Here is a 70,431-nt window from a genome sequence, read left to right as displayed (position 1 = left end):
TCGTCTGCCTACAGATTCGCTGAGGGCCCAGGTGGGATCTCAGTAGGCACATGTGCTACCTGGCCTCTGCAGCCAGAATTCAGGGTCCAGGCTTCCCAGGGGGCCCATGGCTGTCTCACAGGCATCAAGGTGGTAGGGAGAACCCAGTTCTAACTCAGAGAAGTTTGTTTCAGAGAAAGTCGAGAAGAAGGACCAGTTGTAAAATCCTACCGGGAAAATGATGCTGAACTGTGGCCTGGCAGAGGCCTGAGGGCGTCGCTGGCAAGGGGATGGAGAGGGCACAGACAGGGATGTTCCCAGAGTGGCTCAGGCTCCAGCAGGTGCCAACACCCCTAAGAGGGGGCTTTGCACCCTGCTCCAACAGCATCAGCATCCCCTGGGTGCTCATTAAAAACACAAAACCAGACGCGTCAAGTCAGATGCTTCGTGAGGGAGCGTGAGGACCCCATAGTCCCTGCCTGGTCAGCCCCTGCCAGTCTGGCCTCTGGTGGGCTCACACTGATGTTCCTACAAGCCCCTTCACCTGCCTTCAGTGTGCTCCTTACCTGCCCTGAGCCTCGCAGCCAGAGACATAGCCTGGGCGATGGCAGCCCCGAAGGCTAACCCTGCCTCCCACCCCTTCGCCTGCCACACCTCACCTTCCAGCTCCCGTGTGTTTGCGCCCTGCCCAGGCCTGCAGCCTGCTTCCCCAAGCCCCGTTACAATACTGAGCACAAAGCCAGTCTTCTTGGGGACCAGCGCTGTGGCACAGCTAGTTAAGCCTCATCTTGCGATGCCGGCATCCCATATGGGTGTGGTTCGAGACCTGATTGCTCCTTGCTGATATGCCCGGGAAGGCAGCAGAAGGCACCCATGGGGGTGGGGACCCAGGGAAGGCTCCCAGTTCCTGGCTATGGCATGGCCTAGCCCTGGCAAGTGCATGAACCAACAGATGGAAGATCTCTCTGTCTACCTTTCTGTTTTTAAAATACATAAACAAATATTGGGGAAAAAATAAAACCAAAGCCAGTCTCCTGCAGGATCACCATGTCCTGCTTGCGGACAGCCATGTGTACGTGTTCTGGAGCGTTCAGGGACCCCTGCGCAGGCTGTTGCCTGAGCAACAGCAGCTGGTCAGTGGAGGGAGGAAGTGCAGCTCACGTTGTGCTCACCGAGTCCCTTCCACAAGGCAGCCTGTGATGGATATGACACTGGCCTCCAACCTGCACACATGTGTGCACTAGCTTCTCCTCGGACAGTCTGCTTCCTTCCCTACGCTGGCTCCAGCTGAACCTCTCTTCCCACTCACATCTACACCCACCGGAATCCCATCCACCCAAGCCGGTCAGCTACAGTTGTTTGCACCCTTCTGAGCCTGTTGGCCAGACCAGGGGTCTGCTTGTTCCCTTCTTGGTCCTCCTCACGCTCACAGCCTACCCTATTGTGTTTAAGGTGACTTCATTACCAGCAGGCAGAGCCTCCTTGCTGCCTGAAGCTTGAGGTCATTTCATTGCAGCATCTTCTAAGGCGTCCCATTTGGGACACACCTGCTGGGCTGCTGGAGAGGACTTCCTTATATGGCTGGCTTACTGGAGCTCCTTTGTAGCTCCTTTGAAGCTCCTGCAAGGCCCTGGCAGCTCCTCAGACACCTGACAGACATACGCACACCACCCCATACTCCACCCTCCCACGTGGCACCATTTGGCTCCTCTGTTCCTAGCTTCTTATCCAGTCTTTGTGGCTTGGTCTCTCCCATTGTGCAGTCTAAGCTTGGCTTTAGGATTGGTATTTTCTGGAAAACTAAACACACCCAACTTTTCTCTTTTAATCATTTGGGATTAAGAAAAAAAAATCTTTTTGGGGCTGGCATGGTGACCGAGAGGATAAAGCCGCCGCTTGCAGTGCCAACATCTCATATGGGTACGGGTTTGAGTCCCTAATGTGCCACTTCCCATCCAGCTCCCTGCCAATGTTCCTAGAAATGAGGCAGAGGGTGGTCCAAGTCCTTGGGCCCTCTGCAGACAAGTGGAAGACACAGAAGAAGCTTCTGGCCCAGCTCTAGTCATCACAGCCATTTGGGGAATGAACCAGTGAAGAGATGTTTCTTTCTCCTTCTCTTCTATAACTCTGCCTTTCAAATAAAACAACAGATAAATCAACAAAAAAAGAAAGAAAGGAAGAGAGAGAGAGAGAGAGAGAGAAAGAAAGAAAGAAAGAAAGAAAGAAAGAAAGAAAGAAAGAAAGAAAGAAAGAAAGAAAGAAAGAAAGAGGGCCTGGCGACATGGCCTAGCGGCTAAAGTCCTCACCTTGAATGCCCCGGGATCCCATATGGGCGCCGGTTCTAATCCCAGCAGCTCCACTTCCCATCCAGCTCCCTGCTTGTGGCCTGGGAAAGCAGTAGAGGATGGCCCAATGCCTTGGGACCCTGCACCCACGTGGGAGACCCGGAAGAGGTTCCTGGTTCCCAGCTTCGGATCGGCACAGCACCGGCCGTTGCACTCACTTGGGGAGTGAATCATCGGACGGAAGATCTTCCTCTCTGTCTCTCCTCCTCTCTGTATATCTGACTTTGTAATAAAATGAATAAATCTTAAAAAAAAAAAAAGAAAGAAAAGAAACCATTGAAGTCTAATCTTCTCCATCTCCTGGAATAAACAGACGCAGACACAGTGCAGTCTTCTCTTTGGGCCTTTACATAATCATTATATTTGGAGTCATTGTCAAGTGTTTTAAATCACTTGAGTTCTTTAAATAGCATAATTGCTATAGGAAAAAACAGTATATACACAGTGAAGAAAAAGAAAAAAGGCATTACCTGGCATTGTACCAAGCAGCGGTAATGATTAATAACGTATTTTCATCTGACCTTCTAGATTTTTTCCTAAACAAGCATATTTTCCTGGTTTGGGACACAAATTCAATTTTCTTGGCTTAATGACAGCTAGGGCTCTTGTATGTATATCCCATTGGGAGCTCTTGCTGCTTCCTCTCTGTCATTCTCCCAGGAGAACTGAGGGCCTGCTCGGTCCCAGAAGGCGTTCTGACGACAGAACGGCATCAGGGAGAACAGGAGGTCCCCGTTCCACTGTTTCGGCTCAACACCATGGTGCCCCACCCCCCGCCTTGCTGCTCATCTGCTGCACACTTGGGCCTCAACCTTGACCCCAAGGCCACCTTTGCAAATGCAGCCACGTTCCCAAAGGCAGCATGACCAAGGTCGGGACAGCTGGATCCACAGCTGCACTCCACACCCCAGACCCTTCCAGGCCCCAAGCCGACCCCTCCCTTTCTTTCTGGATGTGCCTCGGCCCCTGCACTTCCTCCCCTCAGCAACCTGGCAGGATCCACCATCGCGAGGTCACCCAGGAACCTCTGCCCTGCCCCACAGCATAACCAAGAGGCACCACCTCCTCAAGGAACACCCCTGAACAAAGGTCTGCTTTTACCCAGTTAGAGAAAGATCCAGAGCAGATGGCACCTTTCACTGGAACAAAAGCAAAGCTCTGACCTATTCTCCAGGTGGACACCCCGAGATCACCTGCTGACTTCCAGAGAGGTGTAGCATGCAGCCTCCTCGCTGTGACTTTATCATAAAGCAGTTTCCCGGCTATGTTAGTAGGAGGAGCCTCCTCCTGCCCCAGTGCCTGGGTCGTGCAGCTTGAAGTGGCCTGACACATTACCCGGCTCACAGGCAGTGGAGGAGCTGGGCTGGGTCCTCCTGTACTCAGTGCCAGCCTTGACCTCCAAGAATGCCATGGGTAGCTAGTTTAGATGCATTGAGGTGTTGAGGTTATGAGATCATTTGAGGCAATTCAATGTATTTTCCTGGATAGCAAGGAAAAATAAGAAGGGGTTGTGGTGCTTGGCAGCTTCTCATTCTTTCCTTCAACTCCTTTTCTTTCCCAGTAGCCTGCCCCAATTCGACCCAATGTCTGGTGTCACATTTCCCTAATGTTGGGGGTAAGAGAAGGACTGCACCTTCCTTTTCTCACCTCCAGCCCTGAAGACACAGCTGTGTGCACTGGGGGATTCCACCCCAGGGAAAGGGGAGAGGGGAAGAACAGGTGCCTATGCCCTCTGCACACAGGCCTGAGCAGGGGCCACGCTGGGCACCCGTGCAGGTGGCTGGCCCACTGTCTCTCAGCCACAAGTGCCCTGCTGTCTGGCTCACCTGACAGGCTCTGAGGCCAGAGACGAAGCCAGAGCAAAGGTCAAGACAGCAGTCCCTTGCAGTGAACTGGAAGGGGAAAGGAGCAAGTGGACAGGGGCTGCCCCAGGAAGCAGAAGTTGGCAGCGGAGTGGCCTGGCCATCCCAGAGCTGGGGCAGCCCAGGCCCAGGGCACCAGAGGACACTGAGCCGTCCTTCCCTGGCGCCTTTCCAGAGGGCTTCCTGAGGTTTACCAAGTTCATAAATGAGCAAAGGAACCAGTCTGTGTCCTCAGCCTACAGGGAACCCCTGTAGTGAGATAGCTGGGGTGCTGGGGGACCTCTGGTGGCTCAGAACTTTACTGGGAAGGAGGCAGCCATGGTGGTCAGGATTGCCTTGAAGCAGGGGTTGTGGCTTGGCAAGCACCCTTCTCATTTCACCAGATTTACTGGTGGTGGGCCTGGGGGCATGCTTCTTGGGCTCACACTTGGCCTTCTCATTTCCCTCACTCTACCCTGCCTTCTTGCCTCTGCCGTCATTGCTCAGGGTGTCAGTGCTCTGTTCCAGAGCCCTCCCTAACTCCCATTTGTAATCAATCAAGTCCAAAGCCCACTGCCTGCATTCAAGGTGGTCCATGGTGAGGGCAAGTACACAAGCCAGCTTGACCACAGCAGTCCTGTTGACACCTGCTGTCCCGGCAGGTGTTCAGTTTGTGTGCAATGTATCCTGATTTGGGCAGTAAATGATGGAATCGACCCATGTGCTGTCTGCTCCCATCAGCTCCAGGCTGGCTGCCAACAGTCTCTCCTAGAATCTGTTCACCACTGCAAATACTTGGGGAGTGCTCCATAGAACCTGCAGCCCAGCTTACCCCCAAACAACTGAATCAAAAGGAACTCGCTGTGGGTGGGACAGACCCGGACCTGCGTATTTCAGCACTCTGACAGGTGACGGGGGTTGAGACAAGGGAGCGCCTATGCAGAGCAGGCGGCCTGGAACTCTCTCCCTGAGCCATCTCCTCTGTCCCCGTCACTGACTTTTTTCCCATGGAAGGCCTTCCCTTCATTCATTCGAGTCCAACTCCAGCTGTGAAGCCCAGCTGCCACGTGGTGTCCTCCCTCTGCTTTCCTGACCCCTGAGCTGGAGGGGGGTCTCACCTGTAGCCACCACCATGCCTTACCCTCCCCCCACGGCAGCTGTTGTCTGGGCCTACCTGCTTCTTCTTCCTTCAGTCATGAACTTTGTGGGTGGATCATGTCTGACTCAGCTCCAGACACACCAGGAACCAGACTGAACTTGCAGAAATGGCCACACCCCTAGGTGACTGTCCTTGTTGGCCCTGAACTTGGGCAGCACCACACACTACTGCACACCACCTCCCTAAGCTGATGTCCTTCCCTACACCAGCGGCATTCATTGCCTCAGCGATTCCTCCAGCCTGCTGCCGGATGCTGTTGCTGCCATGCTATCTTTACAGTCCCCTGCAGAATCATCCTGGGCGAATCCAACGCCAGCCCCTGGGCAGCCCTGCTGGTGTCTCACAGGTGGACGGTTCCTGGCTATTCTTCACTGACCATTACCAAACGAAAGGATGGTAGGTCTGTGGAATGAAGTATTAGACACAAAAGGACATGAAGGGCTGCCATGTGCACAGTCTAGTTAGCCTTGAAAACACAACGTGAAGCGAAAAGAGCCAGAAAGACCGTGGGTTATAAGGTACTTACAGGTATGGTCCAGATGAGTAAATCCACTGAGACTGAAAGCCGCTTACTGGCTGGCAAGGGCTGAGGGAGATACAGAAAGCACTAACTCGCATGGACGGGGTTTCTTGCTGGGACAATAAAATTACTCTGGAACGGCACATGCCGGTGATGGTTTGTACAACCTTGTGACTACAGGAAAACCACTGAATTATGCATCTTAAAAGGGTAAATTTATGGCATTTGGTTTATAGTATAATTCAAAAGATTTTTTTTTTCCTTTTGTACTCAGTTTTGGAATTGGAATGTTTTTTTGATTCATATTCACAAAAAACCATGGGGAGTATTTGCTGGAAGTACAGGTTCCTGGGCCTCCCCCTGCCTCTCCCTCTTCAAGGGCTGGGGACAGAAGCCCAGGAATCTGCATTTGATTGCTAAGTTCTAAGCACCACCACATCCCTTGCTCCCTAAAGACTTGGGTCAGAGTTTCTGAGCAAACCTCAGCGCCTCAAAAGACAAATAAAATTCTTCAACCTATTATTTCAGAAAAAGCAGAGAAAAAAAAAAGCTGAAGATTTCAAACACAACCGAAACTTTGTTTTCAGTCTGCTTCTTATTAAAAACAGACTGAGACCCAAAGAAACTCCATCAGGGGTAGGTAATGAAGTAATCACCATCATAATAAAAGAACAGAATGGAAAAACTGCCTGGCCTCTAGCAAACCACAAAAAAAAAGTCTTCTGTCTTCAGTATGCCACTAAGTCATTGCAAGGAAAACACCCCACTGGCCCGAGGACAGCTTAGTTTGGGGATGAAGTAGTAGTGAGGCCCCACTCAGAGCCTCCTCTGCAAGCACTCACACACACACACACACACACCCTCCTACACACTAACCACACTAAGCTACGCAGGACACTCTGTGATTAGGGCTTGCAAGGAAGCAGAGTTGTAAATCGGCGTTCAGATGGGATCAAAAGGAATGTCTGCATGCAATTATTTTGCTTTCAGAGGCACCGGCCTTAAAGTGCCGGCTCACGTGGTGGGCTCTCACACACATGCATGCACATGGCCTCGGCCCCCAGGAGAGGGAGGACAAAGGCCTTGGTTTTCTTACTGCTGCATCTTTGTTGCAGTTCAGAGTCTCACCCTGATGTCTCCCACAAGAGCCCTCTCCCTCGTGGCCCTCAAAGCCATGGCGAGAGGAAGTCTTTCTAATAACTTCTGGTCCTGCAAAGTAGCAGTTACTCTAATTTGAGAACAGACATCTCTTCCTGAACAAAACTCCAAATTGAATCAGGGGCCAAAACACAGAAAGACCATTTGTGAGCTTGTCTGGGACTTCCAGACACTGTGTCAGGCAGGATCCCTAAGCTGACCTGAGGACCTGGGCCCCTGCCACCCGTGCGGAGACCCAGATGGAGCTTCTGGCTCTAGGTTTTAGCCTAACACAGACCTGAAGGTGGTGACTGTTTGGGGAGTCCAGTGGATGGAAGGTGATTCTCCGTCTGACCCCCATCTGTCCTTGACGTTCAGCCTTTCAAATGAATATGTCTTTTAAAATTTAAAAAGAATATATACATATTCTTTTTAAATATACATATATAAAAGATGAAAACCCCAAGAGGTCTGAGCCCACGATGAATCAGCCTTGTGGCAGCTGGCTTGCTCAGGCCACCGTCCGTGCTGTGAATGCTCATGGGAAGGCCAAATTCACAGTCAGAGGGTGTCCGACAGCCCTCAGCACTTTGACAAGAGTGGCTGGCAACCGGATGTCTGAGATCAGGAGGCAGAGTGCTGTGCTTGGAAATGGAGCTGGTTCCACAGATGCATTCTAGTGAACTTGCGATTGGTGTCTTACGTCTCGAGGCTCTGGAGTGGGTCCACCCTGCTGGGGACTCCTCCCCCACAGCTCTACTCTGAGTTTCATTAGATGGGAGCCCCAAGCACTAGGTAGGGACACTGGCTGCTGCCCTGTCTGCAATTCTTTAGTGCCTACATTGCTTGGAGGCCAGTCAACAGTAAACAGCTGTCAAGAGAACAAATGAATAAATTATGGTTCTTGACCCAGCCTTCTCTAGGCCACATCCCCCTGTTAGAGGCTCCCTTCCTGATGACGCAGTAGTGCGCAAGCATGCCTTGGGCACACCTTGCTGGGACGACCCTGTATGGAGAACGCCTGCTAATGCCATTCTTTCCTCAGGGCTTGGTTGCCACACTACTGGCGTGATATCATCACTGTTTCCGTCACAACCCGTGATCTGTGATGTCACTTTTGTCATTGCTTCAGGGCACCACAGACAGCACTCGCGTGAGATAGCACTTCACTGCTAAATGTTCGTCCTGATGGCTGCTCCGGCCAGCTGCCCCTCCATCTCGCTTCCCCTCCTTGGGCCTCCTTATTCCGCAAGACACAACGATACTGAAATTTGGCCAAGCACTAATCCTGCAAGGGCACCTAAGCGTTCGTGTGAAAGGAAGAGACTCATTGGCAATCACAAGCTAAACATGATTCAGCTTTAGCATGCTGAAAACTAACGTAAGCTGAAAGATAGGCCCCCTGGCTTTCACACTTAGCCAACCTGTGAAGGCAAAGGAAACTGAAAGTGTTAGTGCAATAAGCATTCAAACGATAAGAAAGTGAAACAGCCTTTCTTCTTCCCTCCCCAACTGGACAAAGGCTCAGTGGTCTAGTTAGGAGTGCAGATGAGCCAGAAGGTTCCTCTAAGGCCAAACGTAACCCGGAGCGAGGCCCTGGCTCTCTTGGACTCTTTTCTTTTTCTTTTCTTTTTTTATTACATTTTTGGCAATCTTTACATAGTTAATTAGGGTAAAAAGGTTCAAGGGCTATAGGAAAGTGGGTAAGACTGTTATTTCCATATTGTTTCCTTCATGTTTAAAGGGGGATATTAAGGGAGAAGGCCCACCTAATTTCCCACCTTCCCCAGGTTCCGGATATAGGGCATGCTCCGAGGTTCTTGCTCAAGTGGCTTTGATAGTTCAACATTTATGAATCGCTGCCAATCTTGCCACTCCAAGGACGATGAGGTCGCTGAAGAATCCACTGATTGACATAGTCCATCTTAGAGTCTCCGTTTGCCCAGTTTTTCACTGCCAACATATGGCTGAGGTGGTTGATTGACCTGTTCTGCCTTCTGTTTTTTCTTGGTTAGGGTTCCAAGTCTGGCAATTCGACTGGGGAGATCCCCAAAGAAACTTTGAGGTGTTCCCAGATCAGATTCTTGAGCCTACTAGCAAGTACAGGGCCCGGCACAGTCCATCGCCCCAATCAGCTGGTGGTTGCGATTGCTGGGTCGGTTCTGTTTCCAGTGCTATCTTCCACTGGAACCAATGGGTGTTGCAGTCCAGCCTGGTTCTGCCCAGCACACACTGGGCTCTCACATAAACCAGTGGGAGCTGCAGCCTAGTCGGAGTGACCCACAATAACCCCCACCAGGCCCACTCCCCTAGGGTATTTTTAAACTAAGGGGCAGACACTGTTGCTTTTAGATATAATGTTCCTTAACACTTAGAAGGATATAGTGAAAATAAAACTTGTGTGCCCCAGAAGACCAAAACATTCATGTGACTCACTTTATTGCAAATACGCCTTATTGTGGTGGTTCTGGAATGGTCAGTACACCTGGGCACAGACAGCATGACTGGTGTGGCCTGAACTGGAGCCTGTCATGGCTTGGATGCTCTGTGAAGGCCAGAACCCTTCCTGCCCACGCTCCCTGAGGCCCTCGGGCCTGCTTGGTGGAGGAGCCCGTTGGCTAGCAGGTGAGGGTCCCCTAAGAACTCGTGTGTTTCCACTCAGTTCCCCTCAGGCCGTGACAACAGGGTGCGAGCCTGATCTGACTGCGGTATTTAGGTTTGGAAAGTGACTCGGGTTGGGTGAAGCCATTGGCACAGCGCCTAACTGACTGGATCCAGTGGCCCCAGGGCAGAGATGTGGGCACACACGGGCACGCCCCCTTCCCAGGACTCCGCCAGCACAAAGGCCACCAGCAGACACAAACCCTTGACCTTGTACCTCCAGCACCATGAGCCAAAGCAAACCTCTTTTCTGGATGAAGTAATTGCTTCAGGATTTCATTACAGTAGTTGAGAAATGGACTACTACACATGTTTAAGTGTGTAAATGGCAAGCACATCTCAGGCAGAGCAAGTGTTTCTTGAGCATCAATGACGCTCAAGTACAGCATCCCGTGACTTGTATTTGCTCATGCAGTCTGTGAACATGCACATCTTATTGAGATGTCACCTTGTGGCTTCCGTTTGTCTGGACACGTGATGTGGCACAGTTCTCTCTATCCTCGAATAGGACCTCTACAGCCTTGTCTAGATGGTCAGCTATCTCTGCTCCAGAAAAACACATTCCCAATTCAGAACAAAACACAGTGGGGGAGAAATAAGATTTCCTCAAAGCCCCTTGCCTCGTACCAATTTTGATGGAAAAGGCACACTCTTTTAAGTGGGGGAACACTTCACAAGACTCACCTGTGTCACTTCTCTGGCATTTCTTAAGGTGTAATGTGACAGGCAGAAGCCATGGGCCGTGGACTTCCAGAGGGATGGGTACGGTCTTCCCAACATCCAAAGATTCTTTGCCTTTCTGGCTTGTTCAGCACAGGCTGCCTGCCTGGAGCATCCTGCTGCGAACCAAAGCAACAGGGCAGGATTCCACCCTGGACATGCATGGAGGTCAGAAGCTGAGCTGTGACAAATGAGCTCCACACAGTGCATTCTGGCACTGCCTATTTGCTGGCAGAGCGTGCCCAGGAGGGACTACTGGGGCATGGGCAGTGCTGAATCCTGCCAAGACACAGGAACCCAGCAGAGTCCAGTAAAGCACAGAGCACGCAGGGGCCCGGATGTATGTACCTGCTGAAGATGCAGATACTCAGTCACCTCCACGCAGCCGCCCTTGCGTCTCTGTCTCAGGGCCCCAGGGGTGTCTTTGTGAACTTACTTGTTAAGTGGTTGAGCCCTGCTGGGAGGCCTGGAAAAAGGCAATGATAAATCCCTCAGGACAGAGGACTAGAATGGCAATGTACACATCATGTGTGGTTTTTTTCTTCAAAGATTTTATTTATTTTTATTGCAAAGTCACATATACAGAGAGGAGGAGAGACAGAGAGGAAGATCTTCCGTCTGATTATTCACTCCCCCAAGTGAGTGCAATGGCCAGTACTGCACCGATCTGAAGCCAGGAGCCAGGAGCTCTTCCAGGTCTCTCACGAGGCTGCAGGGTCCCAAGCCTTTGGACCATCTTCGATTGCTTTCCCAGGCCACAAGCAGGGAACTGGGTGGGAAGTGGAGCTGCCGAGATAAGAACCGGTGCCCATATGAGGTCCCGGGGCATTTAAGGCGATGACTTTAACCACTAGGCCATGGCACCAGGCCCCATTATGTGTATTTTAACACACTCACACCATCTTAAGTGTACAATTCAATGCCATCAGGAACATTCACAAATGGTTCAACTATCACCACCATCCACTTCCAGAACATTTCCATTGTTCCCAACAGAAACCCTATGCGCAGCAAGCAATAACTCCCCCAGCCCCAGGCGCCTCCACTCTCCTCCCTGTCTGAATGACTTCTGCCCAGAATCATGGAGCATGTGCCCTTCCCTGGCTGGCTGGCTTGTTCCCCTTAGCAACTTCAGAGCTCATCTGCGTCATGTCCCATGTCAGAACCTCACTTCTTTCTTTTTTTGTTAAATTGAAGATGTCATTTATTTTTATGGAAAATGCAAAAATCGCCACCGAACGAAAACATTTAGAGTTACTAACTATGCCAGTCATTCTTCAGCAATATTTCTTCTTAAAGCATTCCTTAATTAATGTTTTTTTAAATATGTTTAGTTGAAAGTCAGATTTTGACAGAGAGAGGTCTTCCATCCACAGGTTCACTCAACAAATGACTCCAACAGCCAGAACTGAGCTGATTTGAGGCTCAGCCAGGAGCTGAGGGAGCCAGGAGCTGAGGGAGCCAGGAGATTCTTCCCAGCCTCTCATGTGGACAGAGGGGCCCATGGCTTGGGACATCCTCTGCTGCTTTCCAGGGACCTCACTTCTTTCTAAGGTAAATAGTATTTCTCTGTAGTGCAAGCCACACTTCATTCACATGCTCATCGTGAAGGATTTTCAGCTTTTGATTTTTGGGAATAGGGCTGCAATGAACCTGGCTTACAAGGATGGGTTTGAATCACGACTTTCATTCTGTGTACCTACCAGTGGACAGTGCTGTATCATCATGTTGAACTTGGACAGGATCTGCCAAGCTTTTCCTCAGCAGCTGCACACTGGGCATCTTACCCACCTTGCACAAGACCTCCAGTTTCTACATATCTGCACCAACACCTATTTTTCAATTGTATGGATTCTGTTTCATAGCAGACATGAAGTGACTTTTCGTTTCTCTGATGGGTTTATAAACTGTGCACTGTGCCTTATTTAGAGAAATGTCGATTCAAGTACTTTGACCATTCTTGAACCAGAGTGGGCAAGGTTTGGTTTTACCATTGAACTTGGGTGTTCCCTGCACGTGTGAAACGCAAGTTGACACAGCGGCAGCGTCCCCTCCCTGTCTCCACGCTGCCCTTTCTCCTGCCTAGCAGTGCCCTCTGTGTCCACCCCCTTGCTCTCGGATAGCAGGCTTTCCAGCTTACAAAGCCTTACAAGCACTTACTCCACTTTTCCTTTCACAAGCAATGCATGAGTTAGGCTCCTGCTGAACATTCTTTTTCCGGCCATGCACTTTAGCTGTGGCCAAGTTTCACAGTTCTCTCCCAGAAGCAAAGGTCTTTGGTGTCTATCCATCTGGATCTTTTCCTATAGATCTGCATGTAATTTCATTCATCATGCAGTCAATCAACAAATGTAAGTGCTTGTTGAATACTTGCTATGTGCCAGGCACTGTCCTAGCTCCTAAGGACCCAGTGGGTAGCAACACAGACAAGGACTTTACCATGGTGGGACTGACATTCTAGTTGGAGCATGGGAGGAACCATTAACGTGAAAACCTAGATGTGAAAATAAATAAGTAGCTGCCAGCTCTACTTTCAGACCAGGGATGGTTTCCCAATGAAACTGTTGAATATGTCTGGACAATGAGATGCTGGGCTCTGCATGGTCCATGCCCACAATAAAGGAATCATTATTGGTTATGATCTGTATTAACGTAACAATATGGAGGAATTCAATTCAAGGGTTTGGGGAAGGGTTGGGGGGAATCCCAGAACCTGTGAAACTGTGTCGTAAAATGAAATAATAATATAAAAGGAAAAGAAATAAGTAGGATGGCATAATTGAGTGAGTAGTTGAGGCCATAGCAGGGAAGGTACAAGTGAGCAGTGGCTCCATATCCGTGTGAAGGCTCGGGGAGGAGAGCTCTAGGCTGGAGGAAGAGCAGGCAGAGGCAGACCAGTCCTGGGGCTGAGGGAGGGGCTGGGAGAAAGCAGGTCAGCACGTGGCCGGCCACAGGGGACAGAGAGGGTTGGCTTGGGGGTACCCTATGGCCACCTCCCAGAGAATGCTGGGTCCCCAGGGAGATGCTGGCTTCCTTGTAAGTGCCATCAGAAGATCCTAGAGGGTTCTAAGCAAGAGCGCCAATGGTTTGAATTTTGGGACTGTTACTCAAGCTGCTGTGTAGAAGCAATTTGGGAGGATGTCACAGACACTCAAAGTTGAGGGGGTGATGGCTTGGATCAGGGCAACTGGAGTGTGGTCAGGGAGAAAGGAATGTGTTCAAAATAAAGCTTGCAATCTACTGATGGTCAGAAGGGGTGGGAAGTACAGGAAATAAAGGTCTCAAAAAAAAAAAAAAAGAAAAGAAAAGAAAAGAAAAGAAAAGAAAAAAACTACATGTGAGGCTAGCACAGTGACATAGTAGGTTAATCCTCTGCAGTGCTGTGGCATCTCGTATGGGCACCGGTTCTAGTCCAGCCTGCTCCACTTCCAGTCTAACTCCCTGCTGATGGCCTGGAAAAGCACAGAAGGGTGGCTCCATTTGGGCTGAAGTCCTTGGGCCCCTGTACCCATGCTGGAGACCTGGAAGAAGCTCCTGACTTCTAACTTTAGACTGACTCAGCTCTGGCCATTGTGGCCATTTGGAGAGTGAACCAATAGTTGGAAAATCTCCCTCCTTCCTTTTCTCTCTGTGTGACTCTGGCTTTCAAATAAAAATAAATAAATATCTTAAAAATGGTTTCCCAGAGAAAGAGAAGACAGCGGCATAGGAGAGAGGGGGTAATTGCAGGAACAACAAAGTCAACAAGGTGACAGGAGGGAGAAGGATTATCGTTTGAAAAGGGCACGGGGGCACTGGCTGTGGCACCAGGGAGGACTGGAGCTTTCCCAGTGGATGCCAGGCTTGCACTTGACTGAGGGTGTCTAACCGCTTGGCTTGCAGCGGTAAGGCAGGCCTGTGGGAAGGGGAGGTGGGAGCTGGGAGGAGAGATGACACACAAAATGATCAGTGGGGGAAGAAGAGATAAACTTCTCAGGGCACCATTTTAGGATTACCAGGATGTGCTGCGTGATCGTTTGAGGTTTGTGGTCATGAATCTAAGATGAGAATTACCTCCAGATACCAGGTGTGTGTTTACACTAGCGGTGCCTGGGATGCTGGGTGTGCGAGCCAGCAGCTGGCTTTGTCTCCTCGAAGGGGCTCCACAGAATCCACAGGCAGCACTACTGAGTCCTGCCCAGTTCCTGATAGCAACAGGGAGAGCCGCACGGGGGATGTACTACCTGCTTGCTGCCACCTGCACCTGCAAGTGGTCCCCAGGCTCTCGCACGAGGGAGACTTTCTAGGTAAATACATCTTAACTTAGAATACATTCTGGCAAATCGCCCTCCAAAGTGACTTCCCGGGTGCTGCACGCGGCACAGCAGTGAAGAGAGCAGTTAGAACCCCCATGACCTAGGTCAGAATGCCCTCTTTTTTTGTCCCAGCTCTGCTTCCTGGCTTCCCATTCCAGCTAATGTCCCCACTGGAAGGTGGCAGGTGACAGCTCACTGGTTAGGTCCCTGCCACTCCTGCTGGAGTCCCGGGTTGAATTCCAGTCTCCTGACCTCAGCCTGGCCCAGCCCAGCTGCTGAAGGTGTTTGCTGGGCAGATTGGCACTTGCTTCTTTGTCAATTTTTATCTCTCAAAAAAAAAGTTAACTGTATCAATCAACATGTGCTCCTACTACCAGAATATGAGAATGCTGTTTCTGCACATGCCCTAGATTCAATCAAGCTTTCTCATTTGCTTGTTCAACAGAATATAAGTGACCATTCATTGCTTTAGCTTGAATTTTTCTTAATGTTTGGAATATTATCATTTATATAGGTTGTTGACCATTAAATTTGTCCCTTTAGAAGCTGTCCTTTCTTGTTCATTATTCTAGGATTTTTTTTACTATTTATGTTTTAATATTTGTATTATTTATGTTTTAATATTATGTTTAATATTGATTTATAGAAGCTATTTCTATTTTTCTTTTTTTTTAAAGATTTATTCATTTTATTGCAGCCAGATATACACAGAGGAGGAGAGACAGAGAGGAAGATCTTCCGTCCGATGATTCACTCCCCAAGTGAGCCGCAACCGACCGATACGGGCCGATGCGCACCGATCTGAAGCCGGGAACCAGGAACCTCTTCCAGGTCTCCCACGCGGGTGCAGTGTCCCAATGCATTGGGTCGTCCTCAACTGCTTTCCCAGGCCACAAGCAGGGAGCTGGATGGGAAGTGGAGCTGCTGGGATTAGAACCGGCACCCATATGGGATCCCGGGGCTTTCAAGGTGAGAACTTTAGCCGCTAGGCCACGCCGCTGGGCCCTATTTTTCAATATTAATTCAAAATTAACTATAATGTTTATAATTGTAACTACTGTGACTCTTTCTGAGTTGGTTGCTGGTTTTATTTTGTTTGTGATGGTTTTTGATGCTGTTAAAGCTGTTGGTATCTTCCTTAATGGCTTTTGCATTTCCCTTGTTTCAAACGTGTTCCCTTCCACTAACTCAAAAACTTAACATCCCATATTTTCTTTCTTTTTTGAAGACTTATTTTATTTATTTGAAAGGCAGAGTGACAGAGAGAGAGGAAGACAGAGAGAGAGACATCTTCTGTCCACTAGCGCGCTGTGTAGATGACTGCACCAGGCCGGACTCCCGCCTAGAGCTCCACTGAGGCCTCACCTGGGCAGCAGGGTCTCACACACTTGCACCATCGTCTGCTGCTTCCCCAGGAATGTTAGCAGAGAGCTGGACCAGAAGCAAGTCAGCCAGCTGATGTGGGATTCAATGTCCTAAGAGGTAATTCGACCTGCTGTGCCACAGGCCAGCTAACATTCTGTATTTTCTTCTAATTCTTTTGTAGTCCTCTCCTCCCCTCCCCTCCCCTCCCCTCCCCTCCCTTCCCCTCCCCTCCCCTCCCCTCTCCTCTCTTCTCCTCTCCTCTTCTCTCTTCTCCTATCCTCTTTTTTTTCCTTCTCTTTCTTCTTTTCTTTCTTTCTTTTTTTTTTTTTAGAATTAAGCCCCTTAACAATTGTAGAGTCACATAAAGTTGTAAGAACTATTACAAGCAGAGCCCATGTCCTCTTCCTCTTCTTTCCCCTCCCGGGCCCAGCGAGGCTGTGCGCACAGATGCAGTAAGGATAGAGATGGAGCCCCACGAAGAGCCCAGTGCTGCTCTCTGACAGCTCAGGAGACCTCATCAGGCCAGGTGTCTCACGGCCAGTCTGTCCTGCCCTCCAGGACCCCTACCCCTGGCTCTGCGATCACACCTGCCACACCAGAATGCATGCTCAGTAAGAGGCTAGGAACATCATGCTGCAGGGTTGGTAATGGGGACCAGGCGTTATGCATCCCTTCATGGTGGGAATAGATGGGAGGAGCCTGGGGGCAGGGTTAGAACCCAGTTCCCTGTCACAGGGGTCAGGAATGAAGATGCCCAGGTTGGGACAGCACAGTCAATGGGGGACAGCAACTGAGGGTCCTGCCTGGGAAGCTGCAATGCAGCCAGCACTGGTGATGGAAGGGGTGGGTCTGGGAGTCTAAGGAACAGCTGTGTAGGTCCGGGAAGGGCCGGGGAGCTGCGCCACACACCTGATCCTCGGTCCTCTGCCCAATTCCCTCATTGAGCTCCCTCCAGATACCCCGTCGTGCTGGTGAGCTCCCCCCGTGTAAGCCATGGCAGGAGGCCCAGGCAGGTCCGTCACATCACCAGCGAGGCAGGATCAGTGTCCCAGAGAAGTATCAGAGGGAAGAATGTCACCCAAAGCAGGGTGACTCACGGCTGGAATCCCACACACTCTCTTCCCCAGGAACACTCGTTCCGATTGCACCCCACCAGCCCAGGGTCCGGGATTAACAAAACTCTGCAGCTTCTTTTCTTGGTTCAAATCCTGACAACTTTACTTCTGGCCCAGCACCCTGCTAAGGAGCTGGAAAGCTCGGCAGTCAATGGCCCAAGTGTCTGTGTCGCTGCCACCCATGTGGCAGACTCAGATGGAGCTGTGCTCCTGGCTTTGACCTGGCTCGGTCCTGGCCAGGGTGGCCACTGCGGGAGTAAAGCAGCAGATGACCCTTCATCCCCCCCTTTCCTGTGACTCCAACTTCCAAATAAATAAGTAAATCTTTAAAAAACAATACTAATAGGCCCGGCACAGTTGTCTAGTGGCTAAAGTCCTCACCTTGCAACCACCAGGATCCCATATGGGCACCAGTTCATATCCCGGCTGCTCCTCTTCCCATCCAGCTCCTTGCTTGTGGCCTGGGAAAGCAGCAGAGGATGGTCCAGAGCTTTGGCACCATGCACCTGCGTGGGAGACTCAGAAGAAACTCCTGGCTCCTGGCTTCAGACTGGCTCAGCTTTGGTCATTGCAGCTACTTGGGGAGTGAACCAGGAGATGGAAGATCTTTCTTTCTGTCTCTCTTTCTCTCTGTAAATCTGACGTTCCAATAAAAATAAATATTTTAATAATAATAATAATAATAATAAATAACATAGTAGGAATTATATCCTTTTTTCATTCCATTCCCCCCCCCACACACACACACCAAATCTTCTGATTTATATAAGGAGAAGGTCTCTGGTGGATGCTTTTGTTACAATTAACACAATACTCAAACTAAAAGTGAGCAAAGCTTTGAGGGACAAGTGTTATTTCACATAGTTATTCAGGGAAAGGTAGTTCCAAGTTTATTAAAGTATGACCTATTCCCACTTTTCCATGTCATCTTCATCTTGTTGGCGTGGTCAGTAGGCATGTTCCCTCATGCCTGCAAAACGGCTGCCCCTGCACCAGGAGTCTATGATGTTATCTAAAGACATTAAGGATGTCTTCAGTCAGAGTTGGACTTTAAAAAGAATAACGACTGAGATGCCACTGGCGTGAAATCACCACTTTAGAGTGAGCCATTCAGTGGTTTCCTGTTATTGTGCAACATTACCCCATCCAGTTCTATTAGTTGTTGTTTTTTTAAACAGTGGTAACTAACATATAATGTGAAATTCACCCGCTCATCTATCTTCAGGCACACAGCGCAGTAGTAACCACAAGTAGGTGCACTGGGTCCCGCAGGGGTCGCTAGAACAGTTTTGGGTTGCTAGACTGAAAATCTGTTCATGTTGAACCTCCGGGCCTCCCCTTCCTCCACGCTGCAGTATGTGACAAGGTTTCCTCAGGTTTTTTTTTTCCCCCTGCATACATCTCGTGTGGGTTCTTTGTCCATTGGCCAGGCATTTAGGCCACCTTAGCGCTGAAGGAAACTTTTAAAGATTTATTTTATTTTTATTTGAAATACAGAGTTCCAGAGAGGGAGATCTTCCATCCACTGGTTCACTTTCCAAATGGGCCAGCCTCTTCCAGGTCTCCCACACGGGTGCAGGGGCCCGAGGACTTGCTTTCCGAGGCCATTAGCAGGGAAGTGGAGCAGAAGAGGAGCACCCACTTGGGATGCTGGCCCCACATACAGAGGCCTAGCCCACTATGCCATGAGGCCAGCTGCTGAAGGAAATATTTTCTGGAAGCTTCCAGACAACTTTGCAAGGATCTCAGCTTGTACAGTGGAGACATAAACCCAGGTCTTGCCTGGACAGAGGTGCCAACAGGGGCTGTGATATTCTGAGTCCATAGAGGAGAAGAGGGGAAGGGGTCTGTCAGCAACGAGGAAGGCGTCCAGCGCTTATCCAGGAAGGATTCGATAAGTGCAGCGAGCTTGCACGGCTTATCTGACGGCAGTGAAATGCCTTGGACTGAATCCATCAGGCAGGACAATAGCATTGCATTTCATCTACGACCAGCTACAGTGAATAGAACATTTCCTTTTTAATGTGTTTACATTTGCTCCAGCCTTTTAAAAACAGAAAAAGAACTGATTCCAAAGGAAAAGAATTAAAATGGCAAAAGATAAGCCAAGAATGCTCAAGGTGGCAGGCGATCTCGCCAAGTTCAGGCAGCTCAAACAGGAGGGACGTCCTGCAACTGGGCCCAGTGTCTGGCTCTCCAGCAGGGCCCTTGCCAGGATTCCTTCCTGCACCTGCTGTGCCCACTCCCTGCTGGTGAAGAGTACCACAGTACCCTCAGTTCACAGGGAATCACTTTTTCATATCTCTACAACCCAGGCGCTGTTGGAGACCTACTTGTTATAAAAATACATACATACATACATACATACATATCCATGTTTCATATGGAAGCCCCCTTGCACGCCACCAAGGTGCGGAGGAAGCTGGGTGTCCCATGACCTGCAGACCCCAAGTGTCACAGCTATTGCTCACCCCAAAAGCTGACAAAGGAATGCCAAGCTCTGGCCATGGCTCTCCACAGCCCCAGACAGCTACCACCACCTGCAGTCCCCTGTTCCCCAACTCCCACCTGGCTGTGGTGAGGGAGGAGCCTAGCCTGGGGTAGTGCCCGGGACTCTGCGGCGTCTGCGTGTGCCCCGCTGGGCACTCGGCCACAGAGGTTCACTGGTCACGCTCACCCTGGCCCTCCCCTGGCAGTGTGGGGCCAGAGCAAGGAACCCGATGGCCACAGAAGGGCGTCAATCTCATCTGCATGTGCTCACACAGAGGACTCCGACATTGTCACTTTTCCTGTCACTGTCTGGCCAGGCCATAGCTGGCATCTCCAAGTCCTTCTGCAGGTCCCTGCAAGATCACAGCACATCACACATTTCCACTATACACACCACACACATCATATACACATGCCACATTTCAAATATACACATCACACACACCACACACATGGCACATGTCATATACACATCACACATGCTCCCACTACACATGCCACAAATACCACACACATGTAACATATCATATATACAAATCATATATATACATTACACATGCCACACACATGCACTACACAGTATAGACTCACACCACATCACACATGCTCATACCACACACACCACAGATGCAACAGCCGTGCACTGACTTAGCCCTGGCTGTCCACCTCTGCCCTCCACAAACAATCCCCCCAATTGCTCTGACTCCAGGCGGCGCAGCCTGCACAGCCTGTCCTGTGCCCCTTGCCCACTGGGCAGACCCTGCTCCTCTCCCCAGGCCTCGGGGCAGGGAGTGGCTCTGCCTGCCACTTCCTCCATGGACAATGGGATTTGTAGGGTGGGCTTCATACAGCAGGAGACAATCATGGTCCCTGGGGAAGAGGGCCCTCCAGAGCCCATGACGTTTGTGTGAGCAGACTGGCAGCCATGACTCAGCAAGCAGGGAGGGGTTTGAGCCAGGGCGCCTTCCTTGTGTCCCACTCACTGCATAGCCCATTACTCATATCCACAGCCGGGTGACGCAGACACTGCCTAGGCCTTACTCACAGCCTGTAAAATGCCCAGAGTGTCTGGGCTGTGTGTGTGTGTGTGTGTGTGTGAGCTTCCCGGGGAAGACTGCAGCCCCTCTGTGCCTGAGCGTCCCATGGAGGCCAGGTCCACATGCAGTGTCTGCTGCCTGTCCCGCACAGGGCCTCGGCCCCCAGCACACCTGATCCCAATGATGTGGCTATATGTGTGTACCGTCCCCTTTCTGCTCTCTTCCCCATGTGCCCTGGGACCTAGGAGGCTCCAGGATCAGCTGTCACTTACAGCCCGAGGTGGGCAGTTACTGAGACACAGCAGCTGTCTCGATCTCTCCCTCTCCCTCTCTATCTCTATCTCTCTCCAGCAGCAACCCCATGCTCTCCTTGGCTATCCCGGCATTGCAGCACACCAAGGATATAGGAATGTGTCAAGCTCAGAAAGGGGGATGCTATGAATAGTATGGGAAGGGAAAACTTTTCCCCCAACATGCACCCAAGCCACAGTGGCACCCCTGACTGCCGGCCCTCCCCTCAGCTGTCGGCTGTGTCTGAGCAGAAGTTGCTTTTCCAGTTGGCTTCTATGGGGAAAGCAGAGGTGCTATGCAATGTGAGGGGGGCAACGGAGCATTATGCCGTGACCAGCATGTGACACAAAGCCACGACATTTGCCAGCCAGCAGAGCCTCGCACCCCACTGTATTCCCCTGGCATTATAGTGCACCCATGTAGTTCCAGTGCAGCAGGGAGGTGGGACTCAAGTGGAAGGAGCCAGCAGCTTCCTCCTGCAGGGACTGATCCCCCTCTGTTCCCAACATCAAGGACACATCCCAAGGGTAGTGGGGGAGGCTGCCTCCCCAAGTCTCCGTGCACCTGCATGTGAACTGGGGCTCATGAAAGCCGCCTGCCTCTCCACTTCTTCTCCTTCTCCTCCTCCTCCTCCTCCTCCTTCTTCTAATGATTTATTTATCTTCATTGGAAAGGCAGGTATACAGAGAGGAGGAGAGACAGAGAGGAAGGTCTTCCGTCCAATAGCTCACTCCCCAAGCAGCCACAATGGCCGGAGCTAAGCCAAACCAGACAGGAGCCAGGAACTTCCTTCGGGTCTCCCACGCGGGTGCAGGGTCCCAAGGCTTTGGACCGTCCTTGACTGCTTTCCCAGGCCACAGGCGGGGAGATGGATGGGAAGCGGGGCTGCCAGGATGCCTCTCCACTTCTGATCCGCTGCCTTGCTAATGGCCCTGGAAAAACAATGGGAGGTGCCCGAGGAGATGGGTCTCTGCACCCACATGAGAGACGCAGGTGAAATTCCTGGATCCTGGCTTCAGCCTTGTGCATCCCTGGCCTTTGCAGCCACCTGGCAAGTAAACCAGCAGATGGAAGAGCTCTCTCTTCCTAACTCCTTCAAACAAATGAAATAAGTATTTCCAAAAAAAAAAAAAAAAAGAGTAAGCAAGCCTCATGCCTTATTACCGTCTTTGGCCTGCAGCAAGTCAAATCAACTGCTCTGGCGGATGTCCAGGCCTGGGATGGGCAGCCAGAGCTCTGGCAGGTCCCTGACTCTGATAGGCAGGACTTTGTGCCAGGATGTTGGGCATGACAGGAAAGCCAGGGTGGCCTGGTCCCTAACTTTAGAGGCCACCTGAGAGCTGCGCGCCAAGTGGGGGTGGAAGCGATGCTAAGCATAGACATCTGACTGTGGCTGGCATGACAGCCAGCCTACAAGACAGAGCCAGGGGCAAAGCTGGTTGTAATGGAGTGGGCATCCAGGAGGCTGGCGAGCAGGGCTCAGAGCCCTCTGGCTGGAGAGCTGGTGCAAGGAGCAGGGCCCGGGCATGGGTCCTTGTCCCACGGGACGGCAACACCAGGTAGGTGTGGGTGGCTACAGGGACTTGTTCATAGAACACTGGGCCTGAGGCAGATCTGGGGAGCTGGTGTCAACCCTCAGGACCCCCAAGGAATCCTAGGGGGACCTACACTCCTGTGCTTTGGCTGCCAGCATGACCCCCTTTAGTGGGGCCTCTCTGCAATCTTGGCCACCCATTTCGGCCAAATGGCCACAACAACTGGAGCTGTGCCAATCCGAACCCAGGAGCCAGGAGTTTCTTCCGGGTCTTCCACGTGGGTACAGGGTCCTAAGTTTTGTCCATCTTTGACTGCTTTCCCAGGCCACAAGTGGGGAGCTAGATGAGAAGTGGGTCACCAGGACACAAACTGGAGCCCATATGGGATGCTGGCTCTTGCAAGGCAAGGATTTAGCCAATTAAGCCATCATGCCAGTCCCTCCTTGGCTTTTTGATGCCTGCTTGCATTATTTGAGGAGTTTTGGAGTCTTCCCAAATAGCAAATATCTCCTGGAACATAGGGTTCCAGGAATGCCAAAGACTGCATCCTTGAAGCCTATGCCAGTGTCAGGCTGCTGTCTTCCAGGAAGCTGGCCAGCAGAGCTCAGGGATTAGGTACTGTGGCAGGGATGGCCTGAATGACGTCATTCTTGACCCTCAAGTTTATACATATCCACCTACCTAACAGGCAGTGCAGGCGAGCTCCTGACTCAGGGGTCTGTTCAGATTCCAGCTGCTGTTTCAGGGCCATGGCGGGAGGCTATGGTGGGACTTGGGCCAGGGGTCAGTTTGCCCGAGGATGGTTTTTGAACATGGAGCCTGAACAGCCGCTCCTGCCCCAACCCTGGACCCCCAACTATGAACTGACTTGAGTGCTTTAGGATCCTTAGCTGCATCACGGCTGGGAGCTTGGTGGTGTCTCGGACCACTCCTGTGCAACGTTCCAGCTCCCACAGGACAGCCTGGCACTTCCGGCCTGAGGTCCAGCAGCCTCGTCTCCCTCTGGTCGTGCATTCTTTCCTGATGACATGCTTCTTGCTCTGGCAATGGCTCTGAACAATGCTGAGACTCTTGTTAGAATGGCAGCCCCAAGTTAGCTATTCTGCCTTGAGTCTGTGAAGTGCTGGACATGATGTGGTCCAGGCAGCCTCGTCACCCTCAGAGCTCTGAATGGCCCAGGCATGAGGCTGAGCTGCCATCACTGGCAGGACACAGCAGCCATCTGCTGAGAGGACACAGGCCACAGGCAGGCTGCCACCATCCTTTCTTTAATTTCCCAGGTGATCTGGTCCCAAGCAGGGACAGTCCCATCTGAGTTGGGCAGTACTAATGAGAGGACTCCAGGAGTTCACCACTCAGAACATCAACCACAAGGAATTACAACAAAGCTTTATATACTTGTGACAAGTGACAGGTCACCATCAGGTTCAGGCACTGGGTTACTGGTGGACTCCTGAGGGCAAGAAAGATCCCCAAGGCCCACAGTGGACACAGATGGGAAAGTCTGTCCTCAGACTCAACAGGAACCAAGGGAGGGCCGGGTAGGCGTAAAGGAAGCTAGTCTTGACCCAGAAGGGACACCTAAGTGCCCAGGAGAAGCTTCCACTCTGAACACGGGCCAGGGCGCTTTGAGGGGCTTGCCCTCTTAGGCAGGTGGGCTCCATATCAGACTTGCTGAGCCAGGGGCCCAAGAGCACTGTGAGTGGCAAGGACCCCCCCTGCCCCTCCCCATGCACCTGCCATCTGGGCGTTTGTGTCGTGCTCCGTCAGGGTTCCGTGAGGCCTCGGGAAGCTTCCTCTGGCAGTTCTGCTAAGGAAAACCTACCTCAGCTCCCCCCAGCACTCAAGTGATGCCAAGCACCCCAAACTGGCCGCACTACACAACGAAGTCCACAGATGCAGCACCACAGCGCTGCCTCACATCTGCTTTCCGAGCCTCATGAGAGCGCAGCTCTTCTCAGAGCCCTGGCTGCAAGGAAAGAATATGTGAAGGATATTTTCTCAGTGCTTTGTGCAATGCACAATGCAGCAACCATAGACACAGCACGCTTGAGGTTCCTCTGCATTACTAACATTTCCTCCCTCGCTTTCTTACATTCTGACAAGCAACACTTTAGAAGCCTTGATTCCTGCTGCTTGCCCATTGCTGTGGTGCAAGTACTCCCACTGTAGCTGCTTGCAAGCTGCTGATATCAACAAGCCCAGAAGCAGAAGAGCTGCCCAGTAGGCATCCTGACTGGTGCTGCTACCACCGGACACAGCACAAGCCCACCATTCCAGTGGCACAGATAAGAGTGAAATCACTTGGAGAAAGTGAGTTTTGAGACTCATTACCTTTGCTATTACTATCATCTAATGAATTACAAGCTTATTGACTGTTATTGTGAGTAATGACTATTTTTACCAGTTCACAAAAAATCCCTGGAAATTTAACAAGCATGCAGCAGTTTGCTCCAGCTTCCCCTCCCTCCCCCCGCCTGCTCCCGCCCACTGACTTAGACCCACAATGTCTGGCACCAGAGTCCAGTCTTTTGATTGCCACTCAGCACTACCTAAAACCCTGTGGCCTCGCAGGGAGTGAGTAGCGTGGTCAAGATTCAAACCCCATCTGATTCCAAAGCCAAGTTCTTAGCCACCATCATTGGGTGATGACTGCCAGTGTCTTGCTTTGGCCTGTGTGCCACTGGTGGCCTTGAAGAAGGACGAGGAGAAGCAAGACACTGACTCAGAATGTCTTGCTGGACCCAACGACCCTGCACCCAAGCTACTCAGCACACAGTCCAGCGTTGCTCCCTCGCTGCAGAGTAGCAGGCCAGCCCTGGAGTGTGGGGCTGGGTCGAAACCAGTGCCCCAGTCTCCTCAGTTAGTCCTGGCCCATGGCCTGTCTACAGCGCTGGTGGCATGTGCCTTGGTGGGAATTGGCCAGCAAGAACCCCTGTCATGGACACCTGTGAGTTGGAAAGAAGTCCTGTCACACACCCTGTTGCCAGACCCCAGGCCCGTGGGGACATCTCTTGTGGGTATGGTCATTTTCAAGAGGACCCTAGCTCAGAAGCCATGCTAGTCAGTATCATCCCTACCGGCCACACTGCAAGATTTCTCCTGAAATTCATTGCTATTCAGTAACAGGTGAACTTCAGTAGCCACATTCTACCTGCTCCCAAGACACCTGGGTGTGGGGGCTGGTCAGCTGAATGCTGCAGAGACAGGACATTCCTGTTGGTCCAGAGACTTCACTGGACAGCCCCAGCCCGAGGAGGAAGTCTGAGGCAAGCAAAACAGGGCTTTGTCCCTCTGAAATGGAGCCGCAGACTGTGCAGTGGCCATATTCATACGAGTCCTGACCATCTCCAGGCCCAGGCTTTTCCTCCTGCCCTTGCCAGGCCTGAGAGTGCAGTCCTGCAGCTTGCCAGCATGACTAGAGGCTTGTCTGTAACTTCCTCCCCCTAGCAGAAGCGGAGAATGGGCCTGTCCAGGCCTGCAAGGAGCTGACCGGGAGCCAGGGGATGTGGGCGCTGCTGAACCTCCCAACAACCTGCACTCGGGGTGGGGTGCAGAGGAGCCACCCACCTACCTGCTTCCCTAAGTGGCCAAGAACTCTGGCGGACAGCATCCTTAACGCTCAGTTTGCTGAGGCCACAAGTGGTTCTGGCTGCCTTCGACACGCTCCTGCTGGCCCAGGAGGGGCAGGTGCTGTGCTTGGTCTTTGGGCCCCTTGGATGCACCCAGGACTCTTCCATGGCAGAGGATGGCCTCTACCAAGTGTCCTGGGCATTCTTCACGCTGAGGTTTTCCTTTTACTTGTTTTTTTAAATTCGTCACATCAAAAGGGTTCTGTGCACTTCAGGAAAAGCTACCCAGTGGAAAGGTAATGCTAAGAAAGTTTATAAGCAAGGAGAGCAGGGTGCTTATTTCCGGCTACGGCTACAGCTGAAAGCCAAGCCCTTACTCATCCACCCACATGTGCAGGCTCCAGTTCCCAGCCCATTCAGATGTCTGAATCTTTATAGAATCTGTGCAGAATTCTTATAGGTGAGCATGAAACCCTTTTGGGACCTTAATGAAATCTCTGTACAAGTTTCATGCAATCCTTTCAGAAGCCACATGAAACCCTCATAAAATCCACCAGGCTGCTATGAGAAGCTTTTTTCTCACTCTCTCTCTCCATCCCCTCAGGCAGAATTAGCTCACGGCCTTGCATTTCGCCTCTTCTTCTTGGAGAAAGGCCACCTGATGGTTCCATCTCTGTCGCTGTCTGTGTTTCTTGGGAGGCTAATGCACCCCAATTCCAAGCAGCTTTCCCCAACACACATACATGTGCTGCAACAGACCCCCAGCTCGGTACCCTGCACTGGGTGCCGCTGGGAATGGTCAGGACGCTTCAGAGCCAGGCTGTGCTGGGACACTGGAATGACGCCCTAGCTAGGAGTCCTTGGAGGGCTTGGTAGGGGCTGACCTGCAGGTGTGTGCTCTAGGTTCACGCCTGCTCTCCCAGGGGTCTGTGAAGTTCACTGATCATTACGCTCTTGAGAACCTCCAGGTTTTTGTTTTGTTTTGTGTTTTTAAAGATTTATTTATTGGGCCTGGCGCAATGGCGTAATGGTTAAAGTCCTCACCTTGAACATGCCGGGATCCCATATGGACGCCGGTTCTAATCCCAGCAGCCCTACTTCCCATCCAGCATCCTGCCTGTGGCCTGGGAAAGTAGTGGAGGATGGCCCAAAGCCTTAGGACCCTGCACCCGAGTGGGAGACCCAGAAGAAGCTTCTAGCTCCTGGCTTTGGATTGGCTCAGCTCTGGCCGTTGTAGCCACTTGGGGAGTGAACCATCGGATGGGAGATCTTCCTCTCTGTCTCTCCTCTCTATATATCTGCCTTTAAAAAAAGAAAAGATTTATTTATTTTTATTGGAAAGTCAGCTATAGAGAGGAGAGACAGAGAGGAAGATCTTCTGTCCGATGATTGACTACAAGTGACCACAATGGCCAGAGCTGGGCCAATCTGAAACAAGGAGCCAGGAGCTTCTTGAGTCTCCCACGCGGATACAGGGTCCCAAGGCCTTGGGCTGTCCTTGACTGCTTTCCCAGGCTACAAGCAGGGAGCTGGATGGTAAGTAGGGCTGCCGGGATTAGAACCAGCACCCATATGTGATCCCGGCGCATTCAAGGCTAGGACTTTAGCTGCTAGGCCATGGCGCCTACCCCGAGAATCTCCAGGTTTTATTTACTAGATATTTTTTTGATATCTATAAATGGCTTCTAGTTTTTTTAGATTTATTTTTATTTGTTTGTTTATTTTTATTGGCAAGGCAGATCAGACCTACAGAAGAAAGAGAGACAAAGATCTTCTGTCTACTGGTTCACTCCCTAAGTAGCCACAATGGCTGGAACTGAGCCAATCCAAAGCCAGAAGCCAGGAGTTTCTTCTAGGACTCCCATGTGAGTGCAGGGATCTAAGGCTTTGGGCCATCCTCTCCCGCTTTCCCAGGCCACACACAGGTTGCTGATGGGAAGTAGAGCAGCCAGGACATGATTCAGCACCCATATGGGATCCTGGAACTTGAAAGGCAAGGATTTAGCCACTGCACCATCTAGCTGGATCCATGACTTTTGGTTTTCAAAGATTTGTTATATCTATGTTGTAGAAGTCTGTGCTGTTGAGAGGTGTGCACTTGACTATTTCTAAAGCCATGTCCTCTGAGATGCGCTTCCAGCTATCCAGTGAGGGTCCCAGAGTGGGAGGCATAGGATGGGTGGGAGAAGAGATGATGCAAAACTGGCTGTTAACCATCTTTGGTGTGGTAGTAGTTCTATGGACTTCAGTACATCATTATCTGTTTTTGCTGTTTTTAAAAAATCCTTCCAGCACACAGGAATCACGACCAGTCTAGACCACCATCTAGAGCTCACCTGGAGGACTTTCCGTCCCTAAGCGACCTTTTTTGCTGCCACATCTCATGATAGCAGGGGCAGGCAGCTGTTACCTGGTGGTGACTAAAAGCCACATGTGCACAGTGAACCTTACCACAAAGAAGTCAGAGCTGGGGGTGGGGGGACTGTTGACTGCCTGGGATGATGCCGTAGGAACAAAAGCTGCAAGGTGTCTGTATGCCTGTACGCCAGCTCGTCGGGATTGACTGTACTCTGGGGCAACTGTTTGACACTAGGAGGAACACACTCCAGAAGCAGTCAGCAAGAACTTGAAATACAGTTAGCTAAACCTGCCCCCCTACACACACTCACTAACCAGCATGGAGATGCGATGGACAATTCGTCATTGATCAAGTGAGTGAAGCTCAAGGAACAGACTTAGCTGAAAGACTCCTTAGGTTTCCATGTTTTTTTTTTTATTACAAAGTCAGATATACAGAGAGGAGGAGAGATAGAGAGGAAGTGGAGCTGCCGGGATTAGAACCAGCAACCATATGGGATCCCGGCGCATTCAAGGCGAGGACCTTAGCCACTAGGCCACGCCGCCGGGCCCAGGTTTCCATGTTTTTGTGAGAACAAGTTGGAAGAACCCAGCTACCCAGACTGCCGACGCCCACGCACTGGCACTTTGGGTCTCCTCCCCAACGCTACTTAGAAGGCTCCATTTCCCGATCCGACTAGAGTCGGCTGGCCCTACTCACAGGACTCAGCCTGATCTTGGGAACACTGCTCTTCTTACGCCTGATCTTGTCATTGTTTATCAGCCCCCGGTTTAGTAGAGGGGTCCAGACACTGACCTTGTGCCTTCTGCTGTTACAAGCAGGTCGTTGTCATGGTGGGATCTGGGGCTCAACCTGTGTCACTGCAGCAGTGGTGCCCACCTCATCTTTGGGGACACTGTTGATGGGTGAACGGCCATGTCGCCAAATAAGGAAGATGAGAGTGGGCGTGAGAGTGTGCGTAGGAGACACTGAACATGAGATGAAAAGCTTCCTCTTCCTCCAGGAGATGTGCATCCTCCTATTTCCTGGGTAGACCATATGCCTCCCGGGCACCATGAATTGCTGAACAGTCCAGCCTGTGACATGTGCAGGTTAGATAAGGGAGAAAATTGCAAGGTTCTTGTTTTCTTCTTGTCCAGGGTCTTCTGGTGAGCTCCTGGGCAACCACACCGCATGTCACACCTGCCCTGCATCACACACAGCATGCCCTGCCCTGCCAGGGCCTGACTTAAATCTCCCAATACCTGTGTCAGTGACTTTATCCCTGACAGGCAGGGATACTCTGTGCCCGAGGCCTCCAAGGCAGGCCTGCACCGGGGAGAGCCCTGTGGCTGCAATCTCGCCTTGAGAACTAGAACTCCTCATGGTGCCCGTGACTACTGCCAATGTTTTCTAGTCTACAGGTGTGCCATGATCTCCAGGTGCAGCCAGCTAGAGCAGGTGCCCTGGAAAGCCAGAGGCCTTGCTGTCTGTGTCACGCTGTGTTGTCTGAGACAGGCGTCTTGCTCACGGGTCATGGCTGTGCCTATTGGGGTGTAAAGTCTGTAAATGGGGTGGGCAGTAAGCTTTGCAGTCCCCAGTGCTCAGGGGGCATGAGCTTTTTGGAGACCATTCTGAGAGCCTGGGAGGCAGCCAGGCCCTGAAGATGGAGCACTGAGCATCTGAGTGCAGAAGAGGCAGAGGGTGTGCCAGCACGCTGTGAAAGGCGACAGGACCCAGGGAGGCTTCTAGAGCTGTCATGAACAAACACTACTAACTTCATCATTCCAATGAGGAACACTGCAGCCTCACCAGCCCTCAGTGCACATGTACACACCCCAATACAGACACGTACACACACGTGCAACACAAAAAAGCATACATAAGTATACAAACATATGTGAACACACAGCACAAACATGTAGACACTTAAACATGTGCATGCCCATAAATACACATGTGCATACACGGAGAAACATACATGTGAACACACAAGTCACAGCTGCTCCTATGATGCATAAGCACATGGTGAACACAGCACATATGTGCGTGCATGCAAACATACAGGCAAACATACAGGCACAAACATGCATGTACGTGAATACACTCTCAATACACATGTGCACACACAGGGCCCTGAGCTCAAAGCCTTCCTTAACTCAGACTGTGCCTCTTCGGCCTTTTCCTAGCCTGCCATTCCAGACTGTGCTGCCTCCCACACCGGCCCCAGGGCAAGCTGCCTGGCTCCCAGCACTCCCTGTCCAGGTCATCTCTGAGTAAGATCAAAGCAGCCCAGAGGGGCCCTGATTGCCCCTAGAGACCCATACTTCCGGCCAGGGCTCCTCCCAGCGGCCCGCATGCTTCCCACTAGGAGCAGCCTCCTGGGAAGCTAGGCGACAGGCATAAGGGCATTCAAAGACTTCCACAAACTTTGCAGTTCCCACAACCTGAATGGTGCCAAACAAGCTCGTGCTGTCAACAGCAAATCGGCCACCAAACAGTTCACTTCTTATGGCCCTTTCCCACCGCTCCCCACTAGGCCCCCATCTAGGGTTCCCGGGCCCCCAAGATCCTAGCCAGTGCAGTGCGGGGGGGGGCGTGCACAACTCTTCCAGCTTCCCTTTCCATCGGGCCCCTCCGCAGGCCCAAGGGGTGGGTATGGTGGTCCCTGTCTTTCCCAGCAGACTCAGCCCCGACCCCCTTGCCCCACCTCCACACTCCTAGGACGTCAGGGCGTGTGGGCAGGATTTAATTGTCTGGCAAGTTCAGATTTGCATCTTTGATCTGCAAACCCGGCGGGCCTGGGTGGCAGAAAGAACGTGGGACTCGGCCAAGACAGACCTGGGCTTGACACTGGTTTTGTCACCTGCATGGTGTGATCCTGGGAAGTCCCCTCACACCCATCTGGGGTGCCAGGAGAGTCGTTCCCAACCCACCAGCACCCTGTGAGAGGCTCTCCCGCAGCCAGCTGCCCTGTGGTGGTCATACAGCTTCCCTTCAGGAGTCTCTAGGGCAGTGTCTGTATCACCGCACATGGGCTCCCCACAGGTATCCCACCCTTCACCACGCCCCTAGGAAGTGGCACGCCCAGCAGCGGCTTCACCCTCTCATCATCCAGGAAACCAAGATACAGAGAGGATGACACTAAGCGGAGGTCACACTGCCAGCAAGGGGGAGGGCTGGGTGTTGAATCAAGGCACCTGGGCCGTGGCGCCGCCTCCCAGGGCTAAGCCGCTGTCTTCTCTAAGAGAGGCCCGCCCTCCTGTCAATCAAGCTTCCTGCTAAGGAATGCAGAACAGCCGCCCCCAAGCCCACTACAGGATACTCTCTGTGGGGTCCAGGGGAATCGCTCTGGCCCCGGGCCTGCTGCCGGAGCTTTGCTGAGACCTGGTAGAGGCTGCCTTGCCCCGTCACGTCTTCCTCCGCAGCCTCTCGGGCGTTTGAACAATGATTAACCAGCGGCAGGCAGGCCAGCGCAGGCCGGCGGGTAGGGCTCGTGAGCTCACCCCTTACACAATGGCAGCCGCACCCGCCTGCCCGGCTTGGGGCTGGCCCAGGGGGGCAAGGCCTAGCAGGCTTCCAGCAGCCAAGGGCAGGACCCCAGGGAAGGACATGAGGGGCAGTCTGGTCCAACATGACACCCACACTCTGCACGGTGACCCCAGCGGCTCTTCTGGGGATGCTCCAAGGACACTGCTCCCCAAGCCTATTCTGTACTGTCTGACCTTGGCAGCAGGGGCAGAAGGCTGGCCTGGACCACATACAGGCCCAGCATGCTGCCCAAATTGGCCTTGTTTCCCCTCCCGTGCGTGAGCTGTACCAAGCCTGGACTCCGGTCCTTGCTCCCTGGGGCAGCACAGACATGCATATTTGGGGCAGGTGCACCCTCCACAGAGCAGCTCCAGGGCACCTTGCTGTGAGCTCCCTGGCCAACCAGGGCTGACCCATGGGGAGGCAGGAGTGGATTCAGGGATAGAAGTGAACTCTAGGCTCAGAGGGAGCCAAATCTGCCTCGAGGCTCCTGGCACCTGCCCACCGGCCTTGCGCAGGCCTAGCATCTCGGTTGGCCAGGTGCAGTGCTCAAGTCCCGTGGCCTGGATAATCTGAGCTGTGTCCGTGCTCCCGGCTCCAGAGGCCGGGACAATGAGAAATTGGGCAGAGGGGGGTTTCGGGGAAGGGGGATAGGCAGAGCTGCCAACTTGTCCCAAGGATCTGCTCCAGTCTGGGCTGAGGGCCAGCCATCCTTGCTGGGTCCCTCAGGGAACTTGGGGTCTGGATGCCAAGGCCTGGGCCTGATCAGGCTGTCTGGCCACTCCTCACAGCTCAGGGAATGTGCCTCTGTGGCTGTCCCACGGCTTGTTGGCAAAAAAAAAAAGATGGGCTGGAGTTGACATAATGGTGTAGTGGGTTAAGCTGCCCTAATACTAGCATCCCCTACAGGGGTGCTCTTTGAGCCCCGATTGCTCCCTTCTGACCTGGCTCCCTGAGGACAACAGCAGAAGCTGATCCAAAAACATGCACTCCCACCACCCATGTGGGAGAGCAAGTTGGAGTTCCAGGTTCCCAGCTTCAGCCAGGCCCAGAAGTGGCTGTTACTGCCACATTTTGGGGATGAACCAACAGATGGAAGATTCTCTCTCTCTCTTTTTCTCTCTCTCTCTCCTTCCCACTTTCCCTCCCTTCTACTTTGTCACCCTTTTACTTAAACAACTTTTAAAGAAAAAAAAGTGGGCTCTTCCTGATGAAGAAGTGGCACCCCATTTTTGTCCCAGATTCATCTGCCAGGCCCAGGATCCTCAGGCCCTGGGCCACTTCCTAGGGGTCCTCCTCGGAGCCCCAAGCCCGAGCTATCTTCCTTGAGAGTCTTTGTGGGCTCAGGCCCAGGCTTGAAGAGATCAGAACATTCACTGCCCTCAGGAACCTGGCCCTGGTGGAAGCCATGGACACACAAACAGCCGGCAGGGCACCGGGGTGTGAGGCCTTTTGTGTGCCAGGCCAAGTTCTGAGCATGCTCTTTGCATGTTGCTACTTGCTTCATCATGTGGGCATCACAGAATGGTCTAGAAGCTCTCCTCTGTGATCTGCCATCAGGCTCCTCTTGCAGGGGTCTGCACATTGGCTGTGTCCTTAACACAGGTCCCAACCAGGCTCTCCTTGCCTCTTCTCAGACATCTAAGACCTGAACTCGAGTTTCCTGCTCTGCTACCCGACTTGGAGCCATAACCCATGCCAGCTGCTCTCCCAGATGAGCCACAGTGTTAGGAATGGCCTGCCAACCTTGCAATGGACCCAGGAATGCTGGCCTCTTCCTAAACCCGTGGAGGCAGAGAGAGGGCTCTGTGACACATGAACTTGGCTGGGAGCGGGTGACGGGGTGGGGTCCCTGAGGACCGAGCCCTAGAGGTGCCATCAACTAAATAAAGCCACAATAGCCAGCCTGCTGTCAGCCGTCAGCCACCAACCCTAGCTATTAGGGTGAAATGTCCCTTCTGGCTGTTCATCCCACACGGCCTGTGGGAGGCCAGAGGGGGCTGGGGCCTGAGCCAGGCCCTTTGGGGCCTCTTCAGGGCTTTGTGGTGTTCATGTTCTGAACTGGGTTACTTGTAGTTCCATTGTCCTTCCCAATCCAAACACTTGATTGAATACTTCTCCACTGAGTCACTGCTCAGTTTGCCTTCTCCCAGGAAATCAAACACGCGCTGGCTTCACCCCTGCACCATTCTGACCACAGTCACGAGGCCCCGGGCTCTCGAGCCAGCCTCCCTGCTCAGAGGGCCATGCACTGAGTCCCCGAGAACCTGGGCTTGGCGCGGCCTTAGTAGCTCATCTTTCACTCACTGCCTCTAAGGGGTCAGTGGCAGGCACCCGCCTCTCCTCTTTGCCTGTGGTAATTGCCACCTTTCCTCCAGAGAGCCTGGCCCATGGTCAAGGTCTCTACCCACCTCCCACACCCCCCGTCCCAATCCCCGCCCCAGCCCCAGCCCATGGTCTGGTCTTCGTTAGTGTTGGTCAAGATCTAAGTCAGCCACATGGCTGCATGGGCAGCCCAGAGGCAGACAAGCAGGGCCCTGGGCAACTCAGATTGTGTGGCTTGGGCACACAGCTCAGGGACAGCTGAGAGGGCTGCTGTTTGCGGTGGCCCAAGGAATGGTTCCCTGATCTGCCCCCACTCCCCACGTGATGCTGAGCTGTTAGACAATCCAGGGAGACCTTTTTTCTCAGCGAGCTCTGTCGCTGGATCATCTGGCCTGGACTCAGGCATCCAAGGGAGCGAGACTTCCATTGGCACCAGCAGGTGGAGACTGAATGCAGTGCTCGGCCCCACTGGTGGGTGACAGGCGCACTCAGGGCTGCCATTAGCATCTGATCAGAGGCCCATTCAGGAGGCATTTGCCTTGGGGACCCGCCAGTCAGAGAGGTCTTGGGAGGTGAAGACCCACTTCCTGTTGGGGTTCTCTTGTTGATCTGTGAGCCATGAAGCCTCTGGAGCAGTTTCTGTGAGAGCGGACCCCTGGGGACCCTGTGTGAGCAGCTTGGAGAGGTCAGCCTGCCTGGGGGCTCCCTGAGACTGTGAACGGGACACTGTCAGGTCAGGAGCCCCAGGAGGCATCAGAACAGGAAATTCTCAGATCAATCACAGCTCTGTGTCCCAAAGCCTTCTCCTAACCCCTTGGCAGGAAGTCATCAGTCTCCCTGGCAGGGCGGGGGTGGAACCTGGGATGAAACTCACAAGCCTCAGGCAGCCAGGGGTTGCTTGGTTCCCCATTCAGTCGCTTGGTTCAGCTGCCCTGCTGCAGGTCAGCACCGCAAGAAGCCATGCCACTGCCACTGGGGGCTCCAAGGAGCCACTAAGGAGTTTGTGCTGGCCAGCAGCAGAGAGGCCCTGGTGGGAGCTGGGGACAAGCCTATGTTCAGGATGATGGGGCCATGAGGAGAGCGGGCCTCCTTCCCCCTCCCTGCCCAGGCCAACCTCTCCTGGTATGATCCAAACCCTCCCCGCCACACCTGGCTACCATGCTTGCAAAAACTTAGTCTGCCTTGAGCTGTCCTTGCTCTCACGCCAGCCCAGCCTCAGCCATGCCTGAGGTGGAGCTGAGGGTCAGAGTGGAAGAAAGAGTGCTTCACACGTAGCCCTAGGCCTCGCTCTGCGCTGGCCCCACTCCTGGTATTGCAGACGGGTGCTCCCAGCTGCTGGAGCCTGCTCAGAAAGCACCTCCCCCTGGCACAGTGCTGTGCCATCAGCGGGACCTGCAGGAACCGAGCTAAGGTGGAGACTGTCATTGAGTCCCTGTCCAGCCCTGGCTGCCCTCTGGGATGGGGTCCCATCCTTAGAGGTCTTGCCACATTCCGGGTTCTATGCTGCAGGAGTAAGGGAGGAAGCTTTTGCGGGCTGCACACTAGCCTGGGCCAGGTCTGGGAACAGGACCCAAGGGCTGCTCTCAGGACCATCTTTCCAGGCTGCTGCTTGCCCCTGGCATTGCTGCCCACTGTCCTGCGAATTGGTGATGGGGTCAAGGGGCTATTCAGTCAGGGCAGCCTCATGCCATGAAGACAGCGGGATGGGGGGAATCGAGCCCCCACACAGCTACATATCATGGAATCCTACCTGGACAGGGTCCCGGGGGCTGTTACACCATGGGAGGGGGGCCGGGGTGGGGCCGGGTGGGCTAGGGGGTCTGCCCTTACCTCACTAGCAAATCACTGTCCTCTAAGCCCCAGTTTCAGGGCCGTGGCACTTGAAAACTCTTAGAACCCCCACATCCACACAGGGCCACCAGTCCCAGGGAGCCAGTGAGGGGCACAGCCCAGGCCCAGGCAGCATCTACTGGTCCTGGCTCCCAAAGGGACCCTCCTGGTGCTGCTATGAAGCTTGGCAGATGGGGTGGGGTGAGAAGAAGATAGAGGGTCCTGGGCTGTCATTGCAGCTCTGCCCATGCCTATCCTATGATGCAACTCCCTGGACTTGCACAGGTGTGGCACCCTGGAGCTGCCAGGGAGAGAAGGAACACACTCCAAGAATCTTGGGGTGAAGCCCTGGGCAGGCTTTCCCCAAAGGTTCACCCTGAAGTGTTCACCAGCCAGAAGACAGGGCCCAGGAGCTGGGCAGGGGCTGTGGGGAAGGCGCACCTCACAGCCCACCTGGCTGGACCCGAAGCCTCAGGGGCTGCAGGACAGGCGCTGGTGCTGGAGGGTGCTGGCCTGGGGAAAGTAGATGGTCGCGGGGGAAGCCTGGGAAGCTGAGGCTGGCTGCACTGTGCTGTGGTGTGCCTTTCATCTCCGCTGGCCAAGGCCTTGCTCCCCACGTGGTGCTCAGAAGGCAAGTGGGGCTTCCCCTGTTGGAAGCAGTCAGTGGCAGAACTGTCAGCAGGGGGCCATGCCTGCCAGAGTCCTTGATGGAAAAGGCGTTCAGCTCTCATGTCGCCCGCTCCAGGGGAAGGCAGCAGCCAGGGGTAGGGGCAGAGCAGAGAAGGAAGAGACGCAGCAGTTGTGTTTGGACAAAAGTGGACACATTCAGGGCCACCCATGGGTCACTGTAGGTTGGCTGCCGTTTCACCGGCTGGGTAGACTTGAATGGACATCCGGTGATATGCCTGCAGTGCTGGATCTGCCCTGAGGAGGCATGGTTTCCAACCTGCCCAGAGATAGATGCCCTGGGTACACCTGTGCCAGGGTTACCTGCCAGGATTTGGGTAGGAAAGAGGCCCAGCAGATGCACAAGAACAGGTGGAGAAAGAAATTGGTGTCCCTTTGGCACCAGAACATCCTCTTCCCAAGTCTCAGTCCACCTGTTTGGTGACCTCTGGAACTTCCGCCCAGAAATAGCACATGGCCCTGAGATCCACATGGGCCCTGTGCCAGTCGGCATGGTGCCTGGAAGTCCCACAGCTGCCTGGGAGTTGGCCCCAGGCCATCCTGTGGAGCAGAGAGAAATGCTGCCATCCGGCAGCTTCCCCATGCAAGTGCTCTGCTCAGAAAAGGGTGCAGAGAACATGGATCCCAGCCTCTCCCAGAGCACCCCAATCGCCAGGCTGCAAAGGCCTCCGAGTTGGTTCCGACCTGGAGGCCAAGCTAGACCAAGCCAAACCCTGAGAGCAGGCAGGGAGAGAAACTGGGTTGTGCAGGGAGGAATGGGGAGGGCTCTGGGATTGCCCAGGCCTTCACATGTGGTCTGAGATATGTCTTCTCTGTGGCTTCCGGGAGACAGGCACTCAACTCCACACCCACAGGACTATGGGGAGGGCATGTTGCACCAGAAGGTCCTTCCGCACAAGTGGGCTTCCCAGGGGCCGCCAGCCTTGTGTCATCTGCAGCCCCTTCTCTCCACCCAAGGCCAGGCACACGGAGCTGGGTGAGACAAGAGTTAATGAATGAGCAGAGGAGTGGATGAAGTGCACGCACGGCCTCTCTCCAGCCTCACTTCCAATCCCCTAATCCACTTCCCACTCCCGCCAGCACAGTGCCAGGTGGTTCTCATTAAGGCGTTTTGGGGGGGAATTTGCACTTGGGGCAAGGGAAGGCTGAAGGCTGTACCTCCTCCTCCAGCCCTGCTCCCCAGGGCTGAGCTCATACAGCAGGAGTCAGTTCCCATGCAGCAGCCTGTTCCCTCCCACTGGCCCATTGTGGGGCAGCTGCCCATCTTCCTCAGGAGGTCCTGCAGGTGCCCAGGCCATCTTTCACCTGCCTCTCATAACACAGCAGCCAGAACGGCTTTCTAAGGAACAAAGCCATGGCTTCCCCTGCCCCTTGTAGCAACCTGCTATGGTCTACAGCGCTTGTCTATTTCCATGGTGTAAGTGTTCCTATCATGGTCAACTTCCAATGTCCCGAGTGCGGTCTCTGGACTCATGTGCCCAGCTGGCTCCAGCATGACCTCACCTCTGCTCCTTGGCCCTTCACCTTCACCAGATGTCTCATACAAGTGGCCCCTGCAGCCTCACTGCTTTCCCACCCTCAACAGACACTGCATGCTGGCCCTGAGAGCCCCAGCCCTTGCCAAACACCTCTTTGCCTCCTTTTCCACCTGGCCAGTTTCTTTAGGAATGGCTCACTTAGACACCTCTCCCAGTCTTCTCTGATTCCGTGTGCTGCCTGAGCACCCTTCATCCGTGTGCTTGTGAGAGTGCCCTTGAACCTGCTAGTCCTAGGAAATAATACACGTGTGTCCTTGCCACCAAACAGTGTTCCTGACTCTGAAGGGGCCTCAGTGACTGTGTGGAAGGGGCAAGGTGCATGTTGGCACGTGCTTGGGCTCAGGACACAGGAGGAGCCGAAGCTGTGCTCATGGAGCCACTCGGCAAAGCTCAGGCAGCCTCCCGTGAGTGCACTGCCCATGCTCAGCCTGCCAAAAGGGAGGGGATCCCCCCATCTAGCATCCAGGGAACACCCATGCCTGCCCACCACCGCAGGGACGCTGAGCTGTCCTCCTGCTGTGTGGGTGCTGTGTGCATGGTCCTTGTCATTACTGACTGCAGGGTCAGAACAGGCGCAGAGGAGAGTTCTCTACCTCCACCCACACCTGGGAACAGCCTCAGGGCATGCCAGGGCAGCTCCAGCCTTGAAGAGCCTCCCACACCTATTCAGAAGCCCTCTGTGATGAGTGGGGATGGTAGGGGAGGGCAGGGCACAGCAGTACAAGGGCTGGGAGGACCTGGGTCTGCACCCTAGTTTGGCCACTCAGCGCTGGGAGAAGTTTCAACCTGGATTGCAGTTTCCAAGAGGTGGGCTCGGGTGACAACAGCTGCCTCTCTGCCATCAGCACTCTTCCTGGGGTGCTTGCAAAGTTCCCACAGCAGAGCCGAGCAAGGACTCACTCGTGCTACTTAATGGTCTCACAACTCAACAGTCCCATCTCACAGATGGGAAAACTAAGGTTCTAAGGAGGTTACAGTCACACCAAGCATAGCAGGATCTAACTCGAAAACCCCTGCTCCTTGCACTATGCACCCTGCAATTGTTGTGCACAAGTGCGCAGGGCCTGGCATGTCCTTGGCAGGTGGCCGACCTGGCATCTGGCTGGCAAGCATGCAGTGGAAAGCTATGCTTTCTTCCATAACCACTTCTGCAACTTGACAATGAGCTCTGGCCTGGCTGATTCCACACCTCGCCACAGTCCCTCAGCTGGTGAGGACAGGCATCAGCTAGCCAGCCCTCCAGTTCTGCCTACATCAGTGGGTGCAGGTCAGGGTGGGGGTAGGACAAGGTTCCAACCCTGCCCACCCATGCCCTCCTGATGCCCAGTATGGACCACCCAGCTGTGTCCAGGGACACCTGCAGCCCCAGCCCTGCCACCTGGGGCTACTCTGTCTCCCCCGCAGGCTAGCTCACCTGTAATGATGATAGGCAAGTGCTGTAATGATGTATAGGTTATGATACCACCTGTAGCCCACAAATCTTGAGTTTGGGTCATGACCAGTCCCAGTACAGCAGACCAGGGCTCTTTGGGCATGGGAGAGAAGGGGACAGGGGAGTGTAGGGACCAGGGGAGTGTAGGGACCAGGGGAGTGTCCTATGAGCCCATGGTCACCTACTTTGGATGATCATGTCTGTCACTTCAAGGCCCACTCTGGGACAGTTGAGCTCATATCCAGAAGTGGCCACTGAGCCAGCAGCTTCTGCGCACAGCACAGATGAGCCCCAAGGAGGGCTTTATGTCTGGAATCTTTGGCCCAAAAGTCTCTTTTCTGATAGGTTCAAGTCACAGTGCATCTAATACAGAAAAATGCCTTCCTCAAAAAGAGGAGAAATGGGGCTTGGCATGATGGCTCCGTGGCTAAATCCTGACCTTGTGCATGCCAACCTCCCATAAGCATTCCCTGCTTGTGGCCTGGGAAAACAGTACAGGACGGCCCAAAGCCTTGGGACCCAGCACCTGCATGGGAGACCCAGAAGAAGCTCCTGGCTCCTGGCTTTGGATAGGCTCATCTCTATGTTGTGGCTATTTGGGGAGTAAACTAGCAGGTGGAAGATCTTTTCTTTCTGTCTTTCCTTCTCTTTGTAAACCTGACTTTCCAATAAAAGTTAATCAATCTTAAAAAGAAAAAAAAAAAAAGGAGAAATGGGGACCAGTGCTGTGGAATATCAGGTTAGCTTGTGGCACTGGCATCCTACATCTGAGTTTGAGTCCTGGCTGTGCTCCCCTCCAGCTACCTGCTGGTGGGCATCCCAGGAGGCAGCAGTTGGTGTTTCTAAGACCTTGGTCTCTGTCAACCACATGAGAGACCTACGTGGAATTCCTGGCTCTGGCTTTGGTCTGACCCAGCCCTGACGGTTGCAAGCATTTGGAGAGAGAACCAACAGATGAGAGATCTTTCTCCACCTCTCAAATAAGGGAGGAAAGTAGATAAAAATATTTTACCCTGCCTTGGGGACCTCAAGGTACAGGAAAAGCAATTGAGAAAGTTCTTCCACACCTGTTGGATGGACCCTGGTCCAGCCCAGCCTTAGCAGTGCTCAGGGCCGTCAGTGCTTGGAATAACCTCGCTGGACTCATGGGCAGGGGGTGGTGGGAGGCTGCTTCTGTGGACTCTCTCCCCGCTCCTGCCCTCACACTCCAGGGTCCCCCAGTGACGGAATCCCAAGGGTCCCTGCCAGGTGGGCACCAGCTCTGGAAGAAACACGAAATATGTGAGAAGCCATCACCTGCACCGCCATGTGAAGACACGAAGGCCTCAACGGAGTGAGCCCAGCAAGGCACCCCCTGCTCTGGGCTCCTGCCCCCGTTCCCAGCACTCCACACTGCTGCTTATTCAACCACAACCCCTGCTGTCTACCAAGAGACAGAAACTGCCAAGTGCTTTTCTAGAACTCCTTGCTTAGGCCCCCAACACCCTGGGAAATGGATTACTTAGCTGGAGCGTGGTAGAGCCAGGACTAAACAAACAGGTAGGTACCTGGCTCCAGCATTACTGTCACACTGCCTGCCTCCCTGTGAGCTCTAAAGGACTTATTGCATCTCCTGCCCCCTCATGTCCCCTGTACCTGTTCCACCCAGGGCATCTGGAACAGGTTTCCCAGCCAGGAGCCAAAGAGGGGCCCTGTTGAGGACTGTGCCTTGTGTTGAAAATGTTGCCCTGTAGGTTTCTCTCTAAGGCCCATTTTTCCTGGGGTCTCAGAAGATTCCAGGGGACACTCAGCAGGCTGGTAGAGGCAGGATGGACTCAAAGAAGATGGCCAGCCCTGCCCAGTGGCTTCTAGAGGCTGTTCACTCTTACCGACCCCTGGGCCTGAAGTGGGTGAGGCCCCGTGTGACTGTGCAGGCCTTGCCTAGGCTGGAGAATGAGTCCAGGTGCAAATCTTGCCTGCCAGGCGCCAGGCTTGTGGTTTGGAAGAGAAGGGCACGTTTCTCTTACTGGATGAAGATGCTGCTGCAAATGAGCTGGTCTCCTGATGGTGCAGCAGAGAGATGGTACATGGGCTGGGGCGCAGAGTTGGGGCTGAGTCCCAGCAGGTGCCCCATCCTGGCTGCCGCCCCTGGTTCCTCTCCTTGGGAGGGGTTTGGCCACCTCGGCAGATTCTCGAAGGCTGCTTCTTGCCCTCAGACAAGGTGAAAGTGCTTCTGGGTTCTAAGTTGTGTTTGTACTTGAACCGATCAAGCATTTGGATTTCCGAATCCAGAAGCAAAAGAAACCCCTGAGCCGAGAAGCACAGGGGTTTGCTAGAACAGAGTGACCACAAATGAAGTCACCACATCTGAACCATGAGACAGTCAGCAATGGAAACAAACCTGATGGAGCTCAGGTGTAACCTGAATGAAAAGAACTGTACTCGAAAGGCTGCCAGCTGGGGTGAGCATGGGTGTGCAGCGAGTTAAGCTGCTGCTTGGGGTGCACCATCCCACATCGGACCCTTGAACAGGGCATGCCAACACTGCAGCCAGAGCCTGCAAGAGCCTCTTCACATCTATCCGTAGAGTAAAGCAAGACAGCCCACTCATTCAAACAAGGGAACCCCAAATATGGACAGGATAAAGACAGAGGGAAGCATTCCCAGATGCACTACAATTAAATAAACAAAAATACAATCAATGTGACATCACCTTCACTCCCTGACCCTGACCCCTGAAAACTGTCAGTGACAATGGGGGAGGGGTATGGAGAGTGTTCTCACAGTTACCTGTGCATGACCCATGTGGGAAGCTGGCAATTCTGGAAGGCTATAGTCAGGGAAATTTCCTCCCATTGAGGCTCCAAGGCCAGGACAATTCCCAAGGTGCATGCCCAAAATAGGCCACCAAAACACCTCGACAGTCGACCACAGCTAAAACCTGAAATGCAAGGTGTCCAGTAGGAATGAGGTGGCTCTGTTCCCATCCTTCCTTCTAAGCAGGTGCACCCTGGCCACTGTGAGCATGGGGTGGAGCTGCATTCCTGTGCCTGATGTCCTGGTGGGGACCCAATGCTCTATGCCACTTTATAAAAGCGTAAATGCATCCTAACAGGCACAGGTGTGGAAGCTTCGCCTGGGAACACACAACACAAAGCTGCTCAAGGAAATGGTCAGAGATGGGTGGGGAGAGAAGGGTTCCCTGTTCCCCTGATCACTGCTCCCCACTTGTACATAGTAGTCCCCCTGTCAGGCTCATCGGGTGCCATGTGGGTCATGGCACTTGAGGCCGATTTGGTTTTCTTCCTGCTTTGTTATATCACAAAGAATCAAAAGGGACATGTCACATTTTTAAAGCAAGCACACACCCTCCACTGCCCTGGGGATGGGGTTATCCCGTGGGACCCTGCAGTGTGGCAAGCCCCAATCCAACCCACTCTCTCTGGGCCCCTAGCCACCACCACAGCCAGCAACTACCTGCAGGGCCCTCATCTCCGGGCCTTTGCCGTTCTGCATCCACAATCACCCCCAAACTTGGCCTTCCCTCCTGGATACCAGGTACCCTTGGGTAACATCGCCCGTCTGGCTGGCGCCCCAGCTCCACCTGGCAAATCTCCTACAGGGCTGCGAGGCCTTGCTGCTGGCCAGCTTCTCTGCCTACATCATAACAGTCTGGAAGGGAAGGACAGGCGGAGTCATGGGCACAGTCAGCGCCTGTGCTGCGACCAGGCACACAGTAGGTGTCCTGAATCAGAGACAGAGACAGGGCAGAGAGAGCAAGCAGCAGAGACGTCCCCAGCTCGCCTTGGGGGCAGGCCCATTCGTGAAGTGGCATTCCAGGGCCTGGCCCTGCCTGAGACCCAGGCTGAGGCAGCTTGAGCAGCAGACAAGGCCGCCAGCGGCTGGGCTGCCTGCTGGACTCCAAGGTGGCTTTTATTTCCTCTTCTGCGGTGCCAAGTCCTTGAACAAATATTTTCCTGGAGTGGAGGAATGACTTAGCTCCCAGCCTTAAGTGCTGGAAACAACGGCAGGGTGAAGCGGGTTCCAGGAAGGCCAGGAGGAGCAGGGGCCTGGCTGCAGCGGGGGAAAGGGGAGTAAGGGTGCCTGCCCTCTGGGTGGTGCCTGGGGACGCAGCCGGCCTGCTCTGCTCAGTGAGCCACCAGGGCACACTTATGCCCTGGAATTCTGCAGGGAACAAAGGCCGTGTGAGCCGCCCTGGTTTTTGCTGAAAAAGCCACAGCAGGAGTTGATGGAGCTAATTAGACTCTCAGAAGCCCTGCTGTGAGGGTTTCCCCTTCCTTTAACTCATTACAGAATAACATAGCAGAGCTCACAAATCTCTGTGTGTCGCTTGATGACTGATTTACACACACACATACACCCCCTTGTGATCACTACCACATCAAGCCAGAGAGCGTCTCCTGTACCACAAAAGGCCCTTCAATGCCCCCACCTGCTCAACGCCCCGTGGTGATCACCCATTAGCTCTGCCTGTTCCCAGGGTGAACATAAGGCAAGTGTGCAGAGCAGGGGCTCTTGTACTCCACTGTTCCTACCAGCAACACTCACCCACGTTATTAGTGTGGCAGCCTATCCTTTTGGCTGTTGAGTAATATTCCACTGCCGATTATTTGGGGTCATCACAGATGAAACAGGTAGAATATTCTTCCCCTGGCCTGGCATGGTAGCCTAGCAGCTAAAAGTCCTCACCTTGAATGCACTGGGATCCCATATGGCCGCCGGTTCTAATCCCAGCAGCCCTACTTACCATCCAGCTCCCTGCTTGTGGCCTGGGAAAGCAGTTGAGGATGGCCCAAAGCCTTGGGACCCTGTACCTGCCTGGCAGACCCAGAGGAAGCTCCTGGCTCCTGGCTTCGGATTAGCTCAGCTCCGGCCATTGTGGCCACTTGGGGAGCGAATCAGCAGACAGATCTTCCTCTGTCTCTCCTTCTTTTCTGTGTATCTGACTTTCCAATAAAAATAAATAAAATCGTTTTAAAGATAAAGAATATTCTTCCCCACTTCACAGGAACCATGGGTTAGATGCATGTTTAGCTGCCTTCAATTACATGGGCTTCCCAGGCGCTCGTGTTGACATTCTCTCTAGCGAGGTAGAGGGCTCCAGCTCTTCCCTACGTGCAGTGTGCTAGCAGCTCCCTTTGAGTGTGGCCTTTATGGAGGTGGCTATGTCATGGTGGCTGGCACTAAGAGCAAGCATCTAAAGATGGGTCCACTTTGGGAGCCAGGTAACAGCACCCCAAGCAGAGCCTCCCTCACGTGACACTCCTCTGGCTGGGACACAGACATGGATCTCCCTGAGGCAAGGGGGCTCTGTGCCTTCCCAGCTATGGAGCTGAGCAACATAGGGCAGAATTAGCAACAGCCTGATTTGTAGCCATGGCACACCCATGCCTACACCTGCTACAGACGGGCATGCCTCGAAGACAGGGATGGGGTGAAAGGCAGTGGTGCTGGGACTGGAGCAGGGAGACAGCCAAGTAAGGGTTGCTCCTAAGTCCCTGCCCAGATCTCAGGCCAGCTCCCTGTCCCCCCACTTGCAAGCTCAGAGGACCCAGGCAGTCCCATACCCGAGAGGTGACTAGCAGCCATTGCCCCACCCTGTTTCAGCTTTACCTTTTCTGCTTGCACTTGGCTCCCAGTGTGAAATGTCCAAGTCCTAACTGTTGGTCTCCCTTTCCCTTCCAGGATGAGTCAGGCATGACTTCCACCACCCGCCCACCCACAAGGAGCAGTGTTGCTGACCTGGCCTCGGGAACGGGGTGCAGGCAGCACCTTGATTCTGAATGCGAAAGTATTTGTGGGGCAAAGCCCCAGGGGCAAGCAAGGCCCACAGGTAACTTACAGCCAACACTATCCACCTGGCAGAAGCTGGCTCAGAGGTTCGGAAAACAACTTCACTAACTCTTAGCACAAAACTGCAGGGGCTGGCATGATGGCTCAACAGGTTAATCCTCCACCTATTAGCACTAGCGTCCCATGTGGGTGCTGGTTCATATCCTGGTTGCTCCACTTCTGATCCAGACCCCTGTTTATGGCCTGGTTAAGTAGTAGGGGATCCCTGAACCCACATGGGAGACCCAGAAGTTCCAAGCTTCTGGTTTCAGAGCAGTTCAGCTCCAGCCACTGGGACCATTTAAGGAAAACAGCAGATGGAAGATCTTTATCTCTGTCTCTGGTTCCCTCTGTAAATCTGCCTTTCAAATGAAAAAATCCTTTTAAAAAAAGGCACCAACTCACTTCCTGCCCATCCCCACCAGCCAACACACATACACACACAACCTGACCAAAGATGGGCAGTTGGTTGAATTTCAGGATGCTTAAACACATCACACTTCATCTTCCTTGCCAAGTCTCAAACATTCACCAAAGTGTTGTATGACAAAACTGTCCCAGCCATGCCCTGGACTGAGGGTGCCCCACAGGAGCATGGTGAGTGAGGAAAGGAGGAGGACAAAGATGGGGTGCCATTTCATTTATGTGGCTACAACGGGGACAGCTGGTCCAGGTGGAGAGGACATTGTCATCAAAAGCCTTCGTATCTGAATGGCCCATTCTACACTGTGCTGTCCTTCCCAGGGTCCGGAAGCAGATGGGCACACTGTGTTTAACCACTGGAACACAGTGTGTTGGGAGCAAGAATTTTCTGCCTTGCAAAGCTGCATACACTCTGCCCTGGCAACAGGGATATAGGCCCACACAGGACAACAGGGCCCTGCCCTGTGACCTGAGCTCTAGGGTTGGTGCTGGCCCACATCCGGGGCCTGAAAGAGGTGGTCATGCTGGATGAGACTCAGCAGAGAGGCAGCAGAATGGCCCAGGACACTGGGTCCTGTGTCCAGCACTGTGATCTGACCCCTGGATCCTTCACTTACCCCACATGTGCAGACAGTACCTTCTACGACTTATATATTTAGTCATTTCATTTGAAACACAGCATGAGATCTTCTACCTGCTGGCTCGCTCCCCAGATGGCCTCCAACAGCCGAGTCTGGACCTGACCAAAGCCAGGAGCTCTGTCCTGCTCTCCCACACAAAGTGGGAGCACTCCTGTGCTGCCTCCCAGGGCACACAGCAGCAGCAAGATGGAGCAAAGTGGAGGAGCTGAGTGTGAGCCACCATGATGCAGGATGCAGTGGGTTAACTCGCCGTGCCGCAATGCCCACCCTCAAGCAGCTGTGGCCCTTAGCTCTCTCAGCTCTGAGCGTTTAGGTGTCGCACAACGACGCCAGATTGCAGGTTCTGAAAGGGTTGGCAGGAAGCCCCTGGAGGCCTGGGTATCGAGGGCAGAGACCGACTTGGCTGCCGCTACAGCAAGGGGCACCAGCGATAATTCAGATGTGTGCTACGGGATCAGGGCTGTATGGGATCAGACTCCTGCCTGGGAGGTGACAGGGCAGAGCGCTACCAGGCCAAGAAGACACACGGAGCCACAGCCACAGGGGCTGCTGTCTGACATGACAAGTACCGTTTATTGCAGTAACATGAATGGGCCCAGGCAGACATGGGCCCCGTCCCATAGGCCAGCAGCTGGCCAGAGTCCAGACCCCTGGCTCCACCCACCCCCATATACCCAAGTCATGTCCAGGCCTGCGCTCTGGGCAGAAAGTCCTAGTATGGAGCCCAGGAAGCAGGTTTCCCTCCTTTGGTAATGGGACTTTCTGAGCCACAGACCAACTCCACATCTGGCAGTGGTCAACCAGGGCAGCCTGGGTGTTGTCACATTAAATAGGCAAGCATAAGGGTTTCGACGTGTCCTGGGGCTGGGGACTTCTGGTTTTAGCAGAGGCAGGGTGGGGAAGGACCAAGGTATTTGCTAGGCGGACCTGGCCTCATACCTCTTGGGGGCCAGCAGCCTGAGGTCGGGCAGAGCAGGCCTTTCCAGCCATTCAGCCATCAGCAGGTGGGGCCCCAAGTAGTCATGTTGAAACTTGCTCTGGGGCCTTACAAAACCTTGGCAGAACCCAACCTCCTTAGGAAGAATTTGAACCAAGACTACACAAACAGAACAGAGACCTCTGGACCCAGCAATCTTCCCCTCTCAGGGCCTTGAGCCACACAGCTGCCGGGCGCCCCTGGCATGTGGAGGAGGAGCTGGGCACACCCACACCAGCAGCCTGAGAGAAGAGGCAAAGGCAGTCAAGTTCACGTGACTCCTTTATATTAAAGTTTATTACACTTGGAAAATCTACTGTACAGAAAAAAAAAAAAAAACCCATTGGATTAAGTAGAGTTTTGCAAAAAGCAAAAGCCTATCACTCTTTGGAAAATATTCCTGATTCCAGCCCCGGGCAGGGCTGCAGCACTCAAGGTGAACTTGGTCCTTGACAGGGAGGCCAGGGCCAGCCACGCCCACGATGCCTCGTTTCCACCTCTAGGAGACGGCATGGGCCCTTCGCCATGGTCCTCTCTCCTCTACCAGCCTGGGGCGCCAGGGTCCGATTCTCTCTCAGGCTCCTCCAGCATCCCCAGGGACCCAGTTCATGGCCACAGGCATGGCTGCTCCAAGAGGCAGTTGTCCCCTGGCGTCCAGGAGTGGTCACCGATGATGGGGCCACCAGATTAGTCCATACCCTGTTGCACACATGAGTGACAAACTCAGAGATGACACACAAACTAAGCCTGCACGCGGCTGCTGGATGGGGTTCTCTTCACCCTGATGCCATCTCCCTGCCCACTGATCCACCGCAGATGAGGGCAGCAAGATGGCAGCTATCAAACCAACGTCCTCAACTTACCTCAGAAGGAACAGAGTCTACTGGGGCTAAGAACAGACTAGAGGGAACATGTGCAAAAAACCAGTCAACATCTATGGTGGACTTCCCCACAACACCCCGCCCGGGGACTGCTGCCCTCCTCCTTAAGTGCTATTGATGGCTCAGCCCAGAGGGACCTCCCCAGACCACCCAGGTCCGAAGTAGCACGGTCCCCTTTCTTGCCAGAGATGGGCCTCGGTAGGGGGATGAGCCGCTTTAGGCTGGAGAAGCTGAGGCAGGATGGGTGCCACACCAAGGCCATATCCAAGACGCCCTGGACGAGCCGGGCTGGGCAGCAGTCGAAGAAGCAGGGCAGTGGTGGCCGGGGGCCACGCTGGGGAGGTGCGTGGCGTGGAGGCGGGAAGGCAGGGCCTGCAGTTCTGCCCCGGGCCTGGTGAGCGGGGGAAAGGGGGATGCCGTGGGGCGTCAGGCGTAGAACTCCTCCTGCTTGGTGGGCTTCTGGTAGGCCCCGCCGTTGGCCTGCTTCGGCTCCTCTAAGGAGTAGCTGCCCTCATCCTTCTTCTTCATGCGGTACAGCATGAAGCCCACCAGGCACACGGCGAAGATGAGCCCCACCAGACCTCCAGCGATGACCCCTGGGGAAGGGCGGTACGGGAGGTCAGCTCAGCCGGGCAGCCCACAGCGAGGGCAGCACCTGAGGTAGCCAGACCGGAGGGGGAACACTCACCTCCCAGCACTTCCTTCCTGTCCAGGAGGCCCTGCGAGGCTCCCGTGGCACCCTGATCCACAGGGGGCTGATTCCGGAGGTCGGGGTCCACTGCAGCAGCCCCCACCGCGTTCTCATCGGAGGTCTCGAAAGTGAAGTCCTGGTGGGAGGCAGACAAATTAGGCCAGACAGCTCCTCCTGTCCCATCTGCACCACCACCTACTTGCTTGGCCAGCCCTCTGGGAGCCCAGAGTATTTCCACACCCCCATACCCCACAGTGCACTGGCCCCTGGGAGAGTCTCCTCTCTCGGGTGCTACAACACACACACTTCTGGGTGAAAATAAACAGGTATGTTTGAGCTTAACGCATAGAGAAAACCTAAGAGTCAGTAGCAGGTCCCCTGTCATCACCAGCAGCGCATCCTCCTGCTCTGGGCGCAGGTAAGGGGTACCTGTGACCTTGTCCTCACAGGCCCTGGCTAAAGGGCTACTCACCGGCTCACCGGAGCCCTCTCCGGCCGGGAGCTGGCTGGGGGCTCTGTCTTCAGCAGTCGCATCCGTGGCAGAGGGACCCCCATCTTGCATGCTGGGAGAGTGAGGGTTGGTGTGGCCTGCGGCTGCGGGTGCTGAAGTCCCCTGGTGTCCAGGCTGTAGGTCCTTGTGGGGCTGGGAGGTAGCAGGTGCCTGGGCTGTGGTGGCTCTGGCAGTGGCAGCATGCTGGGTGGTGGTGAGTTGTGTGACCTCCCTGGGTCGAGAGGTGGTCTCGTCCTTGCTGGAAACCGAGCCAGGCTCTACCTCCACCAGATGCACAAGCCCTTCCTCCACCGGCCCCTCTGCAGCTGGCAGGACAGGGGTGGAGGCGGCTGTGGCGCCGGAGCTGGTGGGCTCTAGGGCAGGGGCTGTGGCCGTCAGGAGCCACGCATCCTTCCAGGTGGACGGCGTCTGCCGCGACAAGGCGTAGTCTTGTAGAGCACCTGCAGAACCAGAAACAGAGCATGTGGGAGTCTGGGGGACCCTGGAACACCAGCCTCACGCAGGCTGTGGGGGGGGATGGGGCAGCAAAGCTCACCACTGTCCTCCCACAAGAAACTGCGTCCTGTGAAGGCCCTTGCCAGGGTGGAATCCCACCTGGAAAACCTTCCAGTGACCTTGGAAGGATGGCAGCCCTACCCCGTGCCCAGCTCTCGGTCCCCGCTCCCTCCAGTTCTCGGGCTCCAGGCTGCCTTGGCCTTTCTGTCTCATCTCTTGCCCCTCTTCCAAGGGCCATCTTCCTCCCTGGGCAGGAGGAGGCAGGCAGGGGATGCTGGTGGAAGACTTCGTGCTGCCTTCTGCTGCCTTCCAACGACCTTACGAGACCATGGTCTTACTCCCCTGAGTTGACAGATGAGAAAACAGAGGCCCAGGAACCCTTCCAAAGTGGAGGCTACCGAAGGATTGCAGTTGGAAGCTGCCACCTGCACTCCCCTTCCATGCCTCTTTTCTCCTTGGGCAGGTAGCTCGCTAAAGCACAGGCCCCATTCTTTGGTCCAGCAGCACCCATCGGTCCTGTTGCAGGTGTTCTCAGTAAACACCTGCTACACGCATGGGACAGTCTGATCACTGCCCGGCAGCAGCCTTACCTGCCCCTGAACCGGAGAAGTTATCAGAGTCATCCCCGGAGCCATCTTGATCTTCAGGGGGCATGTTGGTGGCCACACTTTGCTGGAAAAGCAGAAGGAAAGGTGTGAGTAGAGCTTTGGTCAGGCCCTGCTGTCCTGGGTCACCTTCTGGACTACCAAGGGGCTCATTCCCCCATCCCTCCACCCCCAGTGTGCAGCATAGGAATGCGGTGGGAAGACAGGTAGGCCACAGTTCCATGCAGCCTTCTACACCCCACTCCTCCACCTTGCTGAGTTCATGCCAGGGACATGGGTGAGGAGGCAGGACCCCCAGCCTGCAGAGCTGTCTGCTCAGGGAGTTGCAGACCTTACCCAGGGCAGAGAGAAGCTGCTGCTGCTAGCACTGGCAGCAGGTGCACAGAGAGGGCTTTAAGAGGTGGGGCTGCCTGCACCAAGGCAGCTCGGTCTACAAGGCCCGATTTCTCATATGCAGCAAGAACTCGGTCCAGGCCCTCTGGTCAGAGCATGATCCTCTTTGGAGAAGGCAGGCCTGTGCAGCTAGGGAGCTGGTGACAGTCACAGCCAATCTGGAAGCTTCCCTGTGCACAGGGGGCTCTGGGAACTGGACGTGAGAGCCTGAGATGCACCCCAGGGATGTGGCCCTATGTGGAGAGGCTGCAGGTGCGTGAATATACACAGACGCCCAGGGGCTGAGCCAGGGCTGCCAGCAGGACCACCTCTGCTCCCAGCACTGGCTCTCTCCAGGGCAGCAGGGCCCAGCAGTCAGCCAGCAGCAGGGAGCCATGAGAGTCGTGTTCAGCATGAGGGTGCTGATCCCACCGAGCCCACTCTCCACCAGTCCCTCTGGGTCCACAAAGAAGGAAGGAAGCAGCAGCAGAGACCTCCGACACCTCTGCCACGCACTAGGTGATCAGGCCATGGCACGTCATTCAGTCTTTCAGGGCTCAGTCTCCAGATCCATAAACTGAGGCTAATGGTCACACACAGGGTCCAGGACTAGTACAAATACTTAACAAAACCATGCAAGCACCGACCCTTTAAGGCCACCAGTCCACCAGGGCCTCTGTTGGGCCCACTCTGACTAGGTGTCCAGGGAATATAGGCCCCCATTGCTGGGTCCGTGAGGCCTCACTCAGGTAGGACAGACAAGACCTCTGGGAGAGCCCCCAGGGCAGAGCTGGACCAGATGGCAGCTGCATATGCAGGGGCCCAGGTCAGAGGGACACATCAACCACGTGCAGAAACTGCAAGGCTAGAAATAACACAGTACTTCCTGTGAAAGCAAAACTCCTCCCCACAGCGTCGAAACAAAGGTTGTCACCCGAGGATGGCCGTCTGCGGCCCCACTACAAGGGAAAGACCCATTCCACGGGAGCCTGTCTATGAGCAACATTCCTGACTGGCCCCTATGCCACACCGCGTACTGTCTACACTACACCATCCCCAGCTGGAACTTTCAACAGGTGAGCGCTTCCAGAAGTTCATGAACAACGGAATCACAGTCAGGTTCATCTGGGGACCAACCTGTTTGGAAGTCCACGTACAGCTTTCCTCCCATGAGCTTCTGAAGATCGCTCGTATCTGTGCTGCCTGCCCAGGGCTTTGAACTTGTCACCGGCTTCCCCCAAGTCTGTCCCCTTCAGCAGTGAAGCTTACGGCCTGGCAGGCCCATGCTGGCCACGATCCCAGCTTCACCCTGCCTAGCCCTATCCTGATGCACACCACCTCTGGGATGAGGCTGGGGACCAGGGTGCCAAGCAGCCAAGCTGTGGCTGTGGTGGAATATTCCAGCAGGAGTCAGTCTCGGGGAGCAGTCCTCCCATCCCACTCTGGTCTAGGCCAGGGAGGACGACTGGCCGAGCCTGCAGTGAGGTCCAGGCAGTGCTCAGAGGCAAAAACCTCTCACCTACCAGGAGGTGCTTTCCAAGAGCCTGGCTTCCCCCAGTCCCTAAAACAATTTGTTCCCTCAGCTCAGCTCCCTTATCCCTCACCATCTTGTTGACACAACAAGTTCTTAAGCAAACCTCTTCTCCACTTAAACTGGCAGGCAGGCAAACCAGCCCCGGGGTCAGAGGTGGGCTGTCTCCCCTTCCCCAACAGCCCCTGTGATAGCATCTCCCAAGAGCCTGGTGTAAGACTTCACCCTGAGGATGAAGAAAACAGCAGAAACTGGACCCCCAGGGTGTTCAGCAGCCAGCCAGTGTTTGGGCCAGGCTTCCGGCTCCACTTAGCAGGTCTGCTGCCATACTCACTCAGGCCCCCCACCCCCAGTCCTTGCTGCAGGTTCTCCTCATACCCTTTAACCTGGGACCTCCTGGTCTGTGGCCACCACGTAGGGCTGCCTGTGGGCAGGAAGGTTCAGCCACCAGCCCACCTTCCTTACTTGGGACAGCAAACAGAAAGCAGCCCTCACCTTCGTAGCCTGCAAGTCCTGGGGCAACCAGCTGTCCCCAGAACACAGCCAAAGCAGATCAAAGTTCCTCCCCCCACCAGCCCTGCTACATCTGCTCCACGGGAGTGCCAAATGTGTCCCTTCTCCACTCGTGGCACAGATCCTGGCAGCTTGCTGACCTGCCAGCCCAAAGCCAGGAGGTAGTATAGCAGACACGTGGAGGGTAGGGTTGGAGCAAGAGGACTGCGCAGCCCATCCCTGCCATGGGTATACTGTCCCCATGGAGCTGCCTGGCAGGAAGGAAGCACTTTCCATGCAGGACGCCTGGGGCCCTTACACCTGGTTTTGCAGGTGCAGCCCATCTGACATCACCACCTCTGATGGGTCAGGATGGAGCCTAAGCTAGAGTCCCCAGCCTTGAGCATGGACTGCCCTGGCCAAGCCCCACCCGCTTCAGGGAAATCGCCAATGGCCAACTCCAGGGCCATGGTGACAGCCTCCCCAGGCAGCTTCCCCTCACTGCAGCACTGAATAGGGAATGGCGTAGACCTGGATAGTCAGGAGGCCCTGGCACTCGCCTCCCGCTGTGGTAGGAGCATATCCACAGTCTATGGACAGAGGCCTAGCAAAGCAGCTTTCAGACGGTAGTTCCAAGCCAACTCTTGCTAGCTTTCCACCTGGACCCTGGCCACATCCACTCTGGCCATCCCAGGCCCCTCGTCAACACCCCTGGGAAACAAAGGCACCTTGGCTGCACCATCCTGTGGGGGATGTTGCAGAGGGTTTCAAGTGTGTGTATGTGTGTGTGTGGGGGGGGATACTCAGCACCTACCTGGAAAAGCTGCCCCGTCACCACCCCGGTCCAATCCCTTCCCATCCCATCAACCTGCAACTACTAGGCCTGAGGACCTGTGGTTTTCCCGCTGCACCCAGGTCACTAATGGCTGGTGAATACAAGGCTAACTCAGACAGCGCTGGGGGCCCCTGGCTCCCAGGGTGAAGAGTGGGACAGTGAGAAGCCATCAGGGCTTCCAGAGGTGGGGCCACCACTCCCATAGCAGCAGCAAAGGGCTGCCTGCTCCCAGTCCTTCCACAGCTGCACTGCTCATGCCCAGGCCCCAGCATCAGTCCTTGGGAGGCTGCAATAGCTTCGCAGTGTTCTGGAAATGGTCCTCTTCCCTCAGTTTGTCAGTCAGATGGACAGGCCTTAGGGAGGCAGCTGCCCTGTCCACGGCCTGGTCAGTGCAGCTCTGGGGGATGAGGTGTCAGAGCTGCAGCCTACGCCCCAAGACACTACATGGGCCAAGGGAACAACACCATGCCATGGCCTACATCCCTGAGAGGGCCCAGGACGCAGGGGCACCAGAAGTCTTCCCAGCCCTGGGCCCTGGGTCACTGGGCTCTGTGGACCACACAGTGTGAATGGGCTCTGACCAGTGGGGCCTAGGGGCCAAGACCTCCCCCACTCAGGTCCCTGGACAAGGCCAGTGTACAAAGACAGGCACTGGAGAGGCAGAGTTCAAATAAACAAGCTCAAGAGGAAAAGTGGCCTATGAAGGTTCTGGAATATTTCACCTATACTTTCAACGCAACCCTCTTAACACACAAGACATGGCAGGACTGGCCCTGTGGGATTTGTCTGCCTTCCCTGGTGGCAGCAGCCTAGATACTGGACATGCAGGTCAGACTTGCTCCAGACACCAGCAAGGCCAGGGCCTGCTCCTTTACGGACTGGGTGACCCCATGACCCCCCCCTCTCTGGACCCCTTTCCAAGGGGAACACCAGAAGAAGCTGGTAGGCTATGCCAGGAGACGGTGCAGTGGGTGGGAACAGCAGGGCCACAGCCCAGGGTGCCGGGGATGGTGGGCTCCCACCTGCCTGGGGACGTGGATGGAGGTGGTAGCTGACATCTGACCCCTCCCCCTGACCATGGGAGCCCACAGGCTGTCGGGGAAGCCTGCTGAGGCCACCTATCTCCAGCCCAGGTGACTGAATCATCCACCTCCTAGGCCCTCCTGCCACTGCCACTGCCTCTGGGCAGCCTGGGGACTTCCGGGGCCAGTGATTTATCAGCTCCCTGACTTTCCACTGAGACATTCAAGCTGGGACCTGCCTGGGGTATGACAGGCAGGGAGTGCTGGGCCTGGCCCGGGGTGGGGCCAGGGAGCAGGTGCCACCGCCCTAGCCTGAGAATGCACAGCCCTGAGGGGGCAGCCAGGCCAGCCCCTCCCCCACATACCCACAAAACCCCCCAACACCCCCGCCCACCCACCGAGACAGGCACCTCACATCCTGGGCTTGGCTTTCAGTACTGTCCCTTTTAAGTATGTGGTCAGGGCTTCACACAGGAAAGCTAGGAAACCTGAGGTTAAGGTTGCAGAGCCCAGCCTCCAGGTCCTGCTGGTCCCCCTGAACCACCATGCTTGTGCTGCCTTAGACCATGCAGAGGGGGGAATGCTGGCAGCTAACGCCAGCCCCAAGGCCCACAGCAGGGCAGTGCTGCCACCGACACCCCCATACCCACCTGCAGAGACAGAACTGGCGCCGGCTCGCGTGCTGAGACTAGTCTGGGAACAGGCTCAGCCAAGGGCTGGGTGTGCAGCCAGTGGGGCTGGGAGACCAGTTTCTCTGCTTCTCCCCACCTGTCAGACTCCGGCCAGGTAGGCAGGACGATGTGTCAGGTATTGAGCAGCCATAGCCCAGGCACCAAGTGGGCAGGGCGATGGCTCAAGGCCTGCCCCACACCCCTCTGCAAAGCCCCAGGACACTGCCCCTGGGGGCAGCCCGAGGGGCCACAAGCAGACCCACACAGTCTGAGCTCTGCTCCTGACTTCCCAGGAAACCCCTTGCCCAGGCCATCCCCACCTCCTCTCTGGCACTCTAGGCTTGGACCAAAAGGTAGTGGGGGCTCTCAGGTCCACATCTGTGGCTTCTAGCTCTGGACCAGGGACTTGAGTTTGCCCTCCAGGGGCCACAGCAGTGAGAAGACCCATGGGGCAGGGAGGCAGCAGGCAGAGACGCTTGACCTCACAGCCTTACTGTTAGCCCTCTTGGCTTTTCAGGAGAAGTCATAGCACAGCCAAGATGCTGGAAATGTCCCAGATCAAGGTACCTGGGGACAGACGGGCAGCACTGCTCCTCCGCCAGTTCACTAAGGCAATGATCTCAGACTGCAGCTCAGTGCAGGATTCCTTTTGGCAAGCTCCTCCAGGAGGCCCAGCCTTATCAGCCCCCATGCCCCAGGGCCTAAACCCTCGGGCATATGGCCTTCTGGTGACATCCTCCCCAGCTCTAGCTAAATAAAGTGTCCTCCAGTTTCACAGAAGCAGAAACTGCCACTTTCCACACACCTGCAGCCAGCCGAGGCATCAGCTGTGCATGGAGGGGGCAGGGCCATGTCCCAACCTCCTCACCAAAGTCTCTCCTCTCAGCACCCCTGATGTTGCGTAGGGCCCCCTTAAAGAGGGAGACCCCTCTGGGAGGGTGACAGGCAGATGCTCAGTCCCACTAGAGAATAAATCAGTTCCCTGCCGCGGATGGGCCGATTCTGACACTGGCCTGGGAAGGGCTATGTGAAGATGTAAAAGGATCACAAGTGGGAGACACCAGAGGGTTCCAACGACACTTTTTCAATCCCTTGCAGGATGTGGATACTGGCAACACTGTGACCAGACAAGACTAAATTCAATCCCCTTGCCACCGACACCCCCATACCCACCTGCGGAGGCAGAACTGGCTGAGCCACAGACCAGGCTGCTTCTCCCACCATGGGCTAGCCTGGGAACCAGCCTCTCAAAGCATCACTTGGGCTAACAGGTGCCCTGCAGGCAGCCTAGACAGAGCCACGGAAATGCATGTTTTTGGAGGGTCCCCTGGCAGGCGGGGCTGTACAACAGAAGACAGAATTTCCCCAGGGCACGGTGCAATGGCTCAGTGGCTAAATTCCCACCTTGCAAGTACCAGGATCCCCATCTGGGCACCAGTTTGTGTCCCTGCTGCTCTACTTCACACCCAGCTCCCTGCTTGCAGTGTGAGAAACCAGTCGAGGAAGGCCCAAAGTTTTGGCACCTGCACCGACATGGGAGACCGAGAAGCAGCTCCTGGCTCCTGACCATTGCAGCCATTTGGGGCACGAACCAGTCAGTATATGCAGGATTTTTCTCCTTCTCTCTGTGAATCTGATCTGCTTTCCAATAAAAATAAACCCTAAAAATATTTCCCCAAAAGGCTGAGCCTGAAGGGGCTAACCCCCAGACCTGGACAGCTGCCTCGCCTAACCCCACATGCTCAGGGCTCAGCCCGGCCCTCACGGCAGCATCCCCATCCCTACGGACTACATGCTGATAGCAGGTTGGGGGCGCAGCCTCAAGTCACAGGAGCACAAGGTCCCCAAGAAAGGAAAGTCGCCTGGGGACACCTCGCCTAGGACCCAGGGATGGAACTGGGGCAGGATTCCTCCAGGCTAGGGGTGCATGCCACAGAAACACTGAATGAGGTCCTGGGGTGAGCCAGCCATGGTGCACACATGGTGTACAGTGTGCAAGAGGCATGTTTAAGAGCCCTCTCGGAATTCAACAATGTAACTTGAACAGCCACATCAGATGCCAGTGCTGGGCCCATCTCCCAGATGGGGAAATTGAAGCCAGGGTACCTCACTCATCCAGGGGCACAGGGCTGCAGGGCAGAGGCGGCGCACACAGGTGTTCTGAGTGCAAGCCTTGGGGCTCCATGAGGCGGGCCAGTTCCAGTGGCCTCAGCCCCCCGGCCAGGTGCCTCCCTGCTGCCTGGCAGCCCAGCCCACACCTCTCAGGTCAGGAGCCCAAGCTGTTGGCAGCAGCTCAATAGCAGAGAGCAAAGTCTGGGCAGCCGGCGAAGGGTCAGGTTGCTGAGCAGGAGCAAAAGCTGTGTATGCAGACTCTGGGATGTCAGCTCATTGGGAGCCAGACCAGCCTGCCACCCAGCCACCTGGGCTTGTCCCAGGGGCCTCTCCACTATACCTCAGCCCCACTCCCTACCCCACCTCGCTCTACTCTGCCCCAAGCAAGGAAAGGGCCCCCACCCGGCACAAGTGACTTCACACATCTTTCCTAAAGCCCTCTGGGTAGGAGAGGAGAAACTCCACCTTAGAGATGAGGAAACCATGGCGCACAATCAGGGCAAGAACCATGCCGGAGACTACACAGGCAGCCTAGCCAGCAGTTCTGGTAGCGCCTCACCTGTCGGGCCCCCAAAGACAGACAGACCAGGCACTGAGCCCCAGCCGGCTAAAGGCGCCCTTGGGATGGCCAGCTCCAATGGCAGCCCCTAAGAAACACCTTGGTCACCAGGAAGGGTGGGGCTCTCTGCCCTCCCTGTAATTCCCAGAGCTTAGGATGCCCCAGATGTACCCACGGAGACCCCTGGGGTGAGTCCCTGGCCCGCCTATTGGTTCCTGGTCCCATCCCCCTGGGGTTGGGGAAAAGACATGGTCTCCCTCACCCCCACCCATGCGGTCTCTCTGAGAGAAGCTGGAATGATGTCAGCTTTCACCGTGATCTCAGAGCCCAGGGCCTTGCAAGTCCAAACCTGCCCACCACATCCATCCAGAATCAGCCCAGAGACAGAGGGGCTGTTGTGACAAGCCAATACCACTTGTGTCCCTGCCATGGGACCGATGCGACCGAGCCCCTAGAGGCCCCTGGAGCAGGAGTAGGAGTAGCAGCCATGCCTTTACTAGGTAGTTAGACCAGGGCCTGGGTCCTAAGAGGCCTCCCAGGACAGGCTGGCACTGGCATGTGTGTGATGCTGTGGGAGGGCACAAGCTCCCGCCTGTCTCCTCTATAGCCCACCCAGAATAAGGGAGCTTGTCTCAGGTGCAGAACACACAAGAAAGCCCTCGTGGCCGCAGAGCCCAGGTAGCCCCAAGTAGAATTGTGGTTTATGCCATCACGGTGGCAGGTCTCTTAGTGCCTGTGGGGTTCAGTGGTGCCCAGCGGAGAGCCCAAAATAGGGCTGGCATCCCCAGCTGCTCAGCAGCAAGCACCAAGGCCAGGAAGCAATTGCATGTCTACAGGGTCAAACAAATGTCTTGTCTCACAGCCAAGCTGCAAGTGCTATCCTGTGGGGCCCCAAGACAAAACCATCCTGCCACGGTCTGAGTCCAGTGTGTTGGGTGGCACTGCAGGCCTCTGGACTAGAGGTGGACCTGCCCCGCTGCATGGGACTGGACACACAGCAGGTGCTCAGATGCCTGGCCTTGGATCTGGCTAAGTCCAAAATGGACTGTGAATCTCCCAAGACTTAAGGCTGCTCTTGCCTGGCACCCACAGGTCACATGATACAGCCACGAGCAGTCACAGACACCTCAGAGCACGACCTCACCTCTGCTCCCATTTCATGGATGGGCCCACCAAGGCCAAGAGGGGCCCACATCCAAAGCTACTCACTAGAGTAGAGGGCTTGGGCTGGAGGCCAGGCCCTCAGGCTCTTGTCTTCACCTCCTGGACTCTCCCACACACAGTGGGCTCCCAGTGGGGCAAGGATGGCTAAGTGAGGGCCCGTAGGCCAGGCACCGTGACTCAGCTGATGAGTGGAGTGATAAACACACCCACCTCCCTACTGCCCCAACCTGCCCAGCACAGCTTCCATTCCTGCTGATGAGCGGACTCACGGCAGGTGCCAGGATGCCTGGGCGTGTGTGGGGACAACACCCCCGGCCCCCACCCGTGGCCTGGCCTTGCCCAGGGGCCTCCAGCCACCCTGGTTCTCATGCTGGGCTCTACATGCACAACCACAAGCTGCCTGTTCTGCCTCCCATCCACACCAGCACAGTTCATCTCTGACCTCAAACCTCTCTCCCTTGCAGGGCCAGAAGCAACAAGAGCCATCAGAGCTGGGGCAGACCCTGGGGCCACCTTTGCCCCTCCCAGAATGGAATTCCTACCTGTGTGTGTCTCAGGACGAGGAAGGAAGGCAGGCCCCTGGAGCAGATGGGGATATTGCGCTCCAAAGGGGCAAGGCCCCACCTGGACCACATTCGAAAGGACAGGAGCCTTGGCAGCCCTTCTCTGAGGGCATGGCTTCTGCACATGCAAGCCACCCCAAAGCAAAAGATGCCAGACAGGGAGGGGGGTGACGGGGGCTTCCCAGCGTCTGAGGACGAAACAGCAGACGGGTGGAGGCCAGGTAGCCCCAAAGTGAGGGCTGCAGCCCAAACCCGCCAGGCTGGAAAGCCCAATTGGAAAAGTGAATCAAATGCTGTTGGCAAGCCCCCCACATCCGTGTGCCCATACACGAGTGCACACGCACACACACCTGCACACTCGGCCTCTGTGGGCTCAGTGCACAAGTGAGTCACCCAGTAGTTCTTCCCAGGACGCACAGCCAGAGAAGGTACAACCTCCACATACAATTAGGCAGCTCACGAAAGCCATCAACGGCCGGAGCTTAGAGACCCCGCGAGGGGTTCCTAGAGCAGACAGGGACCTGGGCCAGGAATCGGAAGGCTCAAATGATGGAGTGGACAGGATAGTCCAGCCCCCACCCTTCCACCTCTCCTAAATCAGTGCCCACTAGGTGTGGCCCCACGCTCACAACCTTCTAGGTATCTGCGCCCCCATGCAGTCGCAGCCTGTGGCAGGTCACTGTGCCTCCAGGGGAAGCTCATACCACCCTCCCCCCAGGCCCACCGATCACATGCGAGGTAACCTCATGCACCCGTCTTGGGCCCAGAACACTCAAGGTCTTCTCAGACCACCCTCCCACCCAAAGGTGAGCTGGCTGCAGACCTTGCACAAATTCTGGAGCTGGGACCAGCCTGTCGCCCACCTGCCTGCAGGTGGGTCCTGCTGCTGTGGTGAGGAACCAACACTACCTGTTCACTACTGATACCCAGCAAGAACCTCACATCCCACCTGGCAGAAGGTTCTGGAATGCATGCAAGATGGGGGCATCATCTGATACCTATGTAAAGGCTCAGGGTAAAGATGCTGTAAGAGTGCAGAAGTACCAAGCGCTGACAAGTAGACACGCCCGAGAAGGTCTCAACAAAGGTTATCCCACAGGCACTTTCACCATGAAGCACTTTCCCACAACCCATTATGAAACGCACTCGCAGATGACAGAATGGGGGCAGCAGAACAGGTATGATGAAGCTCGCCTCACCGATGAGGACGACAAGACCAAAAGTGAAGTGAGTCACCCAGATTACACAGCATGTCGCTAGAAACCCGGTCCTGGGCTCCACTTAATCCAAAGCTCTTTCTGGCCTGCTGGGTTATTAGCTGGAAACCTGGAATGAAATTCAAATAACATGTGGTGAAGAAATGGAGATGAGGCCAATGCAAGCCACCTGCTGAGCAGGATGCCCAGGGGACCTGGCACAGCTGTCCAGCTACCTGCGGCCTGGGGACAAGGGGTCATCGAATGCCTCTCCCAGTACATTACTCCTAGCCCCACAGTCAGGGAGGTCTAAGGACGTCCCCTTGCCCGGGCCTACTTCCAACTCTCCAGGGATGGGCCAGGGGCCAGAGGAACCAGCAAGACCATCTCCTTGGCCACTTGGCCACTCCACTGTAGAGGCCACATCCTGTGACCATCACTCACAGGTGAGACCCTTCCCCAGAGCCCGCAACTCTTGCTGTGGTAGTTCTGACACACGTCACCAGCGACTCAGCCCTGCGGCAAATCCGGCCCACGGGGGGGCTTAAGAGAAAAGCTACCTGTTACGCTCAGGCATAGAGATTCGCTGTGGCCACCACCTGCCAGGGATGGTACACACAAAGCGCAGACCTAGGACCCAAAGCAGCAAGTCATGGGTGGCACCAGGCCCATGGGTTCGGCCAGGGCCATGAGCTGGCACAGAGATAGGAAAGAGGACCCTGGCGTCCCAGATGAAGCAGCAGTGCCCAGCAGCAGAGTCCTGCTCTCAGAACACTTTGAAGGGTCACATGGATCCCTTACTCACTGGAAAAACCTGGATACCACCGAGCCCTCATGCCCAAGGGAATTCAGGCATCAAAAATTCCACTGCCATACAAGAGACTAGAAACTCCTGCGAAAGCACAGTGTTGTCACTAATTCTTTCCAGGCCCTTCTCCTTCCTTACCCCTCTCCCCACCAAAGTGGTTAATGAGGTTTTATTGGAACCCATCACGAGCCACAGGTAGAGACTTAGGCCGACTCCACCCTGCCTGTGGAGCCGAGGCCAGCGGTGACATCAGAGCCAGGCAACGGCAGCCAGGGCCTCCCCCACCCACTCGGCCAGGCCGTGGGGAAATGTCTCTACTAGCCCCCGTAATTAAGGCAAGGGAGACTTTATGCCTTTCAAGGAGGAGAGAGAAAGAGAAAAACAGCAAGTAACCACTCCAAAACAAGCCAACTTTGCTGAAACAAAAGCCCACGGAAGCACGCGCGCACACACAGAGAAAGCAAGCTTTTGAGACAAACCAGTTCCAGTCTCCAGGGAGGGCAGTAGCCCCAGCAGTCTGCCCTGCCCATTCATAGCCAGGCGCCCAGGGTGTCCCTCCCAGCCTTGCTGTCCCCCAGGGGGGAGTTCTGACCCGCTTCCCACAGGAGACCAGGAAAACGCCAGACCTCTGCAACTTGTGTGTGACTCCTCCCAACCAGGCCAGGAGGACAGACGAGAACCCGGGAAGTATGCTGTGCCAAGTGATGCCCTTTTTAATCAGACACCCACACACTGGGAAAAAGAAACCTTACAAAGTAAGAAAAAGCACTCAGTTGCAAACTAGAGGATGCCCCCAAAGTCCCCTTAGTTCTTTGGGGGCTCAACTGGCCTTCCTCCTCCTGGAGCCACCACTGCCCTCTCCCTCGGCTCCAACACACACACAGCAACTCTAAGGGGCTTCCCCCTCCACCCTCAGCTTCCCGCTATCTGCTGCCTCTGGCTCCCAGACTTGCCACAGTGGAAGTTTCTGAGACTGCCTCCAGCTAGAGCACAGCCCCTACCCAAGCACACAGGAAACTCGTCCACCGAGGACCCAAAATCCCACCTGGCTTCCCGGTGTTAACGGGGACACAGGGATGGCAGTGCACAGGAGGGTCTGCCTCAGCCAAGACAGGTGACAGGGGGAACAGCCACCCCTCTGATGCTGTACCAGGCGCAGCAACCCACTTCGGCGGCCCCTCCCGAGGCCCCTTCCCGGCCTGGAGAGGGAGAGCAGGAGGTAATGCCAGGCGGCTCAGGGAGGTGCGCCAACTGACTCCACTCTAACTAGGATTCCAGGCGCAAGCGGAGACCCAGTGAAAGCACAGCAACTTTTTAGACTGAGAGCCAGCTCAGAAGCCACAGCCCTCCGTGACTGCCAACTCCACCCGCCCTGAGGACCGCTCCCGGACCCCGAAAGGAGCTGGGCAGTACAATTCCCTCGGGGAAGCAGGAAGGGCCCTTCACTCAGCACCTGCCCTGCCTCACCAAAACTGCATTCCCCCACCCCCTCCCGCGTGAACCCCCCTCAGCAACTGGCGGCTTCTACCCCTGGGGCAAACGCGTTGCGCGCACAGTGCCGCCCGGATGCCACAGCCCACGCGCAGGAGGCAGTGGCCCACGCTCCTTCCCGGCCCACGTGCTGGGAAGTGGAGCGGTCTCGAGGTGCTGGGAGAGACGGCCACTTCCGGAAGGGGAAGCGCCCTGCTCCACGGCGCCCTCGACATCCCGGGATGGGGTTTGCGCCCGCCCTTCCCAAGGACCCCCGGGTTCCGCACCCGGAGGGGAGGCTGGCACCCGGCGGCCGGCGTTGACACCTGGCGGCGGCCCAGGTCCCAGCCCCCGGCAGGGGCTGGCGCTGCGGGGCGGTTCCCAGGGAAGGGTTACAGGGGCCGAGAACAAAGCGCCCCCAATGGGGAAGGCGGGCTAGCGGCCGCCAGCCCGGGCGGGAGAGCCACTTTCAGGGGAATCCTCTGGCTGCTCTTTGTCGGCCACGTCCCTCTCCAGAAAAGCCGTCCTGCCACCAAGGGTGGCCGCTAACTCTTCCCCAGAGGCCTCCACCCCACCCCACTCCCGTCCCAACTGCGAGCCCCCACGTTTGTCCCTCTTTCGCCGCAGCTCTGCTGGGCGGGCGGAGGGACCCGCCTTCCAGCGCGCGGCTCGAGCACAAAGCCGAGCCGGGGGAGGGGGCGCGCTGCGGGTCCACTCGCGGGGAAGGCGCCGGGAGAGCGCCCCTCCGAGGCTCGCACAACTTGGGCAGCCCACAAGTTGGGCCCTCCGCGACTCCAGCGTTCCCAAGCCAACTTCCCGGAACCTCCCGCCGCCAGCTCGGCGCGGCTCACCTCGGGCAGCCAACGCCAAGCCCGAGTGGCCCGAGGCCGCCGCTGCAGCCTGCTTCCAGGCTGCCTGGGCCAACGCGCCCGTTGCCCGCGCCCGCTCCGCTGCGCCCAAACCTGCCTCGGCGCGAGGGGCTGGACGCCCGGGCTGCGTGGCGCTGGGGGTGCAAGCCCGCGGGCCTGGTTTGAATTAGGGTCTTCAGGAGGGGCGCTGGGACCGCGGTCACCTCGCGCCCCCTGACTCGCTGGCGGAGGCCCGGCGGCCGCCGTGGTGCCCGGGGCCGAGCTGGGGTAGGGGCTGAAAGAGAGAGCTACGACCCGGGCGCCGCTGCGGGCCGGCGGGCTCCCACACATGTGGAGACGTTTTACATAATTGAGCGCTGGGCCCCGGCGCAGGCTCCACTCCGCGGGGCATCCCAGCCGTCCCCCCACACATACACCTCCCCAAGCCTCCGTGGCGGAACCGGTGCGGCGCCCACCGTCGGCGGTCGGACTTGGGGCGGGGGGTCTTGGTTTCAGGACTCACGGTCCCTGGGCCCGCCGGGCCAGCGCGGGAAGAAGGGAAGTTCCCTGCTCCCCTCCCCCTCCACGTGCCGCCGCCGCCACTGGCACCGGCGGGTGGCGATCCCGGCTTCTTCCCGCCGCCTCCCCGCTCGGCCCCGGCTGCACTCACCGGGAGGGCCGGCTGCAGGCGCAGCGCCAGCGCGCAGAGCCAGAGCCAAAGCGCCGCGCGCCTCATTCTGCCCGGGCTGGCGGCAGGAGCACGGGGCCGGGCTGCGGGCTGTGCGGGGCTCCGGGCCGGCTCCGCCGGGGGCGCCGCGCGCGCGTTGCTGTCCGAGGCGAGGGCTGCGGGGCCGGTCGGGGAGTCGTCCCTCTCCTGCCGGATGCCTCCTCGATCAGCTCGGCCCTCACCTCTCCCGCCGAGCTCCGCCTTATAATAAACCTGCAAGCCCTTAGCCGTTGCAAAAACTAGCCCCCCACCCCCAGCTCCGCCAGGTCTCCAGTGAACCCCAGTCCCAACCCCCGGGACCCCGCCCCCTCGCCGCCCCGCCCCAGGCCGGCCCCGCCCCCGGCCCGAGCCCGCCCGCCCCGGCCCCAGCGCGGGTGGGTCCCGGGCGGTGGGCTTCCACACGCTCCGGCTCCTGGCGTCCGGTGCCCGCTGCTCCCAGGGTGGCGGGGGGCCGGAGCGTCCCCAGTCCCACCCCAGAGCTGGGGCTGGGGTCGCTCGCCCGGAAGGGGCAGCAGGGCGGTCGCTGGTTCCCGGCGCACGCGAGGCTGCAGCGCCCTCTGGGCGTGGACGTGGGGCGCCTCCAGGTGCGCAGACCGCCCAGGTGGCGACGGCGGAGGCTGCGGGAGCGCGTTCCGGGGCGGTGCGGTGCGCCGAGGCCGGGCAGCCGCAAGTGGACACGGACGCCTCCCCTACTCGGGTCGGGGTCTCTCCGCGCTCCACCAAGTCCCGGGAACACCGAGCCTGCGGGCCAACAGCTGAACGTACTCAGCCGGAGCTGTTCTTTTAAAGGGAGTTTTCGAAGTCCTTCTGTAGGAGGCAATGTGCTCTCTCTAAAAGGAAAACTAAATCACTGGTTTGTGCCCGGGAGACCCCGGGAAAGCAGCAGCTGAGCGCCCGCGCCTGGCTATTGCCCGCGGTGCCCTGGCGAGCCCCTGGGTAGGGCGAACAGAAAGAGCGGACGGGCTCTCCCGGGAGGCGCCCAGTGGCCATGGTCCTGACCCTAGGGAGGCCGCAGGGGGCGCCTTCGGCCCTGAAGCCCCCCGGACCCAAGACAACGCCGGGTTGATCAACTAAGGCTGTTTGGCTTCTCGGGAAGCCTCCTTAGACCTTCCTAGCCCCGGGTCATCGGCAGGGGAGTGGCCCTGGGTCTCCTGCACGCCAGCTCAACCCTGCTTCTGTCCTGCTCCCCAATACCTACTTGTCTGACCTCAAGCGGATGGCAGAGGCACCTCATGGCTGAGGGACCGCGTGGGCGGTAACGCAGTGCTTGGGAATGAGCTGGTACTTGGGAACGCAGCTGGTGCTGGCTTGGTCCGTGGTGGGAGCCCAGGGTGTCCTGGTGGTCTACAAGCCCAGCGCGGGAGGGGAAAGAGCGGGCCTCCTGGAGGCTGCCTACTGGCTGAGGTGTGCTCTGCTGGGCAGTGCAGGGGACAACAGGTCGCCTGGGGCTCTTTCTCTACCGCTCAGCATGCTGTCTTTCATGTGTAAACGCCACCAGTCCGGTGTTTCTTTGGAGTTGAATTAATGTACCTCAGCTTGATGGGTCCTTCTGGGGTCCTTCTGGGAGGACAAGTCCACGGGACGGAGTGGGGATTGCCGTGGGCCCAGCCAGCCCCTGCCCAGCCTTCTTTCCCTCCCTGCCCACCTTCTGTCTGGTGAGGACCCAGAGCACTGTGTGGCTGGTGTTCTACAGTTCCTTCCTGGGGGACCTCTCCCAGCCCTCGCAGCCACCTGACATCTGAAGGGTGAGCTCCCAACTCCAAATCCCAAAGCCCCCCCCGCCCAAGACACGCCTGCATGCTCCTTCGTGCTTTCATAGTGAGTGATGAGACGTTTTCCACAGCATCCCTGCCGGGGCCCTACCACCTGGCAGGTTGATCCTTGCTCCCCACTTCAGTTCTGCCCTTCTTCCTCTGCTCACCCAGGGCTCCACTCAGGAGATGTGTGCACTCTTGTGGGGCGTGGCACTGGTGCAAGCGGGAGAGCGAGACGCCAGCACCTTGCTTCAGGGCTGTCCCAGGGACCATGAGCCAGGCACCTGCTGGGTTCACAACTTCCCAGGTGCCAGTCCTTTCTAGAGAATGCCTTTACTCTCCAGAAGTGTCCAGAGTGGCCGGTCCCTGTGGGCATCATGAGGGGGAATCAGCCGATGTTCCGGCCTGTGGAAGATGATGAGACTGTGACATGAAAAGCTTTGCAGACTCTGTTTTTTAATGAAAAGAACAGGTGAGGAGTGGGACTTGCAGTACAGTGGGTTAAGCCACTGCTAGTTCCGGCTACTTCACTTCTAATCCAGCTTCCTGCTGATGCGTGCTGGGATGCAGCAGCCAGTGGTTGGTCGGTGGGCCCCTGCCACCCACGTGGGAGGCCCAGATGCAGATGCTTTTCACTGACCCTGCACTCCCCATCCCCACCTCGACGCTCTCAAGGTGCCGACCCGCTGTTCTGCTCTTCTGTCTTCTGTCTCTCTCTGCTCTTTCTCCCTGCCCCACAGCTGACAAGACCGCTCATGTGGCTCACTCGTGGAGCCTGGCTCTTGAATTTGTGCCAAATTAGCTAACACCGTGACTAACAGAAGCTGTGTTGTTTGTCCCTGTCCCTGCATGGCCCACTGTGCCATCCCAGACTCAGCAGGGCGGGAACTTCAGCCAGCCCTGCCTTCCCAGCCTTGGGGTCAGTCATCTTTTGCTGGCCTCATCCTTGGCTTGCCAGGTGCAGGAGTTCCTTCCAGACCTTGTGTGTATCTCCTAAGAGGCCGTCTCCTAAGACACAAGTCTACTGAGAGCAAGTTCGAAGATCACCATAGTGCCCTCTGCACTTCTTTCCTGGTAACACTGTCCCAAGGAGGGTCCCACACTCTCCACCTGTCCCTGGTGAGGGGACCTTGATGACCAATGGGGCCTCCATCATTCTTCCAGGGGTTTGGATCTAGGGGAGCTTATTACCACTTCCACTCAACAGTTAGACTTCTTTACGAGTATCAGATGCTTGTAAGCATATTCTTGCTTCAAGATAACACGCAACAACTTTTTCATACCAGTCCTTCCAAATGTGAAGCATTAAAAAAGAAAAGTTAGTTGTTCTGTTGTGAACCATCCCAAGCCCATAAAGACTAATGTAGTGAACGCCTAACCAGGGACCATGTGGTCCAATGAGTTGAGCTGCTTGGGATGCCTACATCCCATGTCAGAGGACTTGGCAGGGAGTAACTGCTATTTTGCTCCTGATCCAGTTCACTAACACACATTACAAGTGGCAGATGATGGCTCTCGAGTATTTGAATTCCTCCCACCCACAAGAGAGCCCAGAGTGGAGTTCCTGGCTCTGGCTTTGGCCTGACCCCATCCCACCCCCCGATTGTAGTGAGCGTGTACAGAATGAACCAGTAAATGGAAGATTGCTCTCTTTTGCCCCCGCTTCTCTCTCACCATGTGTGTGTCCTATGTCACTCTGCTTTTCAGAGTGATTTTTTAAAAAATAATAATTTGGTTATCTGGAAGGCAGCACCCCCCCACACACACACACAGCTCGTCTATCAACAGATCTTCATCACTAATTCACTCCCCAATTGCTGCAATGACTAGAGCTGGGCCCAGCTGAAACCAGGAGCCAGGGGCTGCAACATGAATACAGGAGCCCAAGCACTTGGGCCATCTTCTGCTCTTTTTCTAGGCATATTAGCAGGGAGCTGGATCAGAAGTGGAGCCGCTGGGGCTCGAACGGCACCCATTTGGCACTACGCCACAGCACCAGTCCCAAAAATAAATGCTTAAAAACATAAAGAGATGTGCAGTTATCAACCCATTTATCAGGTCTTAGAGTAATGCCTTTTTTCCTTTTCTTATATTCTTTTTCTTGATATGAAACATTACAGATGAAGATGGGTCCTCTTTTTCTGCCAACTTGATTGGATGAAGGGATGCCCTGGTAGCTGGTAAGGTGCCAAGAGGGCATTTCCCAGTGAGATCTGCATGCGCCCAGGGAGATTGGATGGAGCACTTTCGCTGTGGCTCTCCACATGGGCAGGCATCATTGGCTACCTCAAGGCCATGGACAGAATGCAACCGTGCAAGAAGCCTAGTTCACTCTCTTCTGGATTGAGACATTCATCCTTTCCTGTGCTTTCCTGTCCTTTTCTACCTACCTAGTCAGGCAGCAAGTTCACAGTTACCTGCAGATGGGGGAGAGGAGGCCCAAGAGGAAACACACCTGGGAAGCGTCCTGCCTAATCCCATAGCTTTACAGGTGGTCCAGCCTCCCCCAGGATGCTGCCCGGCAGACTCCTCTCTGCCCAGCATCAAACAGGTTACTCAGCCTGATCCCACTGGGCAAGGAAACCTGCACAGCCTACCCCAAGGAAGGTTCCCGGGGTGGCGGGAAGCACCTCTGCCCAGCAGCCAGTGGACTCCCCACTCTGCCTGCACTGTGTAGGGAAAGCTTGGGAGAAATGTTACCTCATTCACACTCAGGAACCCTTTGTCCTGGAGAGGAGGGAGGAGGAGAACTAGGGGAAGTGGGAGGAACTGGATGCTGTGCCCTTATAAGCCCTGGGCTGGGGCTCTGTTCTCAGCTTCCCTAGAGCCTCTCGCCTGGCCTGCCACATATCTGCTTCTTCTTCCAGGCTGAGTGGGCGCTCTCTCAGGTCCTGCCTAAGAGATGCCTCTCTGCCCAGATGGATGCCCTGTTGCATTGAACCTTGCTTTCTTTCTTACCACCTCTCTCTTGCATGAAGAATCTATCCCACCCATCTCCACTAAGAACTTGAACAATGGGCTCCAAGCAATACATGAACCACAGCACCAAAACGTGCACTGTGCAGTCTATTCCTTTATCTGTGTTCTTGTTTGCACCTGTGAGACTTTCTCTCGAAACGCAGCTCCAGGAAGAGAGGTACATCGCCATCAGCTGTCTTAGGAATGACTGCGCAATGCAGCTAAGCAGATGGGCTTCCAGGCCACCTGCAGCCATTCACGCTCTCATGGGTGGGTACAGGAGCACCCACTTCCCCACGCCACCTCATAACACATACAGTGCATCTCATTGTTGTTTGATGTTCTGGAGTGTCCTCTTCCCCGGCTGGACTGTCTGTGCCGGGCAGATGCGTTTGATGACTTTCCACATTTGTTCTGGTCCTTGTCCATCAGGGACTGTCCCCCCAAACTTTGAGCCACTCTTATGGCTGCTGGGAACAGACTATCTTTGCGGGCCTCTCTTACAGCTGCATCTAGCCATGTGGGTAGGGGTTAGGCAGTGGTGTGCAAGG

At 55.3% G+C, this 70,431-nt stretch overlaps 1 protein-coding gene across 1 annotated transcript; it reads right to left on the bottom strand.

The window, feature by feature from the left end:
• Positions 1-48,281: 48,281 nt before the first annotated feature.
• Positions 48,282-65,446, bottom strand: SDC1 (syndecan 1). The gene is made up of 5 exons (XM_036497329.2): positions 65,112-65,446; positions 50,784-50,865; positions 49,660-50,138; positions 49,185-49,323; positions 48,282-49,092 (listed from the first exon to the last, which is right to left on the bottom strand). Exons 1-5 carry the CDS (start codon positions 65,175-65,177, stop codon positions 48,923-48,925), a joined length of 936 nt encoding a protein of 311 aa, XP_036353222.2. The 5' UTR covers positions 65,178-65,446; the 3' UTR covers positions 48,282-48,922.
• Between the last annotated feature and the right edge of the window lie 4,985 nt (positions 65,447-70,431).

This window comes from Ochotona princeps, chromosome 8, assembly GCF_030435755.1.
Source record: "Ochotona princeps isolate mOchPri1 chromosome 8, mOchPri1.hap1, whole genome shotgun sequence".
Classification (NCBI taxonomy): Eukaryota; Metazoa; Chordata; class Mammalia; order Lagomorpha; family Ochotonidae; genus Ochotona; species Ochotona princeps.
Note: the sequence above shows the minus strand (reverse complement) of the source record. Positions and strands in the feature narration are given on the sequence as shown.

Excerpts from the sequence above, each read along its gene's own strand:
- SDC1 (XM_036497329.2), bottom strand. The coding sequence starts at position 65,177 with ATGAGGCGCGCGGCGCTTTGGCTCTGGCTCTGCGCGCTGGCGCTGCGC. Across the intron at positions 50,866-65,111 it reads GCCTGCAGCCGGCCCTCCCG|CAAAGTGTGGCCACCAACAT; the intron begins GTGAGTGCAGCC and ends CTGCTTTTCCAG. Across the intron at positions 49,093-49,184 it reads CAGGAAGGAAGTGCTGGGAG|GGGTCATCGCTGGAGGTCTG; the intron begins GTGAGTGTTCCC and ends GCCCTTCCCCAG.